The 72,089-nt window shown below is 38.1% G+C and overlaps 1 protein-coding gene across 2 annotated transcripts; it reads right to left on the bottom strand.

Moving 5' to 3' along the window:
• Window positions 1–50,359: 50,359 nt before the first annotated feature.
• On the bottom strand, window positions 50,360–55,791 carry LOC107784216 (uncharacterized). Of its 2 annotated transcripts, none has more exons than XM_016605299.2 (9): window positions 55,452–55,791; window positions 54,647–54,851; window positions 53,876–53,966; window positions 53,638–53,783; window positions 53,114–53,357; window positions 52,916–53,020; window positions 52,564–52,746; window positions 52,194–52,398; window positions 50,360–51,117 (listed from the first exon to the last, which is right to left on the bottom strand). In XM_016605299.2, the coding sequence occupies exons 1-9, from the start codon at window positions 55,669–55,671 to the stop codon at window positions 50,633–50,635; spliced, it is 1,884 nt and encodes a 627-aa protein (XP_016460785.1). In that variant the 5' UTR covers window positions 55,672–55,791; the 3' UTR covers window positions 50,360–50,632. The 2 variants fall into 2 exon arrangements, with proteins under 2 accessions (XP_016460785.1, XP_075099831.1); XM_075243730.1 differs by lacking the exon at window positions 55,452–55,791 and adding an exon at window positions 55,090–55,214.
• Window positions 55,792–72,089: the final 16,298 nt, after the last annotated feature.

The raw sequence follows: 72,089 nt of genomic DNA, 5'->3' as shown, positions 1-72,089 counted from the left end.
ACTGCACGGACAATTCACGTGCCAATTATCAATATTATTTCATCACAACACCTCGTGCCCACAATTCATATCACAACTGCACGGACAATTCACGTGCCAAATATCCTCATTATTTACTCACGGCACCTCGTGCCCACATTTTATTTTATAATCTGCCTGACAATAGCCACAGGTTCTCAATTATAACATAGATCATATTGTTATCAATTTACCAACAACAAGACAAATTGCACAAGGTATAAAAATAAACACAAGAAAATCATAACATCACATGAAAATTATCAACACCACAACCCCACATCATCACATATCGTCCCTGACAAAAGCCACCCTTATCGCTCCTATTGCCACCCTTATCGCTCCTATAGCCACCCTTATCTTTTCGCCCAGACAATATCAATAGTCACCCTTAATGCTCCTATTGGCACCCTTATCGCTTCTATAGCTACCCTTATCACTCCGCCCAGACAATATTCCAACAAACACAACAACAATGAAATGCCACCCTTATACCCACATAATATCAATAGTGAAATGCCACCCTTATATCCTCAAAATAACAACGGTGAAATACCACCCTTATATCCTCAAAATAACACCTCGCACAACACAATAATTTATACGGGAATTTATCACGACAACATAAAAAATCAATATATATCACAATTTGCCCAATGGCCACAACCAAATTCAAAAGATACAACCAAATCAATAAATTTCACAACAAATAGCTGAAGGCTCCACACAACGTGTATAACACCACAAAACAATCAACTTAGATAGAAATTATTCAGCATAAATCAAAGCCTTTATTAATCTAAATTTAGATAATTATATTAAAGCTTCTCCTTAAACTTGCTTAATTAATTATTTGCATGGGGAAAATTCAAAATGAAATTAAATTCCCAGAATTATCAAACCAACAAACTCACTGAATTACATAAATATTCAAATAACAATCACATCAAATTGTTATATAAAAACAAGTTCAACCAACAAGGATTTAGGCATGGCAAATATATGATTAAATAAATGCCAACAATTATCCAATTTACTACACAATATGCCTAAAACTTAAACCCAATATATTTTGCACATACAAGCCCGAGTACGTACTCGTCACCTCGCGTACCCAGCTTTTCATATTTCACAAACGGCACATAAGACTCGATGCCTAAGGGGTAATTCCCCCACTCGAGGTTAGGAAAGACACTTACCTTTTTGAAGTTAGGCCGATATTCCAAAATAGCCTTGACCTCCGAACATCTCAAATCTATCCAAATTAATTGTACAACTTCATTAAAATTCAGCAGAAATAATTCCGGATAATAATACGTCGACTTAAAATTTTATTCCAAAAAGTCAACAAAAGTCAACCTGGGACCCGCCTCTCGGAACTTGACATAATTTTCATGAAATCCGAACACCCATTCCGATACGAGTTCAACCATACAAATTTTATCGAATTCCAATAACAAATCAACCTCCAAATCTTAAATTTAAATCAAGAGGATTTTCTAAAATTTTCAACCCAATTCACTAATTTAGTGATAAAAAGAACAATAGATTAATGTAATTTAACCAAAATCAAGTTAGGAGTTCCTACCCCAATGTTTTCCTTGAAAAACTCTCGAATATTCGCCTCACCCGAGCTTCCTTGGTCCAAAAATGGAATAATGACACGAATTTGGACTTTATTCTGTTGCCCAGGGGTTTGTTCTTCGCGTTCGCGACACCCCCCTCGCGTTCGCGATGAACAAATTCTTCAAAAGTCATTTTCAAACTCTTCTCAGATAGCTTCTAGTATAATGGTCATAACTATTTGTACAAAACTCCAAATGATTAATGGTTTGACTTTATGAAAACTAGACTCCAAGAGCTATAACTTCTATTTGTTGCTCATCTCCAAATTCCTTATAGATTACAAGATATAAGCTTTCAAAGTCAGCCATATGCAACAGAGATTTCCAAACTCTTCCCGGACAGCCTATAGTATATCTACCATAACTTTTTGTACATAACTCCATATGACAAATAGTTTACCTTTATGATGGGGCCTGAAATCACATCATAACACGAACCTGGTCGAGGCCTATAGTCCCAATACATAACACGAACCTGGTCGAGGCCTGAAATCACATCAAACAACATCAAAGCCATGAATCATACCCCAATTCAAGCCTAATGAACTTTGAAATTTTAAATTCTATATCTTGTGCCTAAACACATCAAATCAATCTGGAATGACTTCAAATTTTGCACACAAGTCATAATTGACATAACGAAGCTATTCCAATTTTCAAAATCGGATTCCGGTCCCGATCTCAAAAAGTCAACCCCCCGATCAAACTTCCCAAAAAATCATCTTTCGCCATTTCAAGCCAAATTCCTCTACAGACCTCCAAAAAATTTTTCGGACACACTCCTAAGTCCATAATCACCATACGGAGCTATTGACATCATTGAAATTCCATTCCAGAGTCGTATTCACATAGTTCCGACTACAGTAAAAATCCTAAGACTTAAGCTTTTGTTTTGGGGACCAAGTGTCCCAAATCACTCCGAATCATCTGGTAACTGAATTCAACCACGCACGCAAGTCAATACACATAATAAGTAGCTGCTCAGGGCCTTATGCCGCCATACGGGGCTTAAATTCTTAAAACGACAAGTCGAGTCGTTACATTCTCCACCTCTTAAACAAATGTTCGTCCTCGAACGTGCTAATAATTATTCTGAGGTTACCGAATTGATAATTTTTACTTTTACACATATACTCACGGTTGGTCCTACATTACTGCATTGGAGGTAAGTCCGGCAACACCATCTCATTTGAGTTTATTTCTTTTATCCATATTTGTGAACCTTAAGACCAATTTCTTACACTCCAAACATTTTCAGAAAGTCTGATTTTTCATGAACGCATGGTATTACTCTCAACTGGCTATAGCAACTCGTGCCTACGCACACATCAACTTTCTTGATAGTGTTGAAGTACTTCAAAAATTTTCTGGGGTGTTACATTCTTCCCCGCTTAGGATCATTCGTCAACAAACACATAACATAATTTATCTCTTCTTTCACACATATCAATCTCCCAAATTTTTCTAACTCCCAAATTTTTCATAAAATTTCGGCAGAGTCTCCCCTGTAAATGGGCCTATCCACCTACCAGAGTAATACCAAAACGACTCCTAACAACACATCCACAAGGTATATATCAATAACACTGATCTCAACATTACAAGCATTGCATTATCATTATGATATCAGGACATGAAGTACATCATATGTATGCTCATCACCACATCTCAGGTCTTAAATGTTGTTCATAATTAATTCCAGCATCATAAATTAATCTCATATTAACTAGTACCTCATTTCAAATTTTTCACAACACTGACAACATAATGTGAGGCATGAAGACCTCATAACTATTTGTCCGATTTAATGAGTCACATTTAACGCCACCTGGGCACTCATCTTATAGGTTAAAACTCAATGTTTACATCACGAAAATGGCTGAATATGCGCATAAAATATACAATAATTATCAAATAATCCCAACAGGCATGACTCCCTATTAATATTATTGCACAGATTAAATTTCACAAGGGAGAATTTTAAACTCATAAACATTTCACCACAAGGATCTCGTCCTTATATAACTTCCATCGCGGCTTGCAGCCCAGTTTAAATATTTCACACCATGTAAAAATGCGAGGATCTCGTCCTCAACTCCGAATCACAAGTATTTTGCACATTGTGCCAACTGAAATTTCAATTTTCTTTCTTTCTTCTTTTCAATAAATTTCGTAGACAGTTTTCACAACACATAATGAACCCTCATACCGGTAGGGCGTATAATTCATAAAAATTGGAATCAATTATTTCGAAACACATTAAACCCACTGTAATGAATAATAAAAATTACTTTTGGACTTATAGCCCTCAATGGTGTACAAAATTAAAATGGCAGACACAGGTTCACATATTTAAATCTCCCAACAGGTATAAACATATAAGTGGGTCACAAAATTACGAAGCTCACCCATAAGTGGAGCATAATAGGAGAACTCACCTCAATATTCAAAACCGAATCAAATTAAGGAAAATATCCTTTTATAATAAAAATCAGGATCGTACCTGTAACGATACCATCTGGTGTATTGGCCTCAGCCAAATCATAGAGATTAAATCAATGGGTCGGGCCTCCACCTCTTAGGCTCCCACTACCCGCATGTCCTCCACCTTTAGCTGACTGTGCACGTGGAGTATTAACTGGAATAAAGCTTGTAGCTTGAGTGCTCTGATGAAATCCACCCCTCCCAAGTCTGGGACAATCTCTCATGATGTGCCTAGCATCACCACACTCATAACAACCCCTCTGATGACGAGGCTGCTCGAACTGAGTCTGTGCCGGATAACTGAAATAATCATTAGAGGAATCTCGTGCCAGTGGTTCATTGTAAGAACTTACTGGAGCAATCCGAGTAATCTGATGTGCGGACTGAGCTGACCGACTGCTCGAGCCTTCTCTATAATGTGTTCTAGCTGAAGAATAAAATCCACTAAACCCTCCAGATCTTCGAGACCTTTTGGCCTCCTTAGACTCCCTTTCCTCGCCTAAAACACCCTCAATCTTCCTTGCAATCTCCATTACTTGTTGAAATGGAGTATCAATTTGTAATTCTCGAGCCATGCATATTTTAATATCATATTCGATCCCCTAAATGAATCTGTGGACCCGTTCTCTGATTGTAGGAACTGGGATAGGTGCATGACGGGCTAACTCACTGAACCTGATAGCATATTCTAACACTGTCATAGTGCCCTGACGCAACCGTTAAAACTTTGTGCGCCATGCATCTCTGAGAGTCTGCGGAATAAACTCTTTCAAGAACATTTTCGAAAATTGAGTCCAAGTTGGTGGTGTGGCATCGATTGGTCTACCTTCTTCATAGATTTTCCAGCATTGATATGCTGTGCCTGACAGTTAAAATATAGTAAAGGCAACTCCGCTCACTTCCACAATACCCTTGGTGTGGAGAATACGGTGACAATTTTCTATAAATCCTTGGGCATCCTCTGTAGCTATACCACCGAAAGTAGGTGGACTTTGCCTCTTAAACCTTTCAAGTCTCTTTTGTTCTTCTTCTGATGCCTCGGGCCTGACCTCAGGTGGAACCGGAATAATAGGTTGTACCGGTACTACATCCGAAACCTGACCAACGTGAACCTTCTGCTCTAGAGTTGTGATAGGAGTCTGAGCTACTCCCCCAATCTGCGGAATGTTTGGTGTAATAGAGATCAATCCCGCCTGAGTTAATGTACCGAACATACTCAGGAACTGTGCTAAAGTCTCCTGAAGTCCGGGGGTAACAACAGGTGCTTCTGGTACCTGTCCCCCAACTGGAGCTACTGGTGGCTCCTCAACTGTTGTTCTGATATGTGCTCTAGTCGTAGCACGTGCCCTTCCTCGGCCTCTACCTCAGCCCCGGCCTCTTGCAGCCCTAGCAGTATGTGCGGATGTCTGCTCAGCTAATCCAGCAGCACGTGTCCTCACCATCTATGAGAGAATGGATATACAAAGGTTCAAATTCCAAATTCAACAAATTTCGCACGACAGGAATGAAAGAAATGGAAATTTCCTAACAGTTCTGTAGCCTCTCGAAGATAAGTACAGATGTCCCCATACCGATCTGCAAGACTCTACTAGACTCGTTCGTGACTCGTAGAACCTATGAACCTAGAGCTCTGATACCAACTTGTCATGATCCAAAATCCCACCACAGGAGTCGTGATGGCACCTAGTCTCTAAGACTAGGTAAGCCGATTTCCATTACATTTTTGGAGCCCCCTTTGTTTTTTTATTAAATAAGTATCCAAAACTAACAACGGAACAAATATGAATGTACAACCTCCCAAGACTGGTAGTACTGAGTCACGAACTCTAACTGAATACATAGAATGATCACGAGGACCGAATATACAATACTGTTTGATTACAAGTTAACAGTACAATGAAATGAAAAGACTCCAAGGGACTGCGACGACCAAGCAACTCTACCTTGAATCCTTACGATCCCGCTTTAACTCTGCTCAAGTCTGTTATCTTCAATACCTGGCTTTGCACAAAAATGTGCAGAAGTCTAGTATGAGTACGCCATGGTCGGTACCCAGTAAGTATCAAGACTAACCTCAATGGAGTAGAGACGAGGTACAGTCAAGACACTCACTAGTTTAATAACTTGTGAAATATAATATACAAAATAATAGGAAACAAATAACAATATGGCAACATGAAACAACCAGTGATATGCACAGCAGACAACAAGAATACCATTAATATCGCTCAACAATTAATAAGTACAATTACACCCAATTAAATCAAGTCCTTCAAATAAATGCCTTCACATATAATTCTTCCAAATAATTCTCTTTCAAATATAATTTTCTCAATTAATTATTTTTCAAATATAATTCTTTCAATAAATCTTTCAAATATAATTTCCTCAAATAAATATCTTTCAAATACAATTCTTTCATATAATACTTTCTAAGTAAAAATCCTTCCAAATAAATATTTTGAATATAATTCTTTCAATTAAAAAGTCACCAAGTGACACCTCATTTCATAATCATTAAAATACGGGTCTCGGTCCATTTTTATATTTTTCGTAAACACGGGTCTCAGCCCATTTTCATATTTCCACGGCACCTCGTGCCCATAATTAAATCATCATATTTGCCCAGCACCTCGTGCCCTCATTTCATATCACAACTGCACAGACAATTCACGTGCCAATTATCATTATCATTTCATCACAACACCTCATGCCCACAATTCTTATCACAATTGCACGGATAATTCACATGCCAAATATCCTCATTATTTACTCATGGTACCTCGTGCCCACATTTCATTTTATAATCCGTCTGGCAATAGCCACAGGCTCTCAATTACAACATAAATTATATTGTTATCAATTTACCAACAAAAAGACAAATTGCACAAGGTATAAAAATAAACACAAGAAAATCATAACATCACATGAAAATTATCAACACCACAACCCCACATCATCACATATCGTCCCTGACAATAGCCACCCTTATCGCTCCGCCCAGACAATATCAATAGCCACCATTATCGCTCCTATTGCCACCCTTATCGCTCCTATAGCCACCCTTATCACTCCGCCGAGACAATATTCCAACAAACACAATAACAGTGAAATGCCACCCTTATACCCACATAATATCAACAGTGAAATGCCACCCTTATATCTTCAAAATAACAACGGTGAAATGCCACCCTTATATCCTCAAAATAACACCTCACACAACACAATAATTTATATGGGAATTTATCACGACAACATAACAAAATCAATTCATATCACAATTTGCCCAATGGCCACAACCAAATTCCAAAGATATAACCAAATCAATAAATTTCACAACAAATAGACGAAGGCTCCACACAATGTGTATAACACCACAAAAACAATCAACATAGATAGAAATTATTCAGCATAAATCAAATCCTTCATTAATCTAAATTTAGATAATTATATCAAGGCTTCTCCTTAAACTTGCTTAATTAATTATTTGCATAGGGAAAATTCAAAATGAAATTAAATTCCCAGAATTATCAAACCAACAAACTCACGGAATTACATAAATATTCAAATAACAATCACATCAAATTGTTATATAAAAACAAGTTCAACCAACAAGGATTTAGGCATGGCAAATAGATGATTAAATAAATGCTAACAATTATCCAATTTACTACACAATATGCCTAAGACTTAAACCCAATATATTTTGCACATACAAGCCCGAATACGTACTCGTTACCTTGCGTACACGGCTTTTCATATTTCACAAACGGCACATAAAACTCGATGCCTAAGTGGTAATTCCCCCACTCGAGGTTAGGCAAGACACTTACCTTTTTGAAGTTAGGCCGATATTTCAAAATAGCCTTGTTACTTGAATTGACCTCCGGACAGCTCAAATCTATCCAAATTAATTGTACAATTCATTAAAATTCATCGGATACAATTCCGGATAATAATACGTCTACTTAAAATTTTATTCCAAAAATAAACAAAAGTCAACGCGGGACCCACCTCTCGGAACCCGACATAATTTTCATGAAATCCGAACACCCATTCCGATACGAGTTCAACCATACAAATTTTATCGAATTCCAATAACAAATCGACCTCCAAATCTTAAATTTAAATCAAGAGGATTTTCTAAAATTTTCAACCCAATTCACTAATTTAGTGATAAAAACAACAATAGATTTATGTAATTTAACCAAAATCAAGTTAGGAGTTCCTACCCCAATGTTTTCCTTGAAAAACTCTCGAATATTCGCCTCACCCGAGCTTCCTTGGTCCAAAAATGGAATAATGACACGAATTTGGACTTTATTCTGTTGCCCAGAGGTTTGTTCTTCGCGTTCGCGACACCCCCCTCGCGTTCGCGATGAACAAATTCTTCAAAATTCATTTTCAAACTCTTCTCAGACAACCTTTAGTATAATGGTCATAACTGTTTGTACAAAACTCCAAATGATTAATGGTTTGAATTTATGAATACTAGACTCCAAGTGCTATAACTTCTATTTGTTGCTCATCTCCCAATTCCTTATAGATTACGAGATATAAGCTTCCAAAGTCAACCATGTGCAACAGAGATTTCCAAATTCTTCCCGGACAGCCTATAGTGTTTCTACCATAACTTTTTGTACACAACTCCATATGACAAATGGTTTACCTTTATGAAAATTCGACACAAAGGGCTACAACTTTCATTTTTGGATCATCTCCAAATTCCTTATAGATTGCGAAATATGAGACTTTAAAGTTAGACGATGAACAGTAAAATTGCCTTCTTCGCGAAAGCGAGAACCTCTTCGCGAACGCGAAGAACAAAGTCCCAACAACAAAATCCTTCTTCGCTAATGCGAGAGGCTCCTTGCGAACGTGAAGAACAACACTAGAACCTGCAACCACCAGCATCAAAACATCCAAACTTTGTCCGGAACCACCCCGAATCAAACTCGAGGCCCCCGGGACCCCGTCCAATCGTACCAACCAGTCCCAATACATAACACGAACCTGCTCGAGGCCTCAAATCACATCAAACAACATCAAAGCCACGAATCATGCCCCAATTCAAGCCTAATGAACTTTGAAATTTCAAATTCTATATCTTGTGCCTAAATATATTAAATCAATCTGGAATGACTTCAAATTTTGCACATAAGTCATAATTGACATAACGAAGCTATTCTAATTTCCAGAATCAGATTCTGGCCTCGATATCAAAAAGTCAACCCCCCGGTTCAACTTCCCAAAAATTCATCTTTTGCCATTTCAAGCCAAATTCCTCTACAGACCTCCAAAAACTTTCCCGGACATGCTCCTAAGTCCATAATCACCATACGGAGCTATTGAGATCATCAAAATTCCATTCCGGAGTCGTCTTCATACAGTTCCGACTACGGTAAAAATCCTAAGACTTAAGCTTTCGTTTTGGGGACTAAGTGTCCCAAATCACTTCAAATTATTCGATAACTGAATTCAACCATGCACGCAAGTCAATACACATAATAAGAAGCTACTCAGGGACTTATGGCGCTAGACGGGACTTAAATTCTTAAAACGACAAGTCGAGTCGTTATAGATAGGTGCACGATAACTGATTGAGGATCCAATTCTTGAGTTAATTTACTCTATAATACGATCGATTCTTACGAATTCAACTGATTATCAGATTACACTTGAAACTTATATTCCTCTTTCGATTAAACACTAGTTTCAATAATTAACCCAATTGAAGCATGGTAAATAATTGCAAGAATAAAAATGATGTTTATGATCTAAAAGGTAATTTCTCAAGAATATCCCCTATTTTCTAGTTCAATCAACAGTTCAAGAGGCTCATTCGATTACCTATTTGAATCATGAAATTAAACTAGAGCATAAGATGTGCAGAAATTTAATATCAAACTTCTCTTTCGATTAAGCAAAATACTAAATAATTCCACAATGCAAATCAAGCTACATCAATTGATTCTAGCAAGTATAAAGAATCGAATCCCTAATCAAGTTATTGAAACACCATATCTTTCAACACCCCAAATGGAATTACTCCATAACAATGGAGTAATGTATCTCAAATAAGCTTAAGAACAAAGAAAACATCAATTCTAAACATATTGCACCGATTGTAGATTGAAATGTTGATAAATTCTTAAGTCTTCTCCCTTTGTGGCTCTCCAATCTTCTCTAGGTCAAAAGATACTGAAAAAGGGTATTTTGGTGCATTTAAACCGAAGTCCAAAACAACCCCCGAACGCAACTACCCTTATTTAGTGAAAATGGAAAGTACTCTAAGAAATTTGGGCTACCGCGCTACATGCCGCGTCGCACCATGCACCACACGTGTTAATATTTCCAGAACATGTTATATCTTTGATTCTGGGCACAATTTGTACTTCCGCACCGTGCCTCGCAGAGCCCCATGCGGCGCGACAGTGCATTTTTCTTAGAGTTATTTTGTTTCTCCAATTTTTGACATCTGGACTTGGTCTTCGACCCCCGAATGTGATCCCGACTTAATTGCTTGGGTTTCTACTCAGACTTCAAAGCTCCAAAAGCTCGAATTAGCTCCACCATAGCTACATAACTCGGAACCACTCATATAAGGCATAAAACACACAATTGTCGCAAAAATACTACCAATTAAAGTTCAACACAAGTAAAATGCAGTAATTTGAGTGCAATACTACGGCTAAAACACTAGTTTCTAGCCTACCATCAACACCCCACACTTAAACCATTGCTCGTCCTCGAGCAATCAAACTTCACTTCACATAGAGACTACCTTCTTATCAGACAACTTCCCTCACGCATCATACCAAGAATATTTAAAATAGACTAAGCACTCTAATGTAACATCCTTGCCTCAACATTTTGACTTAAAAGCACCACACATTTTTCACAACCTGCTCATTTACTTTAACAAAGAAGCCATAGATATTACCTTTTCTTCACAAGTCATATGCCCTCACACAATTAATAGAGAATAATTCCATACACAGTAAAGTTCAAGAACAATTACGAACTCAAGATAGAAAGAATTAACTCACTCTTAGAAATAAAATTCATGTGCCACATAAGACGTACCATAGACTTTTCCGTAGTATAATACTCTACTAATTCAAGCTCATGCATTCAAAGATCAAGTAGGACTTTGATTGGTTGTAATGTAGGTTGCGGGATGGGTAGGATACATTTGGATATAGTGACTATACCTCCCTTAGCACTTTAATACATATACATTAGCAATTTAAACCCCACACTTGTGTTGAACCAAACCCCAACCTTCATTCATAATAGCTTCAAGCTCCCCATATCTTTAAGTACATACAAGGTGAGAACTACCACTAGCAATGTTTTTATTTATTTTTTATTTTTTTATTCTCTACATGTGGCTCTCACAAAATTTTAAACCGCACACCTTTCTCCTTTTTCTATAGTTCACTCAAAACCCGACCATACCTCACTTAGCTTTTACAAGCTCATACGAAACTCATGTTCTCACGAGAGGTAAGAAGTTCAAATAGATAGACAATTCAAACAAAGGGTTCAAGCTTGTAGTGTGGTTGCCAAAGAATTAGGATTACAGGCTCAATGGGGCTAACTAAGATACATATTTATTTGGTGGGTAAAAGCATATTTTTGACTCAACAAAGAAATGCCTATATCACTTCCTAAACTGAACAAGACTACTATTTCGCTTTACAAATACACGGGGCAAATTCTAGACATCAACTGACAAGCACAGAATATCACAAAACCTCACAACATATTGGCACATAACTCACTTAGGATCAGATTTATCTCGACTCTCTAGCCAAAGCAGTTAAGGAGATTTGAGATCAAACAAATTAAGGTACCTATCCATGAGTCAAGAACTGAGCATAGGCATCACAACTAAGGCACTTACTACTCTCAAGGAACAACAACGTCAAGAAAAGTCATCTCCATTTATGACACGGCATAAAACTTCATTATTCCTAATAAAAGAAAAACTAACTACACCCAGTTCAAACAAAAACTTTAGAAAAGAACCGCGACACAAAGGATAATCAAGGTTTAATTATTACACTACCTCAGACAGATTTGTTTTTTATACTTTCCCCTAGAAACCACTCGATTGGGAAAGTCGAAGCTAGAAAATACAAACCAAGTAAACAAATAAATCAAGAAAACAACTAACATAAATCAAGAAAAATATTTTAAAAAAGTACCAATAGTATTACATAGGGGCAACAACTCACCCCACTCTTAAAGATTTCATTATCCTCAATGAAAATGACTAAACAAAAAATCCCTCATGCTTTAGGCCTAGTCTTCATTACCACCTTCAAAGGTGTCGAGATACTCTTCGTCATCAAAGGGAATGGAGTTGACATCTTCGTCCGGTGGTATCTGTGCCCCATTGGCTAAGCCCAGCCACTGTTGAGTGACTGCAGAGAGGGGATGGTCCTCTTGTAATTCTTCCAGATCAACCTCACCTATAGTTGCGCGTAGGCGCATATCTGCAAATAACAATTGTAGTGTCTCCTCCACACGAATAAATATATGGTCTACCTTAACGGCAACAGCATGTGGGTCCTTCATAGCTATGATATCAAAAGGTCAAATAGCATCACCATGAATAGTCTTGTCATAATGAAATTCCTCTTCTACATGTTCTGCCCACAGAAGCTGCGTGATCATACTTGGAAAGTACAGGCGGTGGTCCCTCATTGGCCGCACTCAAGACATGTGCTTGAGCATAATCTTACCCATATCAAGTTTAATCCAAGTTAAGAGAGCATAAATTAGACGCACCTTCATCCTTGAGACATCAGTGTCGTTCTGAGTATGCATGATCTTTGCATTTATCAGCCTTAGCAGAACTCGGGTAGGACGCTGGAAATGACTCTTTTTCAAATATTTTTGGAGTTCATAAGCATCTCACGAGTAGGTGGAAAGAGACCTCGCGCTACACAGTGGTATCTAATATCAGTATATGGTGGTCGACACATCAGGTTTCTGAATAAATGATGTGAATGCTCTTGAACCCTATGGTTTGGTTGATTACTCGGGAAGAGAATGTAATTGTTTTGCCGTGCACTTGGACTTTGTATACAACATCTAAACTAGCCTCAGGTTGCCAGTTTGCATAAAATTCTTTAACCATGTTCACATTTACCGATTCACCGGGACGGTACATGATGTTGTTGTAAATCGTCGGGTACTTTCTTACAAGCTTTCTATCGTCGATTCCTACTTCTGGGTTAGGACTTACTGCCAGAACAAAGGTCTGAAACCATTGCCTAGCATGAGATGGCACAGCCCTGATGCCGTATTTGTGGTCTGGCACTAAATCTGCATCTGGGTCAATGCGCTCCTCTTCCTCCTCCACCGGGTCGGGGCGATGTGCTTGTCTACCTCCTCGCTGGCTACTAGAGGCAGCTTCTGAGGAACCTGTGTTAGAATGTTTGCTAGGGCGTCGAGACATTATACCTGCAAAAGACGAACAACATTAGCCAAAATTCTTAAAGAAAAATAAGACCAAACAACGTAACCACCCATCACTTATTTTTTTGGCATGTTCACAATCACAATGTATATCAAGAACTCAGACTATCCCTTTTTAAGACACGAAATGACTTTCCGACAAACCCACACTTACCACTCATGATATTGAGACTACATTGCCACAGACTATGCTAATCCAATGCAAACACACAACACTTTCGTAGTTGCTTAAAAAGTTATACTAATTGATTACTACAAAACTCATAAATCAAAAAGCATCACCACACAAGACACACAAAGGATAACATGTTAAAGATTAACAAAAATAAGCATGACCTCCCTCTACACTCTTATTGTCAAGACTTACAATATTTCTCACAATTATCCCCCCAAATTAAGCTCAATTGTCCTTGGGGCATTTCATGAAACATAAGATAGGCAGCAAGATATACATCACTATTGCCATATCGATTATTAAAAGGTCACTCCTTAAATACATCAATCAACCACCCTACAACAATCACAACACCACCAAAGGGTGACAATAGCAAGACACCACCAAAAACCTTAGCCATTTCGGCCATATTGGCCACCACACTAAACCACATCGCAGAAAAAAAAGAAAATTTTAAGCACCATCAAGTCTCACAACAAAAAGATTGTCTCTAATTATAAGAATAATAAAAAAAACACAAGTTTATGTAAGAAATTCGTCCATAAGATGAATATTAACAAAAAGAATTTGAAAAACTAGCTAGGGTTAGGGTATGAACTCAAACAAATCAGATTCCCACTAAAAGAAAAGAGATGATAAGAAGGACTTACCCTTACAATTGATGTAGATGAGAAGAATCCAGGAAAAAATGGAGTAATTGGGGGAGATATAGGGTTTTGGAATGAGAGAGAGAGAGAGAGAGAGATTAATGGGCAGCGTTTGAAATATGTGAGAAAAGGGGGAGGGGTTACCGTTAATAAAGCAAACAAAAAAAATAACAATTTTGTACTACCGCATTGCTGGGTGTGGCGCCCTATGCGGCGCGGTAGTGTGTAATTCCAGTGTGATGTTAAAATAACGTTAGGCAAGCATTTTGGCCTGGTGCGTCACCCCATGCGGCACGCTAGGCCGAGTTTCTTAGAGTTTCAGACACTTTTGAGTTTTAGGTCGCGGGTTGCACCCCGACTCTATTATGTACTTATTTTATGTTCAATTTGTGCTTATACCTGCCCAAACAAGTACCAACATTCCTAAACTCTGAAAATCTTGCAAAACAATTGTCTAACTATTCTACAAAAGTAAGAAAACTAGTTAGAAGTAGTTTTGTGTTATAGTCGTCAGCTTGACTCCGTCACTTAGGCTCAATTGATCACGATGCTAGAGGATTGCTTGTCAAATCCTCCAACAACGTACTGTTTTTAACCTGTGCCCATTCACCTTAAAGCTTTCATTCCCTCCTTCATCCTGAATTTTAATGGCATCATACAGTGAGACATGTTTCACCATAAACGGACCTGTCCATCTTGATTTGAATTTTTCGGGGAATAATCTAAGTCTACTATTGTACAGTAAGACTTTGTCTCCTTCATGAAATTTCCTTGGCTTAATCAAAATATCATGCCACCTCTTGGTCTTTTCTTTAAAGATATGCACATTTTCATATGCGTCCAGTCTAAACTCCTCTAATTCGTTCATCTGCGCCAACCTGTGTTTGCATGCAAGACTAATATCGAGATTAAGCATCTTGATAGCCCATTATGCTTTATGTTCTATTTCAACAGGTAGATGACATGATTTTTCATAGACTAATTTGAATGGTGAAGTCCATATGGTTGTTTTGAATGTAGTTCATATGCCCATAGAGCTTCTTCCACTTTTAAAGACCAATCCTTGCGAGAAGCACTAACCGTCTTTTTAAGAATTCGTTTTATTTCACGGTTAGCCACTTCAAATTTCCCACTAGTTTGGGCATGGTAAGTGGTTCTTGTTTTGTATGTGACCCCATACTTGGAAAGCAGTGCAACAAATTATTTGTTCACAAAGTGTGACCCATTGTCACTGATAATCACTCGAGGTGTCCCAAATCGGATAAAGATATTTTTTCGTAAGAACTCGTACACCACCCGAGCATCATTGGTCCTAGTAGGAATTGCTTTGACCCATTTAGAGATATAATCAACAGCTACTAGGATATACTCATGTGAAAAAGACAGTGGAAACGGGCCCATGAAGTCAATGCCCAAAACATCAAAAATGTCACATACCAGAATGGAGTTTAGTGGAATCTCATCCCTCTGGCTGATGTTACATGTCCTTTGACACTTGTCACATGGAGCTACATATGCCCGAGCGTCTTTGTACAATGTAGGCCAATAGAAACTGACTTCCATGAGCTTAGCTGCAGTGCGATTTCCACAGTAGTATCCTCCAGCTGCTCCATCATGGCAATGAGAAAGAATGCTTGTCATTTCTCCTTCAGGTACACACCTTCGAATCGCACCATCTGCACACAGTTTAAATAAGAGAGGATCATTCCAAAAATAACTTTTTACCTCACCTTGAAGCTTCCTTCTTTGATCACGGGAGAGGTCACGAGGTAACCATCCACTGGATAGAAAATTGGCTATATTAGTATACCAAGGTGGTGTTTCGGAGACTGCAGCAATGGAGATAATTTGCTCATCGGGAAACTCTTCTCTCACATCGACTATTTCAACAGGAGATTTCTCAAGTCGAGATAGATGATCGGCGACTTGATTTTTTGTGCCTTTCCTATATTTGATCTCCAAGTCAAACTCTTGGAGTAGCAACACCCACCGCATCAGGCGCGACTTGGACTCCTTCTTACTCAACAGATATTTCAAGGCTGAGTTATCCGTGTGAACGATCACTTTGCTCCCCACTAGGTATGGCCTAAACTTGTCAAAACCAATGACCACAGCAAAGAAATCTTTCTCAGTTGTGGCATAGTTTACTTGAGCTTCATTCAATGTTCTGCTGGCATAGTAAATAAAAAAAACATTTTATCTTTTCTTTGCCCCAGAACTGCCCCAAGAGCTACATCACTGGCATCACACATTATCTCAAATGGCTGGCTCCAATCAAGTGTCACCATAATATGAGCACTTATCAGCTTTTCCTTTATCAATTCGAATGCTCTTAAGCATTCCACATTGAAAACAAACTCGGCATCCTTTGCTAGCAATGCAGTTAACGGTTTGGTAATGTAACGACTCGGTTGGTCATTTGAAGTATTTCAACCATGTTCCCCCATTTACTGCTCAATTTGTGCTTTACAATTGTTATGTGACTCGCTAAGGTGATTGATTCGGGTCCGGTGAGGTTTTGGAAATAATTGGAATACTTAGTTCCAAAGTTTAAAGCTTAGGTTAAAATAGTGATCGTATGTCGACTTATGTGTAAACGACCCCGGAATAGAGTTTTGATGATTCCAATAGCTCTGTATGGTGATTTTGGACTTAGGAGCGTGTCCGGAAATTTTTTTGGAAGCCTGTAACTAAATTAGGCTTGAAATGGCTAAAATAGAAATTTAAGTTTGGGAGTTTGACCGGGGAGTTGACTTTTTGATATCGAGGCCAGAATCTGATTCTGAAAATTGGAATACCTCCATTATGTTATTTATGACTTGTGTGCAAAATTTGAGGTCAATCGGACTTGATTTGATAGGTTTCGACATTGAAGGTAGAAATTGAAAATTGTTAGTTTTTTATTAGGCTTGAATTGGAGTGCAAGAGTGCAATTTTATTTTTGATGTTGTTTGATATGATTTGAGGGCTCTACTAAGTTCGTATCATGTTTTAGGACTTGTTGGTACATTCAGACGGGGTCCCGAGTGGCTCGAATGAGTTCCGGGGTGAGTTTTGAGCGAGTCCGGGCATTTCGGCACTCTAATGTTGTTCTAAAACTTTTGGAAGTGCGGGGGCACATTTTTGAGTGGTGAGGCAGAGGAAAAGTGTGGACCGCACAATTCTTCTCGCGGCCGCACTTCATGAGGTTATGCAGGTTCAATGGTCCGACTTTGGAAGCTTATATCTTATAATCTATAATGAATTTGGAGATGATTCAAAAACAAAAGTTGTAGACCTTAGAATCTAGTTTCCAGAAAGGTATAGAGTTAATTATTTTGACATTTGTACAGAAAGCTATGGGTATTTTACTGAAGCCTGGTAACCAGTCACTGTGAAGTGCGGCCGCACAACTTGAAAATGTGCGGACAACACTTGAAAATGTGCGGACCGCACATTGGGAGATCAGACTTGGTACTATATAGCCGAGGACTAGGGTATTATTTCATATTTGGACGTTGGGAGCTCGGTTTGTGGCAATATTTCGTGAGACTTTCAAGAAATTCATCGGGGTAAGTGATTCTAACTCGGATTTGGTTAACATATGTGGTTATATAATTGTTTTCATCATTTAATCAGTATTTTGAGATGAAAATTTGGGAAATATTGTAAAAATTCATAAAAACAAATTTTTCGGATTTGAATACCGATTCTGAGATGTGCCCCCCCCCCCTCCCGTCAATTTTTCGAGCGGAGTTGGGAATTTTCATAAATTGTTAATTTGTAAGTATTGGAGTAAATTATGATTTATTTGCACGTTGTTTGAATAGATACAGATCGTTTGTCTTGAATTGAGGAGACATGAAGGTGTATGGAGGTTGATACGCGCGGAATGAAATTTCTGAAGTATTATTTATCTTGCTCAGCATTGAATTCGGCTTGTTCGAGGTAAGTAACTCTTCTAATCTTAGAGCTAAGGGTATGAACCCTGAATTCGGCTTGTTTGAGGTGACACACATGCTAGGTGACGGGCGTGTGGGCATGCACTATTTGAACTATGACCCCATCATTCCTGTGGTACTGTGTAGTTACCTGAACTTATCTGTAATCATGAAATCTCTACGTACTAGAGTTATCGAGTTGTGACTCATATCAGAAATAATGCTTAGGCAAATGTTGGTATTATTGGGACCCACGGAGGTCATTTCTACTATCAATTTATTTATTTAAATTGTAAATTCATACTCAGTCATGTTCATTCATTTCATATCATCTCTCAGTCTCTGTTGCAATTTATTGATTCATCATATCATCATTTTGGGCTAGTTTCATGACATTGTGAGCCCGAGAGACTGGAGAGATTGATGACTGAGTGAGGCCGAGGGCCTAATTGTGAGGATAATTATGGGATCGAGCTGCACACCGCAGCAGGCCATATTGGCTTTATATACTCTATTATTATGGAATCGGGCTGCACGCTGCCGCATGCCAGATTGGCTTATTATAGCACGTGAGTTGTCCATGTGGATACAGATATTGATACTATAGCATGTGAGTTGTCCGTGCAACACGTGAGTTATCCGTGTAGATTATAGCGCTTGGGCTGAAAGAGCCCCTCCGGAGTCTGTACACACCCCCAGTGAGCGCAGGTACCTACTGAGTGCGAGAGCCGAGCGATTGGGAGGACTGAGTGGCTAGGAGGACTGAGTGAAATGATACTCTAAGAGTATGCATATGGTTTTATCACTGAGTTACATCGCATTGACATGCACATTTGACATAGAGGCATAGAGATGCATTTTCATCATGTTGTACAGTATCACGTCATTCATGACTTCTCATACATATTGGCATATGTGCATAGTGATGCATTTTTCACTAGTTATCTAGAAAGAAAATGAAACATCTTATTTATTATTGAAAGGATTTTTGTGAAAATTAATATATTCAAACTTACTCATATTTTTGGAAATTTCGGTAAAAGACTTGAGTTTTCACTTATATACTTGAGAGACAGAACTCTTTTTAGAAATTATGATTTAAGCTGAGTATTTTATCTCTAAGTTACTTCTTTTATTACTTGCTTTACGTTATTATGGACTGTTGTTGGCTATTGGTGTTGAACCCAACCTTTGTTCCAGCTCGTCACTACTTTCAACCTAAGGTTAGGTTTGTTACTTATTGAGTACATGGGGTCGGTTGTACTTATACTATACATCTGCACCTTGCGTGCCGATATTGGATGTTGATGTTGATGTGATCGATGGGAGCTGGATTTGAAGATGTACCTGCATTCCGGTCATAGCTGCCTCTTGTTCTTGATAGCCTTAGATTTATAAAAATTTGTTTATGTACTTTTCGAACATATGATGTGTTTATTTCATACCAGCTTTGTAAATTCTAATCTTAGAAGCTCATGATTTGTACTACCAGTCCTTGGTAAATTTTTGTATAAAAGCGGTGTATTGTCATTTCTTATCTTAATAAATCTCTTTAAGTTGGATAGTGGTTAATTGGCTTACCTGACGGGTTGGGTTAGGTGCCATCACGACTAGATGGATTTTGGGTCGTGACAAGTTGGTATCAGAGTCCTAGGTTCATAGGTTCTACAAGTAATGAGCAAGTGTTTAGTAGAGTCTTGCGGATCGATATGATGACGTCCATACTTATCTTCGAGAGGCTACAGGGCATTTAGGAAAATTTCCCATCTTTCTCTCCTTAACGTGCGAAATTGATTCAGCTTGAAACATAACTCTTTGAATTCCTTCCACGCATTCGTGTGCGCATGTGAGCGCTCGGTATCAGATGTGCATCGCCGGCTTGTGATTCCATGGACGAGGTTCGAGATGTGTATTATGTGTTTTAGTGATGGGCCAGTCTGGAGGACTTGAGGCCAGGTTTAGACCGCAACTTAGGTTTGGTAGCTTCAGTTGTGTGAACTTGTACATTTGGACTCATATGTCTGGTAGTGTCCCTATGTATGGAATTTGTGGCTCGATGAGCGGTTGAATAGCTATATGATGAGAATGATGTGGCTGCAGAATGTGTTCATATGGTTTGATTGTGACGAGAATAGTTTGCTTGAGATGTAAAAAAAGAGGGCCATTGGGTGCTTGGTGTCTGTCTTCATTTGACGTGTAGTCTCGAGTATAAATGTGTTGAAGGATCTTTCATGTTTTTAAATGGTGGAGCGAAGTAGATTTTCATGTCTTGTTGATGAGTTCGGACTTAGGGAGATTAAGTGATCGCGTAGTGATTGTGACTGCAAAATGGTGTATCAAGATGCCAATTTTAGGCAAAACATGTGGGTTATCTTATGCGGAGTAATCTACGGAGGCGTGCTCCTTATAAAGTTGAGCGGAGAGTTTATTTTCTACCAGCGGGGTATATGTGTTGAAATCTGAATTTGAATCTGGTTGAGAAAGTTGACTTGACTGTCAAGAGAATAAATGCGAGCTTAGCGGATGATTGAGGTATTTTATGGTTGGTGTGGCTTGAGCTTGAGAAAAAATTTCGTTGAACTGACTGTGGTATTAAGGCAGTAATAAAGTATGGGTATTGTGAGTTATGGAGTGTTTTAATCTTTGTCTTTGAGCCAAGTGGGGCAGCCTGCTATTGACAATTCAATTTCATGGTTATATGTAAAGGTTTAGTTTTGGTCTGAGGCATACTTGTGGGTTATTTATGACTTGAAGAGGTGGAGATCGAGGATGACTCAATGTAAGGAAATTCCTGGATACGGGTTATATTGCACTTATGAATATATGAAAATCATTGAATGAGTGAGTTGTTATTTGTAAAGGATGTAGTGCGCACGGAGTATGAATTTGATTGGTGGTGTTAAGGCAGGGGTACTTCTTTGGGTGTTGTTGTGCTAATGGGGCATGTGTCTTTCTGCCCGTTAGGGCGGTGCAATTGATATTTGAGCAGAGTGGATGACTCGCGAGAAAGTTCTAATGGATTCAAGATTAATATGTAGCAATTGAGAATTTTTGGCGGATTTGTTTATGGATAAAATCTGACATTTAAGTTGGATGGTGTCAAGACTTGTGGCATTTTTGTATATCATTATGGATTTTATATTTCGATATCAGGAAGGTGAATGAAACGTCCTTAGACTCAAATAAGGTATTTTCAGAGTGAGTGTTTCGGTTGTGGTATTTATAGGCGTAATTATGATGTGGTGACACTCTACAGATGTTTTGGTGACAATATTCTTGGGTTTTGGTGACCTAAGTGGTTTGGTCGAGTTAGAGGAATTTAGTTCTAATAGCTTGGTTATGTGCAGATGGATTTCAAAGTGTTCTTGATGATTTCTACCATGATTTGAACTGAATATTTTCTACTGGTGTGGGAAAAGTATTGTGTATTGTGATTTCCTCCTGGAAGGAAGCTGGTGACTCAGAGTTGATAATGGGATTCTTGTGTTTGTCACATAATGGCATAATAGATGTGTTATGTTGTGCGGGATTAGGATTTACATGTACAAGATGACAGTTCAGTCTTGAAGAGAAGGTCACGAATTTTGGACAGCATGGTCAGTTTTAAATATTTCGATGAATGTTATACCTGCTCGGTAATTCATGAGAAGGGTGCGCATTTCAGAAAGCGCATTGTGTTGACTTGCGGATGTTCATCGGTGTTGTGGTACTCACCTGGTTAATAGATTGCTGATATTCAAATTATTTCTATGTGGCACGAAAGAATTATGAAAGTATTCCTAGTGGGATGATCGTGCATGAAGGAGGTGCTAGTCATTCGAATGCTAGAGTTGGGATTAGTTATGATGATTCATGTGTCCTATGAAGTTGGAGACTGGGAATTCTCAGAAGCATCTGGTTTCAGGGTTGCAACCTGTTTGAGGGGAGTATTTTATTTAAACTCAGTGGATGCACTAGTTGCGTTCATTATTTATGATAGCTACGCGCTATAAGTATGCATATATGTGAGGTTTGAGCCAATGTGTCGGCATCGGGGAAAGTATTCATACTCGAAAGAATTCTTAGGCTATGATATGCCTGGAGTTGACTGTTAAGCATAAAGTTATAATGTTTCTCATGTTCTTACCTTTGTTGAGAACTATCTGGGCTACACTTGAGGTTACAAAGAGGCTAATTCCCTGAATAAACGGGGTAGTTACTATTTCTGGGTTAAATTGCCGATTTGAAGTGTGGTGATGCTTGTTTAAATTGCAATATGGTTCTCTTCCTTGAGACATCTCCCATATTTGGGTACACAGATTGCACAGTTGTAGCTGGAGTTATAATGATGTGGCGTGTCTGTGGGATAGTTGTGTTTAATAATATAAGGTCAGTGGACCTAGAATGGGTACTATCAGGTTTGATTACGGTATATTGGGGAGGATAATATTGAAAGACAGCTTAGAAAGTGATTATGGTTCTAGTTGGGGCGAGAGAGCTCCATAACTTGTTGATCTGATAAGGGGTCATGAGATTTCTGCGTGTTTCTTTCATTATCAGCAGTGTACGAAGGTTTTGGAACGAGGTTTTGTTTGATATGGGGTTTAATATCAGTACCAGGTTGGTTTTGGAGTAGTTACTATGATCGGGAATGGTGCTACGAGCATGCAAGTGGTGTATTATGTTATGTTATTGTATCTGTGGTTATGGTTATGGCTCGATGCAACTTGTTCAGACTATACAGTGTGTAAATATGAGATTCGGTTCTTGTAAGAAATTCAGAATATTGGGAATTGAATTCCAAGGGTTTTGGGCTAAGGTTAAATTAATGATTTTCAGTTGTGTTGTGTTGTCAGGCCTATATAGAATAGGGTGACGTGGGATCATCCCCGGGTATGTACGTGGTAAGATGGAATAGTGATGTGATGGCTTGGAAACAACTCTTGGCATGTTCGAGGACAAACGTATATTTAAGTGGGGGAGAATGTAATGACCCGACCGGTCGTTTGAAGTATTTCAACCTCGTTCCCCCATTTACTGCTCAATTTGTGCTTTACAGTTGTTATGTGACTCACTGAGGTGATTGATTCAGGTCTAGTGAGGTTTTGGAAAGAATTGGAATACTTAGCTCCAAGGTTTAAAGCTTAGGTTAAAATAGTGATCGTATGTTGACTTATGTGTAAACGACCCCGGAATAGAGTTTTGATGATTCCAATAGCTCCGTATGGTGATTTTGGACTTAGGAGCGTGTCCGGAAAAGTTTTTGGAAGCCCGTAGCTAAATTAGGCTTGAAATGGCTAAAATAGAAATTTAAGTTTGAAAGTTTGACCAGAGAGTTCACTTTTTTATATCGGGGCCGGAATACGATTCTCAAAATTGGAATACCTCCATTATGTCATTTATGACTTGTGTGCAAAATTTGAGGTTAATCGGACTTGATTTGATAGGTTTCGGCATTAAAGGTAGAAGTTGAAAATTGTTAGTTTTTTATTAGGCTTGAATTGGAGTGCCATTTGTATTTTTGATGTTGTTTGATATGATTTGAGGGCTCTACTAAGTTCGTATCATGTTTTAGGACTTGTTGGTACATTCAGACGGGGTCCCGAGTGGCTCGAATGAGTTCCTGGGTGAGTTTTGAGCGAGTCTGGGCATTTCGGCACTCTAATGTTGTTCTGAAACTTTTGGAAGTACGGGGGCACATTTTTTAGTGGTGAGGCAGAGAAAAAGTGTGGCCACAGAACTTGGAAATGTGCGGACTGCACATTAGGAGATCATATTCGGTACTATATAGCTGAGGGTTAGGGTATTATTTCATATTTAGACTTTGGGAGCTCGATTTGTGGCGATTATTTGTGGGATTTTCAAGAAATTCATCGGAGTAACTGATTCTAACTCGGATTTGGCTAACATACATGATTATATATAAGTTTTCATCATTTAATCAGTATTTTGAGATGGAAATTTGAGGAAAATTGTAGAAATTTCATAAAAATGAATTTTTGGGATTTGAATATCGATACGGAGTCGAATTTGAGTGAAATTAGTATGATTGAATTCGTAATTGAATGGGTTGTCGGATTTTGTGAGTTTCGTTGGATTCCGAGATGTGGGCCCCACCGTCGATTTTCGAGCGGAGTTGGGATCTTTCATAAATTGTTAATTTGTAAGTATTTGAGTAAATTGTGATTTATTTTCACATTATTTGAATAGATACAGATCGTTTTACTTGAATTGAGGAGACATGAAGGTGTATGGAGGTTCATACGCATGAAATGAAATTTTCGGATTATTATTTATCTTGCTCGGCATTGGATTCGGCTTGTTCGAGGTAAGTAACTCTCCTAATCTTAGAGCTGAGGGTATGAACCCTGATTATATGTGTTATGTGTTTGGTGTTGAGGTGACGCGCATGCTAGGTGATGGGCTTGTGGGCATGCACTGTTTGAACTGTGACCCCGTTATTTCTGTGGTACTGTGTAGTTACCTGAACTTATCTGTAATCATGAAATCTCTACATACTAGAGTTATCGAGTTGTGACTCATGTCAGAAATAATGCTTAGGAAAATGTTGGTATTATTGGGACCCACGGAGGTCATTTCTACTGTCAATTTATTTGTTTAAATTGTAAATTTATACTATTTCATGTTCATTCATTTTATATCATCTCTCAATCTCTGTTGATATTTATTGATTCATCATATCATCATTTTGGGCTAGTTTCATGACATTGTGAGCCCGAGAGACTGGAGAGATTGATGACTGAGTGAGGCCGAGGGCCTAATTATGAGGATAATTATGGGATCGGGTTGCACGTCGTAGCAGGCCATATTGGCTTTATATTCTTTATTATTATTGGATCGGGTTGCATGCCGCAGTAGGCCAGATTGGCTTATTAATGCACGTGCGTTGTCCGTGTGGATACAGATATTGATACTATAGCTCGTGAGTTGTCCCTGCAGATTATAGCACTTGGGCTAAAGGCGCCCCTCCGGAGTCTGTACACATTCCCAGTGAGCGCAGGTACCTACTGAGTGCGAGTGTCGAGCGATTGGGAGGACTGAGTGACTGGGAAGACTGAGTGAAATGATACTCTAAGAGTATGCATATGGTTTTATCACTGAGTTGCATCGCATTGACATGCACATTTGACATACAGGCATAGAGATGCATTTTCCTCATGCTGTACAGTATCACGTCATTCATGACTTCTCACACATATTGGCATATGGGCATAGTGATGCATTTTCCACTAGTTATCTGAAAAGAAAATGAAACATCTTATTTATTGTTGAAAGAATTTTTGTGAATATTACTCTATTCAAACTTACTCATATTTTTGGCAATTTCGATAAAAGACTTGAGTTTTCACTGATACACTTGAGAGGAAGAACTCTTTTTAGAAATCATGATTTAAGCTGAGCATTTTATCTCTAAGTTACTTCTTTTATTACTTTCTTTATGTTGTTATGGACTGTTTTTGGCTATTGGTGTTGGACCCGACCTTTGTTCAAGTTCATCACTACTTTTAACCTAAGGTTAGGTTTGTTACTTATTGAGTACATGTGGTCGGTTATACTCATACTACACTTCTACACCTTGTGTGCAGATATTGGATATTGATATTGATGTGATCGACGGGAGCTAGATTTGAAGATGTACATGCGTTCCGGTCGTAGCTGCTTCTTGTTCATGGTAGCCTTAGATTTATAAAAATCTGTTTATGTACTTTTCAAATAGATGATGTATTTATTTCATACCAGCTTTATAAATTCTAATCTTAGAAGCTCATGATTTGTACTAACAGTCCTTGGAAATTTTTTGTATAAAAGCAGTGTATTATCATTTCTTATCTTAATAAATCTCATTAAGTTGGATAGTAGTTAATTGGCTTACCTGACGGGTTGGGTTAGGTGCCATCACGACTAGGTGGAATTTTGGGTCATGACAGCTAATGTTGGAGAAGTTTTTGATGAACCTCCTATAGAATCCGCATATCCCAAAAAACTACTTATCCCCTTCACAGAAGTTGGTGGAGGGAGTCTAGCAATTACGTCCACCTTGGCTCTATCAACTTCAATTCCATGTGCAGTTACTTTGTGGCCCAAGACAATTCCTTCTTTTACTATGAAGTGACACTTTTCCCAGTTAAGAACTAAGTGTGTGGCTTCACAACGTTCAAACACGAGCTCTAAGTTCTTCAAGAAGTATTCAAAGTCATCACCAAAGAAAGTGAAATCATCCATGAATACTTCTAGACACTTCCCATTTAAGTCGGAGAATGTAGACTTCATGCACTTTTGAAAAGTGGCGGGTGCATTACATAACCCAAATGCCATTCTCCTGTAAGCAAAAATATCTGACGGGCATGGTCTTCTCAACATCTTCTGAGGCAATGGGTATCTGATTGTACCTTGAGTACCCATCCAAGAAGCAGTAGCAACCATGCCCAGCCACTTTCTCTAGCATTTGATCAATAAAATGAAGTGGAAAGTGGTCCTTCCTTGTTGCATCATTCAGCCTTCAATAATCAATGCACATTCTCCATCTATTAACTGTTCTTGTGGGGATCAATTCATTATCTTCATTTCTCACCACTGTCATGCCGCCTTTCTTAGGTACAACTTGTACTGGACTAACCCACTGGCTATCAGAGACGAGAAAATCACTCCCGCATCTAGCAATTTGATGATCTCTTTGTGCACTACCTCTTCTAAATTTTTGTTCAGCTTGCGTTGGGGCTGCAAGACTGGTTTGCTATTTTCTTCCAACGGGATTTTGTGGATGCAAATTACTGGACGGATTCCTTGAATATCAGTTATACTCCAGCCAATGGCCTTCTTGTGCTTCTTCAGTAGTTCCACAAGCTTTCGCTCTTGTGTACCTGTCAAATCAGTAGAGATAATCACAGGAAAATTGTAAGTGTCAAGAAAAGAATATTTTAATTGAGTCAAGAGGACTTTCAGTTCCTCATTAGGTCTAGAAGCCTCCTCTTTTAATTTCTCATCATCGGCCTCTTGATCATCCGTTTCAAGTGCTTCAGCCTCTTTCTTTATTGTAAGATCTTCATCCTCCACTGTGCCAGACTGAGTAATACACCTCTCGAGATTATCCTCCACAAGCTTATTAAACTTGTTACTTTCAGCCAATTCTTCAACCACATCCAGCTTGAAACACGAGTAGGCAGACGCCTCATCACTGGGGTGTTTCATCATCCTCTTCATCTAGAACACCATTTTTTAGTTACCCACTCTGAGTATGAGCTGCCCTTCATAGATATCAAGGATAGCTCTTCCTGTACATAAGAATGACCTACCTTGAATTAGAGGCACTTCCTTGTTCACCTCCATATCCACCACAATAAAGCTTACGGGGAAAACAAATTTGTCCACCTGTACTAGAATATCCTTGATGATTCCCTCAGGCAAAATGGTGGTCTGGTCAGCCAGTTGTAGAGATACTGGTATTGATTTGATCACTCCAAGCTCACCTTCCAGTTTTCTGAATACAGACAGATGCATTAGATTTATGGACGCTCCAGAATCGCAGAGGGACTTATCAAAATTTGCACTCCCCAACGAGCACGGTATGGTAAAGATTCATAGGTCCCCACACTTTTGGGGAATTTTATTTTGTAATATGGAACTGCAGTGGGCATTCAACTTAACCACGATTGTCTCTTCCAGTTTTCTCTTGCTAGATAAGATTTCCTTCAAGAACTTTGCATAAGCAGGCATCTGAGTGAGCACCTCCGTGAAGGGAATGTTCACATAGATTTTCTTGAGCATTTCCAAGAATCACCGAAAACATTTGTCATGTTTTTCCCACTTCATCTTTTGGGGAAATGGTAGAGCTGACATATGTCTACTATCTTCAATATCCTTTCGTACCCCCACTACTCTTTCCTTTCTGCTCTTCACTTTCTTTTTCTATTGGTGTCTCCGCCTACTTGTTCATCATCTCGGGTCTAGCTTTCACCACTAGATCAGCCAATGTTTTGCCACTTCTCAGAGATACATCTTTGATTGTTTCTTTTGGATTCTTTTCAGTGTCAGAGGGCAAAGTCCCAGGAGTCCTCTCAGATAACATATTTGCAATTTTTCCTAATTGTCTTTCTAAATTCCGAATGGTTGTGCCCTGCTCTCAAATGGCTGTCCCCTGAGTCTCAAATTTTTCATCTTATTTGTTGATGAATGCCTTCATGAGATCTTCCATACTAGACTGATTTGGCTGTTGTGGCTGGTATTGCTGCCTCTGCTGGTTTTCGAAACCTAGCGGTCCTTGACCTTGAGGTCTGGGATTATTTTGCTGCCATGAATTCAGGCTTCTCCTAGGTGAACTCCACGAAAAACCCGGATGTCTTTGTCCCATAGCATTATAGTTGTTCCCACCTTGGTAGTTTCCTCTATTAGAGTTCCCTATTGCGTTGACTTCCTCAGCTGATGCTTGACACTCATGTGTAGGTTGTCCCAATCCACATAAGTCACATCTTGTTTGCGGCTCACTTTGTACCTTAGCTAATGTCAGCTTTCTTATCTTCTTAGCCATGGTGTCCAGTTGGCCTTGCATAGATGTGTTAGAGTCCACCTGGTGAATCCCAACTGATTTTCTTCTATCATTACTCTCAGTCCGCCACTGTCTAGCATCCTCAGATAATTCATCAAGGATTAAGGAAACCTCCTCTGGCGTTTTCTTCATTATTGGACCTCCACATGCAGTATTCAGAGTTCGTCGCGAGGACGGTGTCAGTCCATCCCAAAAATTCTGGATTTGCATCCACAAATCAATTCCATTGTACTGACACTTCCGGACTATCTCCTTGAATCGTTCCCAAGCTTCAAAAACTGTTTATGTCTCCTTCTGGCAGAAATTATGAATTTCCCTTCTGAACTTTCCTGTTTTTGCAGCCGAAAAGTATTTGTCAAGAAACGTCTTGGTCATATCTTCCCATGTCCTTATAGAACCTGTGGGTAAGCTGTGAAGCCATTGCTTCGTGTCATCCTTCAGTGAGAAGGGAAATGCCCTTAAGTAGACAGCATCCTTTGATACTCCATTGTATTGAAAGGTGTTCATGATATTGCCAAAGTACATCAAGTGAGTATTAGGATCTTCGTTCATCTTCCCTCTGAAAGTGCAATTATTTTGGATAGTTTGAAGCAAGCGTTGCTTCAATTCGAAGTTGTTTGCTGCTATGGGTGAAGGTCTGACACTTGACATTCCTTGATTATATACATGCCTAGCATAGTCACCCAATGATCTTTACGGTCGGGGTACTGCATTCTCGAACTGATCTTCGACCAAAGATCGGTTTAGATTAAATCTTCGACCCACATTTAGTTCGACTGTTTTGTCCGCAATCCTTTGTGCAACTTCTTGTTGTGCTGCCTCCCTTGCAGCTAAGTCTACTCCTTCATTGTCTTCATTTGCCATGGTACCTTGAGTTGAAGTTTGTACCAATTTTTTTTTGTTAATTTTCTTTCCTTTTTCCAACTCTGGTTCGTATGGTATCACTTCCCTTGAAGAGGATCGAGTCATACACTAGAGAAATCAAAATTTGTATCCTGCACGCAAGTGAGAAAAATATGAATACTATAAAGTAAAAATTGGTTCCTGAATTAGTACTAAAAATTATTCTTAACACTATCGATTGCCAATTCCCGGCAACGACGCCAAAATTTGACGAGCGCAAAACACACACTTAAATTGAGCTTGCTAGTCAAAAATAGTATAGATTGATTATCGTCTCCACATGGATTAGAATTAAACAGTGTTTGAATAATAATCAAATGATTACTATCCAGAAATATTAACACTTGATTGGATGTTTATTACTACGAATAACCATTATTTTAAAAGGCATTTTCGGGGTGAGCCCCGGGGCAAGGTGTACCGAAAATGCCCCGGGGCGACGGTGTGGGGCGAAAGTCTCAAGAGGCGTACGCTCAGCAATTCGGGGTGTACGCCTGGGCGTTTGAGGCTCTTTTTTTAGTGAGGAGTAAGTCCTAGAAACTTTTTCAAATTAAAATAAAATTTATTGAATAAGTCCTTCATATAATACCCAAATTCTCAAAAGTCAATTTGGTAATTACTCAAAAGGTTTAAAAAGGAACTCAAAAGTATTAAATTTAAAAGTCAAGACCATTTTTATTGATTGAAGCCTTATTTCATGGTCTTTCCCAATTCTTTATCTTGTCTGCTAGTTTGCTAATATATCCCAAAATCAACGAATATTTAAATTTTTTTACAAATACAAAGAAAACTCCATTCTACTTCATAGCAGCAAGTTCAAAGTTAAAATTGTAGGTTAATCATCCTTTTTGTTCCTCCATGTAGAAAACTTTATTCTTTTAGACTCAAGTTACTCTTGATTGTAAGTAGCGTATAATAGATTGTTTTGACTAATTTGTTGTGGGGATGGAGCGCATGCGCGCGCGCACACACACACACACACATATATATATCACATATTTATAATTTTTCTTAATTTTTATGCAATTTTACTTGTTTATAAATATTTATTGTCATTGTATTATTTTATAAAATATTAAAAATTAAATATGTAACGACCCAAAATCCATAAAGGCCGTGAAGGCGCCGAACTCCACTGTCAGGCAAGCCAACAATAATTACTTAATTAGGTTCTCATTACTTTTGAAATCATATTTTCCTTCAATTAAATAGCAAAAGATGGAGTTTACAAAGTAAATAATAATATTTTCAACAATACAAGACAACCCATAATCACCCCAAAACCCGGTGTCACAGGTGCATAAGCATCAACTAGGAAGATACAATAAAATACAACACCTGTCCAGAATACAAATAAGACAGAAAAATACATAAGTAACTTTGAAGGGGACTCTGGTGGCTGCGGATCGTAGATGGGAATGCAGCTCACCTAAGTCTGTGCATTTAACCACACCTCTGTGCCCGCCAGGCTGCTAGTCATATATGCACCTGCACAAAAATATGCAACAAGTGTAGTATGAGTACGTAAATCAACATGTACTCAGTAAGTATCCCGCCTAACCCCGAAGAAGTAGTGATGAGGAGTCGACTTCGACACTTACTGGTGGTCCAATAATCTCAGGTACAGTAAAGAAGTCAATGAATATGAGACAGAATAAATATATGAAACAAACAAGTATAAAATATGTAGTACAATTTTCCTCTTTACAATTTACTCAAGCTCTCAACTAGAAAGTGCCTTCCATAATCGGAGCATATATATAGATATAGTGGATTTCATCAAAGAGGTTTTCATAATCCAAATCAGGGAAAAACCCTCAGATACACTGGCTTCTTGCCAAGCGTTACGCACGATTCCATGAGGATAATATAGATATAGGAAATGCCGAGGCGTACGGCCCGATCCAATATAAAAGTAAATTGTGCACAGCCGAGGGTCGAACGGCGCGAACCATATATGCATCTATTAACCTGCCGAGGCTAACGACCCGATCCCATAAGAGTGGTAGAAGAAAATACATCTCTCGCGAGTCATACGTGTGACGTGGTTAAATATAAATTTAAGGAATCTCCCTGCTCGCGGATCATACTTGCGGCGCGGTCAAATATAAATTTAACATTAAAATCATATATCTTTCTTGATTCTTTTCAAAATAAGGGAAATTCAGCTTGTAGCTGTTTTAAAGAAATTACCCCGCTCGCGAAACATACATGCGACGCGGTTACACATAGATTTCTTAAGCTATTATAGAATTACTCAATCCTTTTCGAAATTACGAAGTTCAAATGAAACCTTTTAAATCTTACGTTCTTCAATTTCAACCCCTTTCAAAACATTTAATAAGCAAACTCAATCTCGCTCCCTCTCAAGGCAGATAATAAACAAAAATCAATAACAATAGCAACAAGGCATGATGTGAGCCTAAAACTACCCGGACATAAGCATAGCTAGTAGCTACGTACGGACTCTAGTCACCTCATGCGTACGTAGCCCCCGCAAATAAAAGCACACAATAATTTAGTTCATCTATGGGATTAATTCCCTCTTACAAGGTTAGAAAGGAGACTTACCTAGCTCCGAAATTCCATAACCTGCTCCAAGGCCGCTCCGACAATTCAAACTGATACTCGTCGCTCCAGAACTAGTCAAATATGACGCAACCAAATCACAATATACTCTAATATTCATAATTAATCATTTTATAACAATTTCCAACTCCGTTCGAAAAGTTGATAAAATCACCCTCGGGCCCACATACCGGGATTTCAAAACATTTGAAGATAAACTTTACCCATAACCCCACGAACTCAAATATATAATTTATTCTCCATTTCATGCCCAAATGCGTGATCAAAATCCAAGAATATTAATTTCTAGGTTTCCTACCAAAACCCCATAATTTCTATAAATTATCATGTCTAAATCCATATATAAACCATGTATTTAACTTGCAATAGGTGGGAATCACTTACCTTGACATAGATGATGAAGATGGAGCTCCAAAAGCACCCCAAGACCGGCTCCCATGGAGAAAATGAAGTGAAAATGGCCAAAATCCCCATTTTAAAACATCTCACTGCCCAGTTCGACTCCTTCTCCGAGAACGCGGCAACCCTTTCGCATTTGCGAAGCTCAACCAACCCAGGCCCAGAAAACCTCCTTCGCGTTCGCGAAGATTTCCGCCCTCACTGCTTCGCGTTCGCATGCCCAGCCTCGCGTTCGCGTAGGACAAACATCCTCAGTCCCAGTCCTCATTTCCTCTTACGCGTTCGCGACTCCCCACTCCCGTTTGCGTAGGTTCCTCAAGTTCTTCACCGCGTTCGCATCTCAACCTTTGCGTTCGCGAAGGCCAATCTCAACAGCCCCACAATTTTCCTCTTCACGAACGCGAGACTTCTTACGCGAACGCGGGACTTCCTTCGTGTTCACGAAGAAGGATACCAGACACCAGCAACAACAGTTCCCAAGCAGCTCCAAATGATCTGAAACCACCCCGAAACACACCCGAGGCCCCCGGTACCCAGTCCAATCATACCAACCAGTCCCATAACATAACACAAACTTGCTCGAGACCTCAAATCACATCAAACAACATAAAAATCATGAATCGCACCCCAATTCAAACTTAATGAACTTTGAAACTTCAACTTCTACAATCGATGCTGAAACTTATCAAATCACGTCCGATTGTCCTCAAATTTTGTACACAAGTCACATTTGACATTACGGACCTACTCCAACTTCTGGAATCGGATTCTAACCCCGATATCAAAAAGTCCACTTCCGGTCAAACTTCTCAAAAACCTTAAAATTTTTAGCTTTAGCCAAATGACTCCAAAATGACCTACGGACCTCCGAATCCACTTATGGGTGCGCTCCCAATACCAGAATCGCCATACAGAGCTATTCCCAAACTCAGAATCCCAAACAGACATTGATAACATTGAAATGCACTTCAACCAAAATTTATGAAATTCTTCCAAAATGCCAACTTCCACAATAGGCGCTGAAATGCTCCCAGGTCATCCAAAACCTGATCCAGACATACGCCCAAGTCCGAATTCATCATACGAACCTGTTGGAACCTTCAAATCCCGATTCGAGATCGTTTACTCAAAAATCCACCTTGGTCAATTCTTCCAACTTAAAACTTCTAAAATGAGAATTTTCTTTTCAAATCAACTATGAACTCTGAAATTTCAATTCTGACCACGCGTACCAGTCATAATACCTAAAGTGAAGTTGCTCATTGCCTCAAACTATTGAACGATGCGCTAGAGCTCAAAACGACCGGTCGGGTCTTTACAAAATACCTATGGGGCTTACGCCCCGTGCCTCGGGGCTTACGCTTCGCTGAGGCATATGTAAAATGCCTCGCCTTACGCCCACACCTTTTAAAATACTGCGAATAACTATTTAAATTTAAGCAAATAATAATTTATCACTAAAAAGAGCAAGTGATCATGAAGAAATATTTATGAGAAAAATAAGGGTAATTGGCTAGTTAGGTGCACGATAACTGGCTCGGGATCCAATTCTTGAGGTAATTCACTCTATAATACGATCGATTCTTACGAATTCAATCGATTATCAAATTAAACTTGAAGCTAATATTCCTCTTTTGATTAAACACTAGTTTCAGTAATTAACCCAATTGAAGCATGGTAAACAATTGCAAGAATAAAAATGATGTTTATGATCTAAAGGGTGATTCCTCACGAATATCCCCTATTTTCTAGTTCAATCAACAATTCAAGAGGCTCCTTCGATTACCTATTTGAATCATGAAACTAAACTAGAGCATAAAATGTGCAGAAATTTAATATCAAACTTCTCTTTCTAGCTCCACAATACAAATCAAGCTCCATCAATTGATTCTAGCAAGTATCAAGAATCGAATCCCTAATCAAGTTATTGAAACACCATATCTTTCAACAACCCAAATGGAATTACTTCATAACAATGGAGTAATGTTTCTCAAATAAGCTTAAGAACAAAGAAAATATCAATTCTAAAGATTTGATACAAACTCTCGTATTGCACCGATTGTATATTAAAATCTTGATGAATTTTTGAGTCTTCTCCCTCGGTGGCTCTCCAATCTTCTCTAGGTCAAAAGATACTGAGAAGGGTGTTTTTGGTGCATTTAAGCCGAAGTCCAAAACAACCCCCGGACGAAACTACCCTTATTTAGCGGAAATGGAAAGTACTCTAAGAAATTTGGGCTACCACACCGCATGTTGCGTCGCACCATGCGGCACGCTTGTAAATATTTCCATAACATGTTACATCTTTTATTCTGGGCACAATTTGTACTGCCGCGCTGCGGCGCGGCAATGCATTTTTCTTAGAGTTATTTTGTTTCTCCATTTTTTGACATCCGGACTTGGTCTTCGACCCCCGAACGTGATCCCGGCTTAATTGCTTGGGCTTGTACTTAGACTTCAAAGCAACAAATAACTCGAATTAGCTACACCATAGCTACATAACTTGAAATCACTCCTATAAGGCATAAAACATACAATAAGTGCAATACTACGGTTAAAACATGAGTTTCTAGCCTACCATCAGTTGTGTGATTTCTAGCATAAACTACACCATTTCTAATGTTAACCCTCTTAGTATAGATAAAATGGTGTGGAACAGGACATGTAATGGACTTTTGTCTACCAAGTTTTCCTACTCCATGGTCCTTGAGCAGTTTGAGAATCTGTGCCAAAGTCCAGAGATGAACTTCAATTGGATTTGGCCAACGAAGGTACCAAACAAGATAAAATACTTCATATGGTTGCTGACCCGTGACAGACTTACTACTACCAAACACCTGCACTACAGAGGGGTCACTCTGAAACCCAGGTGTTTCTTCTGTGACAAAGAGGAAGAATCAATTGAGCATGTCATGGTCAATTGTGACAATGCCAACCTATTCTCGGACAATCTATCCCACATGAGCTTAAATAACCATAGCATCACTGTTGATATCCAATTTTTTCCTCATATTTTTAAAAATACATATAAACTTTTAAAATAGCATATTTTCATTATCATTTAGTTTACAAACCTATACAAGAATTTTTTTTTCATAATTTTCCATAATTTTTAGAGCTTTAAATTAATTTTCTTATATTTTTATTATATAAATATATAGTAATTATCCTTTAAATTATTTTGTGATGACTAAATTATCCAAAATTATTATTTGCATCCATAATACATGCTTCAAACATTCCTATTCTAGTTTTTATAATTACATTAGCATTTCTAAGCTATTTATCTAATTTTGCAATAATGGCCTATATCTGCGGTAAACTAGTCGATCAACGGTGCAGTCGACAGTTCTGTGCCTTTATCTCTCAAGTTGTCCACTTGAGGGAACCGGTCTAAAGCCTACTAGAAACCTCACTCCAATATCAATTGTGCATGCATCATGTCAAACCTAGTATGGGTTAGAACGTTGTCCACGTGATAATCCACTAAGATAAGCCTTGTCCAAAATCCGACGGGATTTCCATAATCTCAATGGACACCATCACGTTATGTGCATTGCTTGGAGAATACATGCCGATATGTTGATCATTAATGTGTAAATAGTCAGACCCGGAGGGGGAAAGAGCTAACTTTATTTGTTTTGCAGAAAATGAGGCACGAAGTTCCCAGGTTCAGCATGGTTCAAAACATCCCACCTTTGCTGCTTGATTGGTGGAACAGCCTCTCACCTAGTGACAAGAATCATGTGAAAAGGTTCCTCAGAAATTTACCTTCCTTATTGGACATTCGGCCAAATAACGCATTAATTGAGGCTGCCACTATGTTTTGGGATGAGAAAAGAGTTGTCTTCTGCTTTGGTGATATAGAAATGACCCCTCTCTTAGGGGAAATAGGAGGCTTCGCTAGGCTTCCATGAGATAGTCCGGGTTTATTAGTACTAGAAAATTGCACTCCCTGCGGTTTTTTGAAAATGATGGGTTTCAAGAAAAATGATGAATTACTCTATCTGAAGGAGTCCTACATACCATTTGAATTCCTTTATGAACGTTATGGGCATATCAAGTCATATCACCTTCACCGTGATGAACTTTCCATTACTTATTTGGGTTGGACACACTGCCGAGTCTTTGTGTTCATTGTCTGTTTCTTGGGGTTGCTGATATTTCCGATGAAAGAGGGGAGGATCCACACTCGCTTAGCCATGATCACTAGGACTCTAATGGAAGGAATTGAAGGGAAAACTTACACTATCATCCCCATGATCTTGGCCGAAATGTACCGAGCTCTAGATCGATGCAAGCATGGGTACGGATATTTTGAGGGCTGTAATCTATTGATGCAGGTTTGGTTATTAGAACATTTCCAGAGAGGTGAATATTGTCAGGAACTTCTGTGACGATCATTGAATGACTACATAGCCTACCATCATCCAAAAAGAATGACATTTATCCCAGATAGGTTCGCGCAACTTGGAAATACTGTGAGCTGGGTACGTTTCTTCAGCAATTTGACTGACGAAAAGGTACATTGGATGTTTGAATGGTTCCCTAGCAGCCAATTCATCATCAGGTCAAGAGAAACCACTCATTAATGCTGATCGAGTTAAGAGGAATCTATCCTTATGCTCCAATAAGGGTAATGAGGCAAGCGGGAATAAATTAGTTTATACCTCGAGTTTCCAACATGGTCCAGTACAAAGCAGACTTTAAAGGGAACATCATTCCATTCAAGTTCGAGGCACAGCATATGCGGAATTAAAAGATCATTGTAGAGAAAGACACTATCGAGCCAGACAGGTACCATGCAGGCCATGTATACTTCTACCCATCATGGTTGGTAGATGATATAGTGGGAGATGTCAAGCCAGGGATTAATTTGAAAAATAAGGTTATAGATGACGCTGGTGAAGCACAAGTCAAGTATAGGATGCTGCGCAAGAGGGTTTTCGAGTCTGAAGCTAGACATTTGGAACAGCACAAAGTGGATATGGAAGCATTCAGCAAATGGAAAGAAATTGCCACTAAATCAACAGAAAGATTGGAATATTTGGAGCAAGGGTTAATGTAACTTGAGGGGAAGATGAGGAAGAGGTTCTCGGATTGTCAGAATACGGAAGGCAATGAGGGAGGGCATCTAGTAAGGGCTTACCTACTGTTGTACATGCACGACCTGGGGAACTTGATTGATGAATCCAAGAAGGCCAAGCACGGAGAAGGTCCCTCTGGGGCCAAGTAGATTAGGAAATGATGTTCTTTACTACTTTTTAGCTTAGTTTAGATTTCGATTGTAATAAGGCAAATGCCATTAGTAATTTTCTTATTATTGTCGTTTTAGTATGGATCTGATCCATTTTCGCATTAATGAAATGACACAATTATTGGCATCAATTTTCTTCAAGTTTATGTGTCGCTTAGGCCTACCTCGGGCACAACGAGGTCCCCCCAAATTAGGACGCGGGTCTGTTACATGATTTTGCAAAGCATGTTCAATATTGCAAGCATTCTTTCAATACCCCTTATTGACTTGGTTACCTTTTGTTTTTCATTTCTTTTGTTTATTCCCATTCCCCAAAGGTTGGTTCGTGCATACTGGCATCATTCACATATCACACTAGATCTAGAGGTTCTTCACCTCCTCCTCCACCAAGTGATCCTAAAGGCAGAAGCAAAGGGAAAGAAAAAATGGACGATTTAAGCGATATCAGAAAGGACACTGCAGAGAACGTTGAAACCTTGGATGGTCGGAATACTCCAGCACAGAATGAATTGGTCCTACGTCTGGAATAGAAAACATTGGAGCTACAAGGGGAACTTGAGCATGTAGGAAACTTGGCAAACCTTTTCCTTACCCTAAACGTCCCTGACCTTAACCAACAAAACACAAACGCCCAAAACTCGGTACCTCCCCAAAACACACAAAATCCGCAAGATCCTCCCACACCACATCAATACGCCACACCTTCTCAGAACCACAACCCTCTATCGGTACCTACTCCTCAACAACAACAACACCTCCCAACTCAATACCCGCAAACAACCACATACCATACTCCTTAAAATGCACTACAGCCTACTTTTGACCCGCAAAACTCAACCAATGACCACTATTACGCCCAGATTCCCGGAGTCCACCAAAGCAATCCCATATATGTGGAAAATTTACCCTACACCCCATAATAGATCCTATACATACCTGAATCTGCCGAGAAGGACCTGCTCATCAAGAACATGGCGGAAGAACTCAAGAAATTTACTGGGGTAAATGCATTGAGGGTTTAAATTATGAAGATTTGTGTATTCAACCAGATGTAGAACTGTCAGAAGGTTACAAACCTCCTAAGATTGAAATGTTCGATGGGACTGGTGATCTGAAGGTGCACTTGAGAACGTATTGTGACAAGCTTGTAGGAGTTGGCAAGGATGAAAGAATCAGCATAAAGTTGTTCATGAGGAGCCTCACTGGAGATGCTCTGTCTTGGTACATCAGTCAGAACCCAAAGAAGTGGGTTAATTAGGTGAGCATGGCATCAGATTTCATGGATCGATTCAGGTTTAACACAAAAAATGCACCAGACGTTTTCTACATTCAGAATCTCAAAAAGAAGCCAACGGAAACTTTCTACGAATATGCTACTCGGTGGAGGTCTGAAGCTGCAAAAGTAAGGCCAGCACTGGTAGAAGAACAGATGAATAAGTTGTTCGTCAGAGCTCAAGACCCACAATACTATGAAAGATTGATGGTTATTGAAAACCATCAATTTTCTAACATCATCAAATTGGGAGAAAGAATAGAAGAAGGGATCAAAAGAGGAATGGTGACAAATTTTGAAGCACTCCAAGCCACAAATAAAGCCTTACAGTCAGGAGGTATCTCCAAGAAGAAAGAAGTAGGTGCAGTGATGGTGGCCCAAGGTCCAAAGTCTCCTCTTACATACCAAACACCCCCACCCACATATCAGCCTTCACCTCCCAAATACCAACAACCTGCTACCACTTACCATACCTATAACACCCAACCAGCATACTACCACTCACCACCAGCCTGCCAAAACTACCAAAAACCTAGACCAAATTTTGATCGCAGACCACCCGGACAATACACCCCAATTGCTGAACCCATAGACCAACTGTACGAAAGAATGAAGGTTGCCGGTTATATCACTCTTATTCCTGTTGTTGCAATGGAAAACTCCTCCCAGTGGATTAACCCAAATAAGATATGTGTCTATCACTCATGCATGAAAGGTCATACTATTGATGAGTGTCATACTTTGAAGGATAAGATTCAGACATTAATTGACACAAAAGTCATACAGGCAAAGAAGGCTGCACTCAATGTTCGTAACAATCCTCTCCCGGATCACAAGGGTGGAGAGGTAAACGTGATAGAGACCGATGAAGAATGGGACTCAGAGGGGTCAATTGGACTCATTCGAGAAGGGGATAATCCTGAAACATCTCCAGTCACTCTCACACCTATCATGGTACAAACTCAGGCACCAATTGAAGTTAAGATAGCTGCACCAACTCCATTTGAGGTTGAAGTAACAACGCCATTCACCGTGATGGTAGCACCTACTCCATCTTATAAGTCTAATGCTATACAATGGGATTATGTTTCAGAAACAAGAAGGAAAGGAAAGGCAAAATGGAAGAAACAGGTGCAGCGCAGCGCATGACCAGAACTGGTAGGATTTATACACCTGAGCATTTGGGAGGAACGAGCAAAAAAGTGGCATCTAAATATTCTGTCATTGAGACTGGCCCAGAAAACCTTTGGAGAAAGGTGAAGGTAAGAGAATATTCTGTGGTCGATCATCTGAACAAAATCGTTGCTCAAATATCCATTTTATCACTGCTGCAAAACTCCGAGGCACAAAGGAATGCCCTGATGAAGGTGTTGAATGAAGCCTATGTACCCAACAACATCACCCTCGGAGAAATGACCAACATGGTAGGGCAAGTGTTGGAAGGCCATAAGATCACTTTTCATGAAGACAAGTTGTCACCAGAAGGACTAAGTCACAACATGGCACTGCATATCACAGTGCAGTTTGAGGACAAGTTCATTACCAGAGTCCTGATAGATGGGGTTCGAGTCTCAACATATGTCTACTAACTACTCTGAAAAGATTGGGTAAAGGCCTGCACGAGATACGAGCAGGAAGTATAAATGTGAAAGCATTTGATGGGTATCAAAGGGCCACAATTGGGGAGACCAATCTCAGCCTACAAATGGGCCCGACTTGGTTTGATGTTGAGTTTCAAGTGTTGGATATATCCGCCACCTAAAATCTATTGTTGGGACGACCGTGGATATATGCCGACGGGGCTGTAGCTTATACTCTACATCAGGTCGTGAAGTTTGAGTGGAACCATCAAGAAATGATCATCCATGGGGATGGAAGTAACCCCATTTACACCAATCAGACTGTTCCGGTCATCGAGAATAGAAGGAAGTTGGGTGGAGAAACATAACATTGCATCGAGTGCGTCAATGCAATTGAGAAAGATAAATGGTGGAGCAGTAAGATAGAAAGAATATTAGCATGGACAGATTATGAACCCGGCAAGGGTCTCGGCAAGAATCTCCAGGGGATCACCAAACTGATACAGCTAAAGTGTCACGGCACAACTTTTGGTCTTGGGTATGAATACACCCATGACGAGTATTAGAATTGGTCGCCACCATGGCGTGGTCCTTATTACCCTCTAGAGAAACCAGTACCACATTTGAGCCAGTCATTTCATCAAGCTAACATGATGTGGGGGTCCAAAAAAGATGAAGTTCTAGTTGGCATAAGGAATCTGTTTCTGGATGATAAAGACATGGACTGTAGTGCGATAGTTGAGGAGGAGGAGGAGGAGGAGGAAGAGGAAGGCCTTATTATACAGACAATGGAGAAGGGAGTTGTTCTCAAGAATTGAACTACTGCACCATCAAGGACCCGTCGAGTTCCTGGGTAGCCTGGCAATTAGCATCATTTATTTTGAAAGCAATTTTATGAGCATCTAAGACATTTTCAGTATTTTGTTTTAAGCATATTTTGTTTTGAAATAATTGCTCGAGTCATCGAGTCATGCTTGTTTGACGTTTTCAAGATTTATCTAATGCATTGTTATTTTTAGTATTTATTATTATTCTTTACATTTTTCTCTACAGCATTATCATTACCTATCACAATGAACCTACGACTGTGACATATAATGAGACAACGCAACATAAGGATAATGATTCAGAGGATCTGAAAGAGGATATAATACCCGGGGAAATTGTCAGAGAAGTGGAAAACTTTGAAAACAAGCCTAAGTCCAATTTGGATGAGACTGAAATCGTTAATTTGGGAGACTCCGAAACAGTCAAGGAAACTCGTATAAATATTCACCTATTGCCGTCAGAGAAGGAAGAATAGATCCAGTTCTTGAAGGAGTATGAGGATTATTTTGCATGGTCCTATGATGATATGACCGGCTTGAGCATATCCATAGTGTCTCATAAACTACCTATCAACCCTATGTGTCCGCCTGTAAAGCAAAAGCTCAGAAAGTTCAAACCAGATATGAGTCTGAAAATAAAGAAGGAAGTCACCATGTAGATCAAAGCCAAGGTTCTCAGAGTAGTTGAATATCCGACATGGTTGGCTAACATTGTGCCGGTTCCAAAGAAAGATGGGAAGGTCAGAGTGTATGTCGACTATCAGGATTTAAACAGAGCAAGTCCCAAAGATGATTTCCTTTTGCCCAATTTACATATACTGATTGACAACTGTGCCAAGCATGAACTTTAATCCTTTGTGGATTGCTTCGTGGGATATCATCAGATATGGATGAATGAAGAGGATGCCGAAAAAACAGCCTTTATTACACCATAGGGAGTATATTGTTACAAGATGATGTCGTTTGGCCTAAAGAATGCTAGAGCCACCTATATGAGGGCCATGACAACCATTTTTCACGACGTGATACACAAGGAGATATAGGTTTACGTAGATTATGTCATCATCAAATCCAAGAGAAGCACACATCATATAGCAGATTTGAGGAAATTCTTTGATCGACTTCGAAGGTACAACCTGAAACTGAATCCCGCAAAATGTGCCTTCGGAGTCCCTGCTGGAAAACTGTTAGGGTTCATCGTCAGCCACCGAGGAATTGAGCTAAACCCATCAAAGGTCAAGGCTATCCAAGATTTTCCACCTTCGAAGAACAAGAAAGATGTGATGAGTTTCTTAGAGCGTCTCAATTGCATCAGCCATTTCATAGCACAATCAATTGTGATCTGTGAATCGATTTTTAAAATGTTGAAGAAAGACGCTGCAATAAGTTGGACTGAAGAGTGCCAGAAAGCCTTTGACAAGATCAAGGAATATTTATCCAAACCACATGTTCTGGTCCTACCGGAACCTGGGAGACCTCTGTTACTCTATTTATATGTACTAGATGGGGCTTTCGGCTGTGTCTTGGGACAACACGATGAGACGGGAAGAAAGGAGCAGGCCATATACTATCTGAGTAAGAAGTTCACACCCTACGAAGCATGGTATTCTTTGCTGGAACGCACCTGTTACGCTTTGACATAGATAGCTCAAAAGTTGAGGCACTACTTTTGTGCCTACACTACATATCTCATATCAAGGATGGATCCGCAAAAATACATCTTCCAGAAACCCATGCCTACAGGGAAGTTAGAAAAATGGAAGATACTACTGAGTGAGTTCAACATCATCTATGTAACTCAGAATGCGGTCAAAGGGCAAGTATTGGTGGATCAAAGGAGTAGGTATTGGAGCAGTTTTAGTGTCAGAAACTGGGGCAGAATTTTGAGGAGGACCCTCAAAATTCTGAAGCAAGTCCAGCCAACTTCGTCATACACAGAACAGTCAAAGAATTGTTTTTAAAACTGGGGCAGAATTTTGAGGAGGACCCTCAAAATTCTAAAGCAAGGAGGTTGCAATGTCTTTAAAATATGTCACAGTCATGGGTTCATCTAACTTACTTGATATTGCATTCTACTATATTTTAAAATAACTACATTCATCAAATGCACGCATTTCTTTCGAAAAAAAAACTTTATTTCTATAAACTGCTAGATGTTACCTAGGGTGACTCAAACAGGATCTCAAGAAAGGAGCATAGGCAAAGCAGAAGACAAAAGCGCGAACCAACCTTCCCCTACAAAACTCACAACTTTTCTTTGGATGCAGGCATAGTAATACAATAATATCTGCAGACGCATTAGGTCACTACCTTCAAGATAGTAGATTATCTACCCCAAGCATCTCCAGCTAAGAAATACTCTACTATCACTCATCATTTTCTTTGCATGAGGCTAAGTCGTGCCTCCTAACCGCATAAGGCTAAGCATTTCCTTTCTTTGCAAGAGACTAAGTATTGTCTCCTAATTGCATGAGACTAAGAACTGTCTCCTAATTGCATGAGACTAAGCACTGTCTCTAATTTTGCATGAGGCTAAGCCCTGCCTCCTCAACTGCATAAGGCTAAGAACTGCCTTTCTTTGCATGAGGCTAAGCCCTGCCTCCTCAACTGCATAAGGCTAAGCATTGCCTTTCTTTGCATGAAACTAAGCATTGCCTCCTATTTGCATGAGGCTAAGCATTTCCTCCTTAACTGCATAAGGCTAAGCACTGTCTTTCTTTGCATGAGACTAAGCATTGTCTCCTATTTGCATAAGGCTAAGCCCAACCTCCTTAATTGCATAAGGCTAAGCACTACCTTTCCTGCACAAGGCTAAGCATTGCCTTCTTTGCATGAGACTAAGAATTGTCTCCTATTTTGCATGAGGCTAAGCCCTGCCTACCCTTTTTTGCATAAGGCTAAGCATGGCCTTTTCCTCAAGACTGAATGCTTTCTTCATTACGCCATCTAAAACCTGGCATTATCCTCTACTCACCCAGGGCTAAGCGCTGCCCTTATCTCACACGAGACTAAGCCTTGTCTTGTCTCGTCCTCGCACATGACTAAGCATCCTATATTTGCATTTCATAGGCTGAAATATCGCCATTTTGTCCTAAGGTGTCATAGTCCGAAGGCATCATCCTCATAGCCGGGAGACATAATTCCATGGCCTGAGGATCTCTTAAGATTGCACATCATTATTTAAAGGCATCATAGTCCAGAGGCACCATCCTCAAGGTTCGAGGACACCATTTCATGGCCTGCAAGTCCCTTGTCATACGCTTCATGGCCCAGGACGTCATGGTCTAAGGACATCATCCTCCTCGTCCAAAGACAATCTTCATGGTCCAAAGGGAATTTGCATCATGTTTAAACTTTCGCAATAACCCATATATATATTTACTTTGGCAATAACCCATATATATATTCGCACGCACCATGTTTTAAGTTTTGTAGGTAATCCAGGAGGTAACAGTTCTACAAACGGGAGCAATCTTCGCTCTGGTTTCCGTTCACAGCATTCACATCCTTCGATTGCTTCAAACGTAACAGACTACCAGTAATTGACTACCTTTTACTCTACGACCGTTCGAACATTTACCTCATACACTCGTAACATCCAAAATTCGTACATGACCCCATCTAAAATTGTCCGTTACTTACAACAATATCCTACCCGAAAGAACCTTTTCGAAACATGCGACCATTCTTATCACAACTTCATCGGTTTAGTTCATCGTTGGATCCAGAACTACACACGGTCGGATTCCCGCAATACCAGAGATATGTAGGCAACTCAGAAACCAAGGTTCGGCTCCATTTTTTCAAATCACCCCATTCAGTCAAAATCGGTCATCATTTCTTTACCCCGCAACTCTTTCATCATTCCCAAGTAAAGAGAGGCAGCTGTTGATACCTAATATTTCCCTCATATTTTTAAAAATACATATATACTTTCAAAATAGAATATTTGCATCATCATTTAGTTTACAAACCTATACAAGCATTTTTCCATAATATTTAGAGCTTTAAATTAGTTTTCTTATATTTTTATTATATAAATATCTAGTAATTATCCTTTAAATTATTTTGTGATGAATTAATTACCAAAATTATTATTTGTATCCATAATACATGTGTTAAAATATTTCTATTATATTTTTTATAATTTCATTAGCATTTTTAAGTTATTTATCTAATTTTGCAATAATAGCCTATATTCTATAAATAATTGTGTTTATTGTGTTATTTAGGCTGAAGTATCATTTTTATATTTTTATAATATTGAGTTATTATTTTAAGTCATTTTATTGCACAAGTAGCATTTTATTATCTATTATTTATTTTATAAATTATTTTTAAAATAATTATTGTGTATTTAATAGCTTGCCCAAAACAGGCCAATTTTCGGACCTAAAACTACCCAAACCTCAGCCCAATTACCCCAAGCCCAACAAAAATAACCTACTAACCCCAACCCGGTCGGTACCCGCTTTACACAACCTGCCCCAACTTTCTTTTAATCCTGGTCGTTGATCTCTCAAGATCAACGGCCCACAATTAAACCCTCCCTTTAACTAACCTAACTCCTAACCCTAACCCCCATTCACCCTTTGCCCACCGCCTCTGTATCCTCCCATCTCCCTTCTCCCTCCTTCAGAAACCCTAGCCGCCTCCCCCATCTTCTCTAAATCCGAGTAAATCATGGACTCCCTCTATGATTTACTTACCTTTTATGTGTTACCTCGTTATTGTCTGCAAGATTGTGATGTTATATGGTACTTTCCCCAATTTTGGCAAGTACCAGTACCCAAACAGGATTCCACTGCCTTCAATCTATGTGATTTAGACGATATTTCGTCTATATGCACTCTATATGGTCCGATTCAGCGAGATCTTCAACTATCTATGCTTCCTTTCGAACTAGGGTTTGAATGTTTCCCTCGTTCCTTACTGATTCTTGACTGATATTTTTCCTTTTTCGTGTTTGACTATTCTTTTCCTTATTTCTGTTTAATCTGCCATATTTCCCTATTTTCTACTTTATTTTGCCCTAAATCTGACTCTAAATTATTTTTGGTATGATCTTTTACTTATTCTCTTTTTAATCTTCTATATTCCTTTATTTTTAGTATTATTTGCGTGATAATTGCTATTCCCTGTTGATTTACTGAACCCCTTTGTTTCACGCCCTAAAAATCGATTCTAATTTATTCTAGTATATCTTTCCTTATTTGTGTTTGAATAATTTATTTTCCATATTTATTTGGCTAATTTCTACACTATATAAACCCCTCTCATGAAAACCCTTAAGGAGAGATTTCTGAACCCTAATTCCGGCTACTGTTTTTTATTACTCTCTCACTGATTCACTGTTACCCTAAAACACTCTGAAATTATTGAATAACCTCCTCTGGTGCAAGCACTGCTCGGAGCTCATTTTCAAGGCTCTTGCGAACTCTGAAAGCATCGGGGATTTTGGGTTTTTGCTATTACACTCTGCACTCTTTTAATTCTGCTACTGGTTAGTGTTTAAACCCTCATAATGTTTGCTTTCTTCCCTTCTTTCTGCACATGTATCTAAAATTTGGTTCAACTATGATGGTGTTCAACTTGATGTCATTCTGTGTTAATTGACGTATGCGAGTAGTGTACTATTCATGTCATGACTCACTATGATTTGCACTCTGCAATTCCTTATCTCCTAAGACTAGTTATGCACCGTGTAAGATCTTTACATGTTAATTTTAAACTTCAATATTGTGGTTGTATATTGTTTCTGCCTATTGTATTTAGATAATGCCCTAACTTTTACTTGAATGAACTTTTACTAAGTCTTGTGTATGTTGGAGTGCTTTTTGTAATACTGCCCAAAAATCTGTTTTAAACTTGTGTCTTGCTACCCTGATTTTCTAAAGGCAAACATTCTATTTCAACTGACTAGGAGCTTGCTCCTAGGTTAACATGTTTTTTCAGTATGCCTTGGTTCACTTGCTACTTTATCCTTTTTGTGATAATCAATATATGTATACCTCCATTATGTCCAAGTATTGATATGGCATTAGGTTAGACTTGACTTAATTTAGGCCCTTAAATGTCAACTAGTGTAATCTAGGTATGTTTGCAAACTTGTTTTCCTTTTCCTATGATGTTTGTCTATGTGATGATTTGCTACTGAACTTTGCTGAATTTTGCTGGTCTACCTGACCAGTTTTATTGTATGATCACTCTGGGAATTTCTGTCCATGCGATATTTGGTGTTATGGTTCATTGAAAGTGGTCTAAATGCCCCTATGGACTTGTGATTGTGTGGTTCTTTGTTGAAGGTCTAAGTCTGATATGCCAGAAGTTTTGAAGGCCCAGTAAGGCTAAGTATTTAGTTATTCTATTTGGGCCTGCTATAGGCCTGTCTATTGCCATGTAATATTACTACTTTATTATTAATTTGGGTCTACAATAATAATCTTTTTATAAACGATTGGGGTGTTAGTAAAAGGGGATGGGGTAGATTCTAATATTAATGTATGATGGATAGAAAGCATGTCTATAGGATTGAATGATGCTTTGCCTTATGTTGTTCATTCTCTATGTACACCGTAGAAAGCATGCCATTAGGGAAACACACACACTTGCACTACTTGTTTATTAGTAACGCCAGAACTCAAATGTCTCAATATCTTTGTAGCTATATGTTGATTAGAGAACCTGCCCGTAGAAAATATTGTTGAATTTCCTGTTAATTCGCATTATTAGAGATCGTGCCTATAGGACTCTAATCATATCATTTGTTATAGTATTGCATATTTCACCTAGAGAAATCTGCCTATAAGGTCTAACAATAAAACCAGACTCCTCAATTGTTAATCGTTAGAAATCTTGCTTATAGGACGCCACTGCTCGCTTTAATAACTGGTAAGGACGCCCTTTAAACATTGTTCATCACTCACTTACGCCATTATCAAGTGTATGAGTAATTCTTAATTTCCACTCCCTCTCTAACATAACTCACCTAGGCACAACAATTATAGGGCTAGTAATTGAGGAATTTGCCTTCTCAATAACTAGTGTGTAATAACCTATGCAATCCTGCCTATGAATCTCGTTGGTTCCTGAATCTGCTTGCGTGCCTTGATGCCTGTCACCTAGAAATCATGCCTATAGGGAGTTAAGTTCCTTAATTCTGAATTGCCTAACATGAAAAACCTGTTTCGCGTGCATTTGTTGTTTAAGTGTGGAGGCAAACTTGAGCCTTAAATTGCCATATTTGAAGTCCAATATATTTTTGTATGTCGCTTAGTTTTAACATTTCTGAGCAGCCTAAGTGAGGTCTAGAACCACCCAAAATAGAGGTCCAATACCTCCTGGACCATAGGTATGGGACGGGTAGTGCACGCATCAGGTACGACTTATAATTGAATTAGTGTGCTTTAGGTAACAACTTTAACATAGTAATTGGGTAGCAGGAGATGATAGTCTGTGTCCGCTGAATAATATGAGTAACACCCCATCTTGAGGGAGTTACGAAATATTATTTATGTTGCACGAGGTGATCCTTTAGGCTAAAAAACTTAGGACCCCCCCCCCTCCTCTTTATATGTTGTTATTAGTTCTAAATAGTTGTATCCCAATGTTCGCACTAAGATCTGTATTAATCGTGTTGTAATAAAGTTCTGTAACTTCTGAACTCCCTTTGTTTATTTGATCACCTAGCTTAATCATAATCCACATAATCTTAAGTTCGGCCGGGACCCACAGTTGTGGACCTCGAGGAGTGCCTAACTTCTTCTCTTTGAGGTAACTTAAGCCCTTACCCGATCTTTGGTGGCGTTAACTAGTCAAACAGAGTTATTTGCATAATAGGTGCCCTAACGCACCTTGAAAAATCGTTAGGTGGCGACTCTTCTCCTTTAGCACTCTATCTCCCATTCTAAAAAGGAGTTTTCACAACGTCGAATCCCGCTTTTTGCGAAGAAGAAAAAAAACGGGGCGCGACAATCACCACCATCCTGAATAAGCAAAACAACTCGGGATGCACCACAAAAACAATCCACAACAAAAACTCCAGCTCTCTCCTAAAATGGGGTGAGTTGATCCCATTCTGCTTATGGGAGATTTGGCTCATTAGAAACAACAATTGTGTCAATGGGAAAAGAGAGCCAGTTTCCTGTAAGAATGTCATAGTTAGAGCTGTTAAATTCATTCATGTGGTTGGTGAATGCACTAACATCCCTACCAATGTCTTACATATCAAGTGGCATCCTCCCAAGAGAGGCCACTATAAACTCAACACAGACGGGGCAACCCTTCAAAATGAATTTATAGGTGGATTAGGAGTAATCCGAAACGGCAATTGGGATTGGGTGATGGGATTCTTGGGGAAAATAAATTACACCAACACTCTACACTCTGAACTGACAGCTCTAATGCAGGGACTAAGAATGGCAGTCTCAAACAACTTCATGCCATTGAAGGTTAACATAGACTCAATTGAGGTAATACAGAATATCAATAAAGGCAATCTAATTTATGAGACTATTGTATGTGAATGCAGGTAACTCCTAACAACACTGGGGCATCCTCAAGTAAATCACAACTACAGAGAAGCCAATAAGGTGGCGGATAACCGCCAAGGAAGCAAGCAAGATGAATGAAACAACAACAAACTTTTTGGTAGTTCCTCCTATGTTTGCCAATGAAGCAATATGGGCAAACATCCTAGAAACTATTTTTGAAAAAAAAACAAGGGGTTGTAATATTTATAATGTAGCGATAGACTACACTTTTTTTGTGGAGGTTGATACCTCTCCAAATGCTTCTGTTGAAACAAACAGCCAAGTAGCTAGTTAATATATATATCTTGTTGATTAAAAAAAAACTCTTAAGTTACAATTGAACCCCAAGTAAAAGACCAGAGAAGGAGATTAGTTCTTCACAGGCTCAGTTGTGAGACCAAATCCAAAGGGAAACAGAGGATCATAATGTGGATCACCAACATTCATGGGAAGCTGGTCAACTGACTTGAACCAAGTGCGTGCAAGTTTGCCTGTGAATCCATAGTCACCAAACAAGACATCAGCAACCCCTTGGCCTTCACTTCCCGGAAGCCATGCAGCCACGGGGGCCTCTATATTTGCAAGATACGGCTCAATCACAACTGGACGCCCGGACATGACAACTACCACACATTTCACGAACCCGCAGATGTTATTGATAGTACTCGGACCAGGTTCAGCTATAGTAAGTTTTGCACTATCTCCAAACATCTCCGCGTAGGGCGTCTCGCCCACGACAACAATGGCATACGAGAAGTGATTGGCCTTTACAAAGTTTGCATCTGGATTGTCCCGGTAGACGACTTGCGTAGATGGATGGACTGTGTTTTTCACAGCAGATAAGATTGTAGTTCCTGTATTTGTCCAAATATGTGAGAGCTTGTTCAGTAATCACCAAGCATAATCTCAAAAATAAAAACCAAATGAAATGACAGTAATCTTTATGAGTAACTTTATTAACATGAGAGCAAAAGGGTTTAGATCATTCTTTGCAACTCGTCTAAACAGCAACTCTTCTTGAAGCCAAAAATATTTGGTCTAAAGTTTGTAGAAGGGGCCAGGCAGTATTCAAGTCCCGCCAAGACTGAAGTTATCAAAACCTTTTTAATTCACCTTCCCAGTTTACTCCATCCCAATTTACATTATACCCCAAGGAAAAAGTTTGACAAGTCTAAGAATAAAATAAAAGATGAGACCATGTAATTATACTCTTGGGGGTCCTTTGGTTCGAAAACAAATTATACATGGATTATAGTACTGGGATTAGTAATGCAGATATTAGTATTACATGACTTTCATAGGCTTCAAGAAAAAAGAAAAGGACACTTTTGTCCTTTTGATGCGTTATCCATGTATAAGTTACACAAGGATTAGTTATTCCCCGTTGATAGTGGTATAAAGCTATACCAAAATTGGTGTATAACTTTAGTCTTTATACAAGGAATAACTTTACATGAATAGAGAAGTAAACCAAACATTATAACTATTACAACTCCTTTATACCATGATTATCTCTTGCCATCAAACTAAAGCTTTAACTAATTCATCTAAAATAACTGGTGCTAAGGTTCTTTTTGAATCTCTGCTCTAATCAAACAGTCATTAAGTCATAGTTGTTCTTTCATCAAGTTGGATGAAGCCACGTGTATGTGTCTAGCAGAGTGTTAAGGTGTCAAAATCAGTTGAATTTTGATGTGCACTGCTCAAAGCGCACAGAAGACGTTGAATTTTATTTGTACTGAATAATAATGTCAGAGCGACAACAAATAGAAATCTGTAACGAACACCTCTAGAGGTTGCAAAGCAGGAATCTCAATAGTTCAAAATAACTGCTAACCAAAGTGCTATGTTGGACAAGATTTTGATTCACATCGGCTCATATACAATGGGCAGAGTCAAGAGAAAGAGCTGTGGGGAATCAGAAAGATACCTGTGGTAAGATCATTGCCTCCAATTCCCTGCCACCCTATAGTCCAGCCTCCGCACTGGTAACCCAAATTGTCAGCGTGACTGCCAGCAACAAGTATCTTTGCCACTTTTTTGGGAAGGGGAAGTAGTGGCTGGCTAGTAACTTTTCCATTCTTCAAAAGTACAAGTGATTTCCTCACTGCTTCTCTTGCTAATTCTCTGTGTTCCTACAGAAAGAATTTAAGTTGAAAGAAAAGGAACAAAATCAAGAAAGAACCAGGTGAAGAGAATTCGCATTACACCAGAAAGAAAACTTATGATTTTGACGGAAGTTGTCTCGCACCCCCTTGGGGGAAGCTTGTCATGATAATTTTTGTGAATGGGGAAATTACCTGGCTTCCTAATTGGTTCGCTAAGCTGAGATCAGCCAGTGGGTTCTCAAAGAGACCCATGACAAATTTAACCCTTAATATCCTCTTAACTGCATCGTCAATCCTGCTCATGGGAATGATATTGTTCCTTACTTGGAAAGCAAGATCATCAAGGAATTCAGTCAAGTTCTCCTGACCCATAATCTGAGACAATCAATTACTAAATACATTAGGAAAGTAAAAAGTGATTACAACTTGAGTTGACTAATGATGATCTAATTGTGTCAGTTTGACAAGAACAATTTAGAGGGAAAACAATGAGTAATTACATATTCTATAACAGGCAATTTTGTTATTAATCTTTTAGACTGACCATATCAATTCCAGCAAGAACTCCAGCCTGAATAGAGTAAGAGTAATTCGCACGGGGTGGATCAGTGATCTTGTCTATAGCCTCCCAATCTGAAATGACAAATCCCTGAAATAAAGGCCAGCAGAAAATATGATGATCAGCAATTTCCCCACTATGTTCCAATCAATTGAACTCTTAGAAGAGAGCCAGCTCTTTTACCCTAAACTTGAGCTTTCCCTTGAGAAAGCCAGTGATTAGACCACGGTTAGCATGCATCTTCATGCCATTCCAGCTTGAGTAAGATACCATTATTGTCGAAACTCCCTTCACAATGGAATCAATGTAGGCAGGCATGTGGATATTAATTAGCCCATTCACATTGATAACAGTGTTATTCTCATCAATGCCCTTGACAGTGCCACCGTCGCCCACAAAGTGCTTAGCACAGGCTGCTACTTTAGTCCTTGAGCACATTAAGATACACAATCATGTCATTGGAGAGCGTATACCAAATAGACGTAACGGCTAAATATGGTTGAGGATGTGTAATGAAATGAAGGTTACAGCTAGATGGAAGTTAAATCACAATTCTTTGCAGTCAAATGAAGTTACAGTTTTCTTCAATTGGCCCTACCAATTTCCTTTAGACAAGAATATTTAATTTTAGTCTTAGCTGGACATGCCAATGAGTTCACCAAACAGAGTCAAAAAGGACAAGGATGTGAAAGACAAGAAGTTCTTACTTTCCTGCGACAAAAGGAACACCTTTACGGGAGTTAGCTGGAATATCTCCTTGTAAACCAGGAATGATCTCAGTCATTGCTCGAACAATTTTATGGTCTTCACTGTAGCTTTCGTAGCACCGACCCCATCTTGGATCTCTACATACCTATAATATCAAGCAAAGACAAACTCATATTTATAATGGAAGCAATCAAATAAAGACAATATATGGATTACATATGATGTTATGGTACTCACTGCGATGCATGGTGCAAAAGTATAAGGGATTCCTGTGGCTCTGACTTCAAGGGCAGTCGCAGCCCCAATCCGCTTCACAAGCTGCGGGTCTCTATTGCGAAGTTGATATAATTTCAAGTATCAGTAAATGAGATGAAAGAACTTCAAGAGCCAATTGTAAAATAACCAACTAATTAATCAACTCTCTTCTACATGTAAGGAACAGGTCAACAAAATATATCTTCAAATTTCCCTTATTTGACTATGATCTTACCAAATTTTGTGCAAACAACATTTAAGGCACAATAAGTTTTTAGCCAGAATTTTGAAGACACGCTTCCCTCTCACACCAATCGGTAAAAAGAAATAGGGCAGGAAGTCTCAGCATCACCCCAGTTTGTGTAAGAAAAATTGATCAAAGGTTCAAATACACAAATTTCCAACACAAGATGTAAATTCAACTTCTCCACAAGAGTAATCTAGTCATTATTAGGGTCAATTACTCAACCTCTCGAAATGACTCCTGCTGAGAGATATTCTGGGAAATTTCCTAAATTAACATGTCAGCCATCTCTCAACCCCTCCTCCCACGTTCACGCAATGTGGCTTGAAGAATCCCCCGGCATATAAGATCAATTTTTCAAGCCTATTGGGTCCAAAAGTTGAAGCATGGACTATATATCACAAACACTAACCATGTGCATTACTTCTAATTTCACATTCATTATAAACATTTACAAGCAGAATGCCGCTCAATAAGTTGCAAATAATTGTTACTACCATTTCCTTTACCTTGTGACTCCAAGGCCAACATTGTGTGGAAAAATTGTGGCTTTGTAGACATTGTTGTGCCCATGGACTGCATCAATTCCATAGATCATGGGAATACCAAGGCGTGTTGAAAGGGAACCCTTCTGAATCTCATTAACCATCTTCACCCAGTCTGCAGCAGTAGCCTTAGGCGCTGGTGCACTTCCTCCACCACTCAGTACACTCCCTGCCACAATACAAATTATTCACACTTCATCAAAACCAGAAAAAGGTAGCCTTTCATTCAACCACCTTTACAATATTTCGGAATGTATCATGGCTCTATCTATTCATTAAAAAAAAAATAAGAGTTATGCATCTCGGGTGAACAAATAGGCGTGGGGAAGAGTGAGAAGAGGGGGCTACGAGCCCTCTCTCGACGAAGGCCAATCCATAATTTTAAGCCTGTGAATGCAGAGAAGTACCACTTCACCCTCTATTTTACTACTCTTTTGTAGCAATTGATGCCTGTCTACACACACACACAGAGGCTGATGGGCATGTTTAGTGGGTTCAACTAAACCCAACACGGAACATAGATATATGCGCGAAAAAGCACCAAAATTTCAATAAATATTAAATATTGAACTCATAACTTAAAAGTATAATGAGTTAAGTGCTAAGAAACTTAAAGATTGAACTCATAAATCTTGGATTCGCCTCTGACACACATACAAACACATTTAGTTAATAAAAAAATCTCCAAACATATATTTTTAAAATTTTAGTAAAATGATGTCACCATAATGGTAATGTAAAACCTCAAGATTTTTGTTAAAAAGCTTACCAATGAAGTATTTCTTCATGATCTCAGGTGCAGCAACATGTCTTTCAATCTGGGTCATCTGACCAATTTTCTCTTCAAGACTCATTCTGTTCATCAAGTCCCTTATTCTAACATTCAATGGCTGTTTTGGGTCCTTGTACTTCATGTACACTGCTTCAGTAACACCAGCACACAAGAACAAAAGCAGAAAACTCATCATTGTTGCTGCAAATTTCCCCATTGTTAATCTCCCTTGGTGAGCTTTCTGTTAATGTGAAGAGCTCAAAATGAGTAGCTTTAACAGTACGTCAAAAAGAAAAATAAGAAAGGAATAATCTACTCCCTCTCTTGTACGAGGAAGTATTTTATTATGGGAGGGCTAAATAGTACTCACAAGTGTATTTTTTTATAGTTATTTGAACACATATTAAAATTCATCTTTTAATATTAATTAAAATTAATCATATTAATATTATTTTATTTCTTAAAAATATAACAAATACTTGTAGGCTTTTGTTCTGAGGCGACAACTTTATAAAAAAAATATTAATTACTTCTTAATATCTAAAAAATCAAATATTATGGACCACAAGAAATATATCCAAAAATTAATTAAAGTGGTCTAAAGGGAGTAAGTTTTTTACTAGTAACAGTCTTCAAATTATTTTAATTTTAAAAACTACTTCTCTTCATTTTAAAAGAGTTGAGAGGTTAGGACTTGGGAGTAGGAGAATATGTTGATTTTATGCTTAAAGTAAAATTTACATAATTAAAATTAGATATAAGTACTACTATAAATTTATTTTTATTATTAAATTATTTCATAAATTAAATAAATAAGATACGATAAAAAAATTATTTGATTCCTCAAATAATATTGTATAAATAGAGCTAAAAAGTCATATCTAAATATACTATACTACCAATCTAGTGCACTTTATCTCAATACGATGATAAAAGGATACTTTCTTAATATTAATATTATAAATTATAAATGATCATAAAGTCCCATTTTCTCGAAGTTTGATTATGTTCGTCATTCGACGGACTCATCATACTACAATTACTTTTAGAAGGAGCTAATTTATTGCAAGTTTGCAACTCGTTCATTTATCTATTTTAGGTACTATAGTCTATACAAACCGGTAGAATCCATAGTATAGTTTCATTATCACTTCGTCAAACGGTCAAATATATCTCTATATTTTCAAAAATGGTCTAACAATACACATTCTTATATTACTGAGTTATTTATACCCTTACAGTCATATTTTGGGTTCAAATATACACCTCATTTAAACGGAGAGACACGTGTCAACGTCCTGTTAGTCAATTCTAAATATCTTCTAATTAATTAAAAAGACTCATTAATCATACCCGAAAAAAGAAATTTAATTTTTTGTAAAAACTGGAAAAAACTGAAAATATTTTTATTAAAAACTGAAAAAAACGAATATATATTTTTTTTTTCAATTTTTACAAAAAAACTGCTTTAGAAAAAACTGGAAAATATTTTCTAAAACAATATTTTTTTAAAAACTGAAAAATTAATTTTCTAAAGCAATTTTTTTGTAAAAAATGAAAGTTATTTTACTAAAAACTGAAAAAAAAAATGAAAATATTTTTTTTCCAGTTTTTACAAAAAAACTGCTTTAAAAAAAGCTGGCAAATATTTTCTAAAATAATATTTTTGTAAAAACTGAAAAAAAAAAACTAAAAAGCAGTATTTTTTGTAAAAACTGAAAAAATAATTTATTTATTTTTCAGTTTTTTTCAGTTTTTAAATGCTTTAGAAAAAAAATCAGTTTTTTTTTTCAGTTTTTACAAAAATATTATTTTAAAAAATATTTTTCAGTTTGTTTAAAGCAGTTTTTTGTAAAAACTAGAAAGAAAGAAAATATTTTCGTTTTTTTCAGTTTCTAGTAAAAATGTTTTTTTAGCTTTTTTCAGTTTTTACAAACAAAAATTATTTTTCGGATATGGATAATGAGTCTTTTTAATTAATTAGGAAATATTTAGAATTGACTAACAGGACGATGACACGTGTCGCTCCGTTTAAATGAGAGGTATATTTGAACCCAAAGTATGACGGTAGGGGTATAGATAACTTAATAGTATAACGAGAGGTATTCTTAGATCATTTTCAAAAATATAGGAGTATATTTGGTCATTTGCCGTTATCAATTTTAAATATATAAATTTTAATATTTAAAATAAAAAATACTATACTAATATTCAAATCCGCATTAAACGTAAGGAATATTTTGAATTTTGTATTACGAAACCGTAAAGACTAAAAAAGGTGTAGTAAAGCAGAACGAAGGAACAGATCTGAGTGTGGTTAATTGACACATATACAGCTTTTATCAAAATGGAGCCCACCGCCCCCACGGAATTTCTCTTTTCCCCAGGTAGGGGCGGTGGGGTGGAACTGAATGAGGTTTTTGTTTTGTTGCTGGGTCAGGCTACAATTGGAAAAAGTTTCAAATTTGTACCCGTTTATATTTGTCTTCTGTCTATTTTTGCCCCTGCCGTTAATAAACTCTTTAAATTTATCCTAACCTTAGCAGCCCTATACTGTGGCAGTTGACCCCTCCAATTTTTGTCTATGTACAATGCTAAGTCATATTAAAAAAAAAATAAAAAGTTGCAAAGTCAGATGGCCCTAGGGAGGAAACTTTAAAATTAGGGCTCAACGGGATCTCATTAATCTGCCTTAGTGCTCACCCCCTCCCCCACACGCGTCGTCCTCATCACCACCAACACCCTTCATCTCCCCCAGAATTTTTCATTTATTTTTTAATCATTTTTTCTTTTTTATTCCTTTTTAAACTTTACTTTTTTCCCTTCATTCAAGAAATGATTCTCACATGATTGATACAAATAATTTTCAAGTCTACCACCATTCAATATTAGAACACAACTTCCAAAAAAAAAATCAAATTTGAAACACTTCAAGTTCAACAATGGTGAAGCCGATGAACCGCGTTTAAAGTTAATTTTCAACTGAGTTTTAAAAATTTCAATCCTATAACAGTTACCAAATTAATCCTCAAAGTTTAATTCAACCTCATATGCAGAAAATTCCAACCCAACATGAGGCTTTAAATTTTCGATAATGGGCTTTCAAATCTCTTACTTGAATCTGATCCAGCAGTAACGAACACATGAATTTAATTCAAAATCTGAAAATTCAGTTATTATCATGTTATTTTATTTTGGCTAGATTGTTTGCTCGATTTTCTAGTTCTGGGTGAAATTGGGCTGAAGGAGGTGACATGATATTTTGATGAGGAAGAAAGAGATGTAAAGTAAAAGAGAAAGAAAATGGAATAAAAATAGAACTAAAAATGAAAAATAAACAGATTTGGAGGGGAATGGGTCTGGTATGGATTAAAAATTGGTGGATTTTAAGTTGGAAATTGGTATTAAAATTAGGGGTGAGTGAATGACCCCATAAACTTGACACATTCTATGGTGAATGACATGTTGTCATCTGATTTGCCATCTGACATGGACAAAAATTGGAAGGGATCAACTGACACATGGCATGTCCGTTAGGATTAGGGGCAAATTTGAAGAGTTTGTTAACGGTAAGGGTGGAAATGGACGAAAAGTATAACGGGGGACAAATATAAACAATATACAATAGTAGAGGGACAAATATGGACCTTTTCCCAATTTAATATTTTCTATAGTAATTACGTAGACTACTGTGATGTGAAATGTAATTAGTAAAAATAGTGAAAAGTATAGTGTACCCCTCTAGAATAAGAATTGGTACATTTAGCCCAGGAAATTTCAGTTTATACACTTCTTTCCCTTGATTAAATGTCAACTATAGCAAAGATTTACATGTATGGATTCATAAATATAGATGTCAAATGCAAAATCACGTTAAGTTACTACTTCTCTAAATTATCTTTACTTTCAACTTTCCAATGCAAGTTAGTTAATACAATTTTACTAGTAAAACAACATTCTAAAGAACCACGTCAAGTCTTTCGAGTTTGGTCTAAATATTTGATCTTTGAATTTAGGGTGCGTTTGTTATGAAGCAAAAATATTTTTCAATTTTCTTATGCTTAGTTGGCTTAAATGTTTTAAAAAAATATTTTTCTCATTAATTCATTTTTCTTCAATTAGAAAAAAATATTTTCCCTATCAAAAGAAGGGAAAATATTTTTCAAAACTCTTTTTCAACCTTCTCCGCCATATTCCCCATCCCTACCCACATCCACCCCCTACTGATGGATATAAATTATTCATGTAATTTCATATGTAAAAAGAAGTTTTAAAATAAAATACTATGAATAATGATATCCTATCCTTGCATATTTTCTAACAAATCTTGTAGGAAGAAGAAATTATGAAAAAGAATGAAAGAGCCTAAAAGACAATAGAATGAAGCAAAGTCACAGTTGCACACATCATCTTCATATTCGCAAATGTGGAATATACAAAGTTCATAGATTTTGATTTGAAGTGCGATTCATCGTTTTGATGTTGTTTGATGTGGTTTGAAACTTCGACTAAGTTCATATTATATTTTGGGACATGTTGGTATAATTGGTTAAGGTCCCGAGGTTTTCGGGTGGATTTCAGAAGGTAAACGGAATGGCTTTCGGACAAAGAGGGTTGCTGAAAATTTCTGTTGCAGAGCTGTTCGCCAGAAATATCTGGTGCGTGGAGCCAATGTTGGAAGCTTATATCTCGTAATCTATAAGGAATCTGAAAATATTTAAAACATCAAAGTTGTAGCCCTTTGATTCTAGTTTCCAGAAAGGTAAACCATTCTTTATTTGAACATTTTTACAAAAAGCTAATATGGATTGAATGAAGGCTGGTAGAGCAGTTTCGCCAGAAATTTCTGATGCGTAGAGCCGATTTTGGAAACTTATATCTCGCAATTCATAAGGAATCAAAAACTTATTAAAACATGAAAGTTATAGTCTTTTGATTCTAGTTTCCATAAAGTTAAACCATTCATCATTTAAATATTTGTACATAAAGTTATGATCGATTGAATGAAGGCTGGTGCAAGCAAATTCTGGTGTGGACTTTTAGTGACGAAAAATGGACTTTTAGTGACGGATGGGCAGAAACTTAAGGACCAAAAATTATCATTTCCTTTATTTTATTTTGGATTTTTAAAGCACGGTTCTTGGACGATTTTCACGGGAAAATATTGGGGTAAGTGTTCCTTATCCTATATTGATTATATTTCATGATTATATACTCATTTACACCATGAATCCATGAATTTATGGAAGAAAAATCAAGATATTTGCAAAATCTTCCAAAAATAAAAATTTAAGATTTGGAGGTCGAGTTATTATCGGAATTTGATAAAATTGGTATGGTTGAACTCGTATCGGAATGGGTGTTCAGATTTCGTAAAAATTATGTCGGGTTCCGAGAGGCGAGCCCCGCGTTGACTTTTATTGACTTTTTAGAATAAATTTTCAAGTCGATGTTTTATTATCCGAAATTATTTTTGATGAATTTTAATAAAGTGATACAATTAATTTGGATAGATTTGAGCTGTCCGGAGGTCAATTCAAGAAAGAAGGCTATTTTGGAATATCGGTCCAACTTCAAAAAGGTAAGTGTCTTGCTTAACCTCGAGTGGGGGAATTACCCCTTAGGCATCGAGTCTTATGTGCCATTTGTGAAATGTGAAAAGTCGTGTACGCGAGGTGACGAGTATGTACTCATGCTTATATGTGCAAATTTTTTTGAGTTAAAGTCTTGGGCATATTGTGTAGTAAATTAGATAATTCTTGGTATATATTTAATCATCTAATTGCCATGCCTCAAATCACAATTATTGAATATGTTTTTATATGACAATTCGATGTAATTATTACTTGTATAGTTATGTGATTTCCGTGAGTTTGACGGTTTGATATTTCTTGGAATTTGATTTCATTATGAATTTTTCCTATGCAAATAATTAATTAAGCAAGCTTAAGAAGAAGTCTTAATTGGATTATCTAAATTTGGATTAATGAAGGTGTACCTTATGTTGATTATTTTTCTATCTCTGTTGATTGTTTTTGAGGTTTTATATATATTGTGTGGAGCCTTGGGCTATTTATTGTGAAATTAATTGATTTTGTTATATCTTTGGAATTAGTTTTGGCCATTGTGCAAATTGTGATATGAATTGATTTTTGTTACGTTGTCGTGATAGTATTCCATGTAAATTATTGTGTTAATTGAGTTATCATTGTGAGGATATAAGGGTGGCATCTCACTGTTGATATTATGTGGGCATAAGGGAGGCATTTCACTGTTGTTATGTATGTTGGGGTATTGTCTGGGCGGAGCGATAAGGGTGGCTATTGATATTGTCAGGGCGTAGGGATAAGGGAGGCTATTATAGGAGTGATAAGGGTGGCTATAGGAGAGATAAGGGTGGCTATTGTCAGGGATGATATGTGATGATGTGGGTTGTTGCGTTGAAAATTTTTATGTGATGTTGTGATTTTCATTGTGTTTATTTTTATATCTTGTACAATTGGTCTTGTTATTGGTAATTAGTAATCGTCTGATTTATGTTGAAATTGGGGTATGTGGCCATTGCCAGGCGGATTATGATATGAAAATGTGGGCACGAGGTGTCGTGAGTAAATAATGATGATAGTGGCACGTGAATTGTCCGTGCAGTTGTGACATGAAATGAGGGCACGAGGTGCCGATGAAATATGATGATTTAATTATAGTCACGAAGTGCCGTGGAAATATGAAAGTGGGCTGAGACCCGTATTTATAAAAAAATATAAAAATGGGCCTAGACCCGTAGTTGTATGATTATGAAATGAAGTGTCACATGGTGACTTTTTAATTGAAAGAATTATATTCAAAATATTTATTTGAAAGGATTTTTATTCAAAAAGATTTATTTGAAAGAATTACATTCGAAAGGTATTTTTTTGAAGAAATTATATTTGAGAGAGATTTATTTAAAGGAAGTATATTTGAAAGATATTTATTTGAAGGAATTATATTTGAAAGAGATTTATTCGGAATAATTATATGTGAAAGATATTTATTTGAAACACTTGATTTAATTGGGTGTACTTATATTTATAAATTGTTGAGCGTTATTAATAGTGTTCTTGTTGCACTTATTATTATTTGTTTCCTATTATTTTGTATATCTTATTACACAGGCTATTAGACTAGTGAGTGTCTTTACTGTACCTCGTCTCTACTCCACTGAGGTTAGTCTTGATACGTACTGGGTACCGACCGTGGTGTACTCATACTATACTTCTACATATTTTTGTGCAGAGCCAGGTATTGGAATATTAGACTCGAACAGAGTTAAAGTGTGATCGTAAGGATTCGAGGTAGAGCTGCTTGGTCGTCATAGTTCCTTGGAGTCTTTCCATTTTATTGTACTGTTAATTATTATTCAAAAAGTATTGAGTATTAGATCCTTGAGATCATTCCATGTATTCAGATAGAGTTCGTGACTCAGTATTACCAGTCTTGGGAGGTTTTCATATTTGTTTCCACTGTGGGTTTCGATTATCTATTTTAAAAATAAATGGCTTGACATGTAATTATAATCGGCTTACCTAGTCTTAGAGACTAAGTGCCATCACGACGCCTGAGGTGGGATTTTGGGTCATGACAGCATGTTCATAGGTTCTACGAGTCACGAACCAGTCTAGTAGAGTCTTGCGGATCGATATGGAGACATCTGTACTTATCTTTGAGAGACTACATAACTGTTAGAAAATTTCCACTTCTTTCATTCCTGTCGTGCGGATTTGTTGATTGTGGAATTTGAGCCTTTGTATCTCTATTCTCTCACAGATGGTGAGGACACGCGCTACCGGTTCAGCTGAGCAGGCACCCGCGCATTCTGCTAGGGCCGCAAGAGGCCGGGGTCGAGGTAGAGGTCGAGGAAGGGCAGGTGCCGCGACTAGAGCACCTATCAGAACAGCAATTGAGGAGCCGCCAGTAGCTCCAGTTGGGGGCCAGGTACTAGAAGCACCTGTCATTACCCCCGGACTTCAAGAGACTTTAGCACAGTTCTTGAATATGTTTGATACGTTAACTCAGGCGGGATTGATCTCTGTTACTCCAAATATTTCACAGATTGGGGGAGTAACTCAGACTCCTACCACCCGTATTACAGAGCAGCGAGTTCACATTGGTTAGGTTTCGGGTGTAGTACCGGTACAACCCGTTATTCCGGCTCAGCCTGAAGTCAGGCCAGAGGCATCAGAAGAAGAACAAAAGAGACTTGAGATATTTAAAAGGTATAGTTCACCTATTTTCAGTCGCACAACTTCAGAGGATGCCTAAGGATTTCTAGAAAAGTGTCACCGTATTCTCCGCACTATGGGTATTGTGGAAGTGAGCGAAGTAGCCTTTACTACATTTCAGATGTCAGGCGTAGCGTATCAGTGGTGGCAAGTTTATGAAGAAGGTAGACCAGCCGATGCAACATCACCAACTTAGGCTCAATTTTCGAAAATGTTTTTGAAAGAGTTTGTTCCCCAGACTCTCCGAGATGCGTGGCGCACAGAGTTTGAACGGTTGCATCAGGGTACTAGACAATGTTAGAATATTCTATCAGGTTCAGTGAGTTAGCCCGTCATGCACCTATCTTGGTTCCTAAAGTCAGAAAGCGAGTCCGCAGATTCATTGAGGGGCTCGATTATGATCTTAAAATATGTATGGCTCGAGAGTTGCAAACTGATACTCTATTTCAGCAAGTAGTGGAGATTGCGAGGAGGATTGAGGGTGTTCTTGGCGAGGAAAGGGAGTATAAGGAGGCCAAAAGGTCTCGAAGCTCTAGAGGGTTCAGTAGATTTTACTCTTCAGCTATGACCCATTATGGCGGAGGTTCGATCAGTCGGCCAGCTCAGTCCTCACAACAGATTACTCGGGGTACCCCAGTAAGTTCTTATAGTGCACCACCGACATAAGATTTTTACATTGGTTATTCTAGTTATCCGGCACAGACTCAGTACGAGCAACCGCGACCTCAGAGGGGATGTTATTAGTTTGGTGACACTAGGCACATAATGAGAGATTGTCCCAGACTTGGGAGGGGTGGATTTTATCAGAACACTCAGACTATGGGCCCCAGTGCAGCTACTACCCCACGTGCACAACCAGTTAGAGGTGGAGGACAGACGGGTAGAGGGCGCCTAAGAGGTGGAAGCCTGACCCGTTGATATAATCGCTATGATTTGGCTGAGTCCGATACACCAGATGGTGTCGTTACAGGTATGATCCTGTTATAAAAGGATATTTTTCCTTAATTTGATTCGGTTCTAAATATTGAGGCGAGTCCTCCTATTATGCTCCGCTTATGGGTGGGCATTGTAATTTTGTGAACCACTTATATGTTTATCCCTGTTGGGAGGTTTGATGATGCTAGCCCGTGTCTATCATTTTATTTTTGGGCACCATTGAGGGCTATAAGTCCAAAAATAATTTTTATTATTCATTACAGTGGGTTTGATATGTTTCGGAATAATTGATTCCAATTTTATGAATTATATGCCCTACCGGTATGAGGGTTCATTATGTGTTAAGAAAAATATTTACGAAATTTATTGAAAAGAAGAAAGAAAGGAAATTGAAATTTCAGTTGGCACAATATGCAAAATACTTGTGATTCGGAGTTGAGGACGAGATCCTCGCATTTTTATATTTTGTGAAATATTTAAACCGGGCTACAAGACGCAGTGGAAGTTATATAAGGACGAGGTCCTTGTGGTGAAATATTTATGAGTTTAAATTCTCCCTTTGTGAAGTTTAATTTGTACTAAAGTACTAATAGAGAGTTATGCCTGATAGACTTATGTGATAATTCTTTTATGTGTTTTTGTACCATAATTGTGCCGTAGTTATTGAGTTTTAGCCTACGAGGTGAGTGCCCAGATGGCGTTAAATGTGACTCGTTAAGTCGGGTAAATAGTTATGAGGTCTTCATGCCTCACATTTTGATGTCAGTGTTGTGAAAAATATTAAACGAGGTTTTGGTTAATATGAGGTTAATCGGCGATGTTGTAATGGATTATGAACAACTATTAAGACCAGAGTTATGGTGATGGGCATACATATGATGTGCTTCATGTCCTAATATCATTATGATAATGCGGTGCATGTAATGCTGAGATTAGTGTTATTGATATATACATTGTGGTGCTTTGTATTATTATTATTGATATATACATTGTGGTGCTTTGTTGGGTTGTGAATGTGTTGTTAGGAGTTGTTTTGGTGTTACTCTGGCAGGTGGATAGGCCCAATTTACAGGGGAGACTCTGCCGAAATTTCTGAAAAATTTGTGAGTTAGTAAAAATTTGGGAGTTTGAGATGTGCAAAAGAAGAGATAAGTTATGTTATGTATTTGATGGCGAATGATCCTAAGCGGGGGAGAATGAAACACCCCAGAATAATTTCGAAGTACTTCAACACTATCAAGAAAGTTGATGTGTGTGTAGACACGAGTGACTATAGACAGTTGAGACTAATACCATGCGTTGATGTGAAAATCAGGCTTTTTTAAAATGTTTTGAGTGTAAGAAATTGGTTTTTAGGCTTATAAGTGTAAATCAAAGAAATAATCTCAAATAAGATGGTGTTGTCGGGCTTATCTCAAATACGGTAACGTGGGATCAACCGTAAGTATATGTGTAAAAGTAAAATCATCAATTTGGTAACCTCAGAATAATTCTTAGCACGTTTGAGGACGAACGTTTGTTTAAGAGGTGGAGAATGTAACGACCCGACTTGTCATTTTAAGAATTAACGCACCGTTCAGCGACTTAAGGTCTTGAGAAAATTCGTAATAAGTATTATGGCCCGCGAGTGTGGTCGAGTTTGATTTTTCGGAAGATTCAGAAATTAATTAAAAGAAACAATCCTTAATTTGAAGCTTAAATGGAAAGAGTTGACCGGAGAGTTGACTTTTAAGCAAACGACTCCGGAATGGTATTTTGATGATGTCAATAACTTTGTATGGTGAGTTTGGACTTAGGAGCATGTACGGAAAAGTATTTGGAGGTCTGTAGTGGAATTAGGCTTGAAATGCCGAAAGTTAAATTTTTAAAAAGTTTGACCGGGGGGTTGACTTTTTGATATCGAGGTCGGAATTCGATTCTGGAAATTGGAATAGGTTTGTTATGTCATTTATGACTTGTGTGGAAAATTTGAAGTCATTCCGAATTGATTTGATGTGTTTCGGCACAAGATATAGAATTCGAAAGTTCAAAGTTCATAGATTTTGATTTGAGGTGCGATTCATCGTTTTGATATTGTTTGATGTGGTTTGAAGCCTCGACTAAGTTCGTATTGTATTTTGGGATATGTTGGTATAATTGGTTAAGGTCCCGAGGGCCTCGGGTGGATTTCGAAATGTAAACGGAATGGATTTCGGACAAAGAGTGTTGCTGGAAATTTCTGTTGCAGAGCTGTTCGCCAGAAATTTCTGGTGCATGGAGCTATATTTGGAAGCTTATATCTCGCAATCTATAAGGAATCTGAGAATATTTAAAACTTCAAAGTTGTAGCCCTTTGATTCTAGTTTCCAGAAAGTTACACCATTCATTATTTGTACATTTGTACGGAAAGTTATAATGGATTTAATGAAGGCTGGTAGAGCAGTTTTGCCAGAAATTTCTGATGCATGGAGCCGACTTTGGAAGCTTATATTTCACAATTAATAAAGGAATCGAAAAATTATCAAAACATAAAAGTTGTAGTCTTTTGATTCTAGGTTCCATAAATATTAACCATTCATTATTTGGACATTTGTACAGAAAGTTATGATAGATTGAATGAAGGCTGGTACAGCAGTTTCGCCAGATATTTCTTATGCGTGGAGCCAATTTTAGAAGCTTATATCTCGCAATTCATAAGGAATCGAAAAATTATCAAAATATAAAAGTTGTAGTCTTTTGATTCTAGTTTCCATAAAGTTAAAACATTTATCATTTGGACATTTGTACATAAAGTTATGATCGATTGACTGAAGGCTGGTGCAAGCAAGTTCTGGTGTGGACTTTTAGTGACGGAAAATGGACTTTTAGTGACGGATGGGTAGAAACTTAAGGACAAAAAATGGTCATTTCCTTCATTTTTGTTTTGGATTTTTGGAGCACGATTCTTGGGCGATTTTCACGAAAAAACATTGAGGTAAGTGTTCCTTATCCTATATTGATTATATTTCATGATTCTATACTCATTTACATTATGAATCCGTGAATTTATGGAAGAAAAATCAAGATTTTTGCAAAATCTTCCAAAAATGAAAATTTAAGATTTGGAGGTCGAGTTGTTATCGGAATTTGTTAAAATTGGTATGGTTGAACTCGTATCGGAATGGGTGTTTGGATTTCGTGAAAATTATGTCGAGTTCCTAGAGGAGATCCCCGCGTTAACTTTTGTTGACTTTTTAGAGGAATGGGTGTTCGACGTTTTATTATCCAGAATTATTTCCGATGAATTTTAATGAAGTTATACAATTAATTTGGATCGATTTGAGCTGTCCGGAGGTCAATTCAAGCAAGAAGGCTATTTTGGAATATCAGCCTTAATTCAAAAAGTTAAGTGTCTTGCTTAACCTTGAGTGGAGAATTACCCCTTAGGCATCGAGTCTTATGTGTCATTTGTGAAATGTGAAAAGCCGTGTACAAGAGGTGACGAGTACGTACTCGGGCTTATATGTGCAAAATTTATTGAGTTAAAGTCTTGAGCATATCGTGTAGTAAATTGGATAATTATTGGTATATATTTAATCATCTAATTGCCATGCCTCAAATCACAATTATTGAACTTGTTTTTATATGAAAATTCGATGTAATTATTACTTGTATAGTTAATGTGATTTATGTGAGTTTGATGGCTTGATATTTTTTGAAATTTGATTTCATTATGAATTTTCCCTATGCAAATAATTAATTAAGCAAGTTTTAGAAGAAGTGTAAATATAATTATCTAAAATTGGATTAATGAAGGTGTGCCCTATGTTGATTATTTTCTATCTCTGTTGATTATTTTTGAGGTTTTATATACATTGTGTGGAGCCTTCGGCTATTTGTTGTGAAATTAATTGATTTTGTTATATCCTTGGATTTGGTTATGGCCATTGTGCAAATTGTGATATGAATTGATTTTTGTTACGTTGCCGTGATAATATTCCCTGTAAATTGTTGTGTTAATTGAGTTATCATTTTGAGGATATAAGGGTGGCATCTCACTGTTTATATTATGTGGGCATAAGGGAGGCATTTAACTGTTGTTATGTGTGTTGGGCTATTGTCTGGGCGGAGTGATAAGGGTGGCTATAGAAGCTATAAGGGTGGCTATATGAGCGATAAGGGTGGCTATTGATATTTTCAGGGCGGAGGAAAAAGGGAGGCAATTATAGGAGTGATAAGGGTGGCTATAGGAGAGATAATGGTGGCTATTATCAGGGATGATATGTGATGATGAGGGGTTGTTGCGTTGGAAATTTTTATGTGATGTTGTTATTTTCATTGTGTTTATTTTTATATCTTGTGCAATTGGTTTTGTTGTTGGTAAATTGGTAATAGTCTAATTTATGTTGAAATTGGGGTCTGTGGCCATTGCCAGGCGGATTGTGATATGAAAATGTGGGCACGAGGTATCGTGAGTAAATAATGATGATATTGGCAAGTGAATTGTCCGTACAGCTATGATATGAAATGAGGGCACGAGGTGCCGGGGAAATATGATGATTTAATTTTAGGCACGAAGTGCCGTAGAAATATGAAAGTGGGCTGAGACCCATGTTTATGAAAAATATGAAAATGGGCCAAGACCCGTAGTTGTATGATTATGAAATAAAGTGTCACATGGTAATTTTTTAATTGAAAGAATTATATTCAAAATATTTATTTGGAAGGATTTTTATTGAAAAAAGATATATTTTAAAGAATTACATTCGAAAAGTATTTATTTGAAGAAATTATATTTGAGAGAGATTTATTTAAAGGAAGTATATTTGAAAGATATTTATTTGAAGGAATTATATTTGAAAGAGATTTATTCGGAAGAATTATATGTGAAAGATATTTATTTGAAATACTTGATTTAATTGGGTGTACATATATTTATAAATTGTTGAGCGTTATTAATGGTGTTCTTGTTGCACTTACTGTTATTTGTTTCCTATTATTTTGTATATCTTATTGCACATGCTATTAGACTAGTGAGTGTCTTGACTGTACCTCGTCTCTACTCCACTGAGGTTAGTCTTGATACTTACTGGGTACCAACCGTGGTGTACTCATACTACATTTCTGCACATTCTTGTGCAAAGCCAGGTATTGGAGCTATCAGACTCGGACAGAGTTAAAGTGTGATCGCAAGGATTCAAGTTAGAGCTTCTTGGTCGTCGCAGTTCCTTGGAGTCTTTCCATTTTATTGTTATGTTAATTATTATTCAAACCGTATAGAATATTCGATCCTTGAGATCATTTCATGTATTCAGTTAGAGTTCGTGACTCAGTATTACCAGTCTTGGGTGGTTTTCATATTTGTTTCCGTTGTTGGTTTTGATTACCTATTCAATTTATATTCAAAAAAGGGGGATTGAAATGTAATTATACTTGGCTTACCTTGTCATAGAGACTAAGTGCCATCACGACGCCTGTGGTGGGATTTTGGGTCGTGACAGACGAGTGCGTACTCGGGTGAAATGTTGAAAAATCCGGTTCTTGCTGAGTAGTTTTCTTTTAATTCCTTAACTAAGTTGCTCTAGCATGTGTAGTCATCATGTTTAGCCTAATGTCGCATGTCTACGTGTCTTAACTCTTACTTTCAAGTTGTGCAACATGCTTAGTTGAATTGCCTGCTTCCGTGATTTTGTATTCAGTCTTTAATTGTAAGATTCCTTGCTGTAAATTTGTTGTTTCCATAGGTTTTGAGTATGTATTTACTTTTGGGACTACGAGGCGATCCTCGGGAGCTCCCCTGTTGTGTATTTACTTTTGAAACTACGAGGTGGTACCTCAGGAGTGCCCCTATTGTATATTTACTTTTAGGACTACGAGGCGGTACCTCAGGAGCTCCCATGTTGTGTATTTACTTTTGGGACTACGAGGCGGTACCTGGAGAGTGCCCCTGTTGCGTATTTACTTTTGGGACTATGAGGCAGTACCTCGGGAGCTCCCTTGTTGTGTATTTACATTTGGGACTACGAGGCGGTACCTTGGGAGCGCCCTTGTTGTTTACCTTTATTTGTTGTGTTGTTACCTTTCTGTAAATTATCATTATTAAATTCTCAGTAGTTTCATTATATTATTATATCTTCTGCCTTGTTTCCTTTTTTTTTTCCAGTAGGGCCCTGACCCGACCTCGTCACTACTCTTTCGAGGTTAAGCTTGGCACTTACTGGGTATCGTTGTGGTGTACTCATACTACACTTCTGCACATATTTTTGTGCAGATCCAGGTACTGCTTACTAGACCAGGTACCAGTGAGTTAGCCCGTACGTGGAGATATCAAGGTACATCTGCCAGCGTTCGCAGACCTCGGAGTCCCTCTCTATCTTTATGATGTTGTTTACCTTATTTTCATTAGACTCTTATGTTAGAGATACTTAGCATTTCTCTTTAGAGCTTGTGACTTATTTCTACCGGGTTTTGGGAGTTGTAACTATTTTGAATCGTAATTTTTATTTATTTCAGATGTTGAGGTTTGAGTTTCAGCTTTACATTCAGTTATTCCCCAAATTGTTTAACTTACCTAGTCTTAGAGACTAGGTTCCATCACGATATCCTACGGAAGGAAATTGGGGCCCTGACAAGTTTGTATCAGAGCTCTAGGTTCATAGGTGTTATGAGTCATAAACAGGTTTAGTAAAGTCTCGCAGATCGGTACGGAGACGTCTGTACTTATCTTCGGGAGGCTATGGAACTGTTAGGAAAAGTTTCACTTCCTTGATTTCCTCAACGTGCGATTTGATTCTTTTGGGGCTTATGCCTTTATTTCCTTCCAACTCAATCTCATGCGACGTGAAGCTCTTGTTATTAATTGGGCATCGAAGAGTTGTAGTGGTACTGCAGATATGGTGCCAGATGTTTTCCTTAAGTGTTCAAGTGGGCTATTATTGTCGCCTTGCAGAAGGATGTTCTGTCGTTTCAGTTTAGTATCTGTACTTCGTATGGTTTTGAGACTATGCACGGATTGCTATGATGTTCATGCGTTGTTATCACACATTGTTAGTGTAATGGTAGAGTGCTTGTCTATGTGTCGAGGCAGTGAATGACTTGAAAGGAGGATTTTTCGGTGCATGATTTAGAAGTTTGGCATTTAATTCCAGCAGAGAAAAGGCAATCGGGCTATGGATGTTCAGGCCTTGGTTGATGAAGTGACAAGACTTGATATTTTCGGGCGTGGTGGAATTCTCATTTGTGATGTGGTGTCATCGTCCTTGTTGGAACGCATTAAGGTTTTCCGTTGTGATGGTCTTCTTCGATTCGCCTTCGGGGCAGGACGTTGGAAAGTGGCGCTTAAGAAGCGGTTGTCAAAGATAGCGGAGTGTAGCGGTTTCAGAATCGAATTGGTGTTTCTAGTATTGATGGCTCGAGAACGAAGATCTTCTAGGAGGTTGGGATTTGGTAGTGATTTATCAGTTCAGGTGCTACAAGTATG

Source organism: Nicotiana tabacum, chromosome 22 (assembly GCF_000715075.1).
Source record: "Nicotiana tabacum cultivar K326 chromosome 22, ASM71507v2, whole genome shotgun sequence".
Lineage (NCBI taxonomy): Eukaryota > Viridiplantae > Streptophyta > Magnoliopsida > Solanales > Solanaceae > Nicotiana > Nicotiana tabacum.
This window is presented reverse-complemented; position numbering and strand designations above follow the sequence as displayed.

Coding starts and splice junctions, on each gene's coding strand:
- LOC107784216 (XM_016605299.2), bottom strand. CDS start 55,671: ATGGGGAAATTTGCAGCAACAATGATGAGTTTTCTGCTTTTGTTCTTG. Junction 52,747..52,915: donor TTCTTGCTGGAATTGATATG/GTCAGTCTAAAA, acceptor TGATTGTCTCAG/ATTATGGGTCAGGAGAACTT. Junction 52,399..52,563: donor CGAACCAATTAGGAAGCCAG/GTAATTTCCCCA, acceptor TTCTTTCTGTAG/GAACACAGAGAATTAGCAAG.